General features: G+C 42.1%; 4 protein-coding genes and 2 long non-coding RNA genes across 9 annotated transcripts; 1 reads left to right on the forward strand and 5 right to left on the reverse strand.

The window, feature by feature from the left end:
• The first annotated feature begins 7,712 nt into the window (after window positions 1-7,712).
• On the forward strand, window positions 7,713-12,955 carry LOC115774506 (uncharacterized). The gene is made up of 5 exons (XM_030721837.1): window positions 7,713-7,821; window positions 8,938-9,288; window positions 11,289-11,405; window positions 11,604-11,942; window positions 12,163-12,955. The coding sequence occupies exons 1-5, from the start codon at window positions 7,785-7,787 to the stop codon at window positions 12,291-12,293; spliced, it is 975 nt and encodes a 324-aa protein (XP_030577697.1). The 5' UTR covers window positions 7,713-7,784; the 3' UTR covers window positions 12,294-12,955.
• LOC115774508 (uncharacterized) lies at window positions 12,308-23,943 on the reverse strand. Of its 3 annotated transcripts, none has more exons than XM_030721843.1 (8): window positions 23,872-23,943; window positions 16,723-17,058; window positions 16,347-16,613; window positions 16,093-16,191; window positions 15,867-15,980; window positions 14,597-14,686; window positions 14,481-14,511; window positions 12,308-12,370 (listed from the first exon to the last, which is right to left on the reverse strand). In XM_030721843.1, coding segments are annotated over exons 2-8 (609 nt in total). In that variant the 5' UTR covers window positions 16,724-17,058; window positions 23,872-23,943; the 3' UTR covers window positions 12,308-12,363. The 3 variants fall into 3 exon arrangements, with proteins under 3 accessions (XP_030577703.1, XP_030577701.1, XP_030577702.1); XM_030721841.1 differs by lacking the exon at window positions 12,308-12,370 and adding an exon at window positions 13,205-13,837; XM_030721842.1 differs by lacking the exon at window positions 12,308-12,370 and adding an exon at window positions 13,205-13,837 and having other exon boundaries at window positions 14,481-14,524.
• A 4,758-nt stretch (window positions 23,944-28,701) lies between these two features.
• LOC115774510 (uncharacterized) lies at window positions 28,702-29,200 on the reverse strand. The gene is made up of 3 exons (XR_004019198.1): window positions 29,132-29,200; window positions 29,015-29,043; window positions 28,702-28,877 (listed from the first exon to the last, which is right to left on the reverse strand). It is a non-coding gene; the product is annotated as an uncharacterized LOC115774510 (long non-coding RNA).
• A 7,477-nt stretch (window positions 29,201-36,677) lies between these two features.
• Window positions 36,678-37,905, reverse strand: LOC115774509 (uncharacterized). Its single transcript, XR_004019197.1, has 3 exons — window positions 37,582-37,905; window positions 37,239-37,480; window positions 36,678-36,760 (listed from the first exon to the last, which is right to left on the reverse strand). It is a non-coding gene; the product is annotated as an uncharacterized LOC115774509 (long non-coding RNA).
• A 1,829-nt stretch (window positions 37,906-39,734) lies between these two features.
• Window positions 39,735-45,772, reverse strand: LOC115774505 (GTPase IMAP family member 9-like). Of its 2 annotated transcripts, none has more exons than XM_030721836.1 (2): window positions 45,674-45,772; window positions 39,735-40,700 (listed from the first exon to the last, which is right to left on the reverse strand). In XM_030721836.1, exons 1-2 carry the CDS (start codon window positions 45,696-45,698, stop codon window positions 39,967-39,969), a joined length of 759 nt encoding a protein of 252 aa, XP_030577696.1. In that variant the 5' UTR covers window positions 45,699-45,772; the 3' UTR covers window positions 39,735-39,966. The 2 variants fall into 2 exon arrangements, with proteins under 2 accessions (XP_030577696.1, XP_030577695.1); XM_030721835.1 differs by lacking the exon at window positions 39,735-40,700 and adding an exon at window positions 40,842-42,444 and having other exon boundaries at window positions 45,674-45,765.
• A 10,141-nt stretch (window positions 45,773-55,913) lies between these two features.
• Window positions 55,914-59,258, reverse strand: LOC115774831 (uncharacterized). Its single transcript, XM_030722260.1, has 8 exons — window positions 59,006-59,258; window positions 58,511-58,801; window positions 58,108-58,374; window positions 57,904-57,945; window positions 57,264-57,365; window positions 56,721-56,804; window positions 56,608-56,636; window positions 55,914-56,205 (listed from the first exon to the last, which is right to left on the reverse strand). The coding sequence occupies exons 1-8, from the start codon at window positions 59,049-59,051 to the stop codon at window positions 56,140-56,142; spliced, it is 927 nt and encodes a 308-aa protein (XP_030578120.1). The 5' UTR covers window positions 59,052-59,258; the 3' UTR covers window positions 55,914-56,139.
• Window positions 59,259-70,678: the final 11,420 nt, after the last annotated feature.

Genomic DNA, 70,678 nt, shown 5'->3' on the forward strand with positions numbered 1-70,678 from the left:
CCAAAGTTCTCTGGCAGATCATCCTCAATAATGTTGTGGTGAATTCTGCAGTAGCAAAGTAGACCAATAAAACATCATAGCTCTGGTTTCTGTACAGTATGTGTTAGACTGTGACCAACCCGTTTGACCAGACGGGTTATGGTACCCCTATAAAAACTCCCATTGTGCAAAGTTCAACGCTCAAGAAACCTCTTGAAGACCTGAACACTGTATGTGGCTTTCATGAAAGTCTGAAGCCTCTTACTATCAACAAACCTCCAGCCCTCCACAACAAGACTGCCTCCCAGTGTAACCAATAGGAATTGAGTTAAAATTCCCCCATAGTCCCAACCTTCATTGATCACTTTTTCTTGGGTCAGTACTAATTAGAGGATCATATCTAAACACATGCTAAACACACTGCTGTGGACAGTCAACAGGATTCCTGCAGGATAACTGCAGGATATAGATCCATAATTTGTTGCTTAAAGACACATTAGCTGTAGTTTGGTCTCTGTGCACCATCAGCATGGATTTTAAAATTCTCCAAGGCAAAAGGAGTAAGTCACCAATGAAAACAATCTGAATATAACTTACTGAAAACCCTGTGAATTATTTCAATCAGTGACATCCCCACAGGAACAGGAGGCCTTCCTACTGCCTAGTGGGGCCAATGTGGGTAACATAATTATCAATAGATAATAGATTAGGTCACTAGATTTCCCCAGAGCTCACAACTATGTCAGAGCTCTGTGTAAGAGACAGAACTTTAAAAACATCGCGACTGGTCTCTGAGGAAATATGGTGATAAGTGATAAGAATCAAACGGAGCATAGTTCACAAGTTTAAATCAAAGCCAGCTAAAGCCAGTACTGTATGCACTCTATGTGGGCATAGCCGAAAGAGGAAGTTACCAGAGCCAGGTGATCAAAAGGTCTTGTGACAGCAAAAGATGTACGAGTTCATCCAGTAAGGTTTCAGTTCATTCAATAAGACACACACTGCACACTGAAAGACTTCATGCTTGAACTGAAAGACTGCTTCACTGCTGAGCCAAAAGCACAAGACAAACAGGCCAATAAATATGCTAACTTTAAAAGGAAGATAAAAACAAAGAAAGAAATACCCACGGGATGTTGAAGTGAGCACTATTAGTAATGAGTGTGTGAACTGTTGTGTGGGACAAAACAGATGTGAAAGAAGAACTCTTCCAAAGGTCTGATAAAGGGTGGAGTCTTACAGTGCAAACACTGGGCCCATGTGTCTCCAAATGACCTGATAGTCTGCTACTCCACCCATCTGCTGCAGAATTTAAAGACACACAATGTGTATTTGAGTCTCTGTAGTAAAATATTGTGGTCAGTGGCATCAGAGCCCATAAGAAGATAACTAGTAGCCTTCACTAGTGCTGAATGGGACCACACCTCACGTACGCTCCCCTTCAGGTTCTGCTTTGCATTTGTTCTGCTCTGCTTTCCCCTCCTGAAGGCAGGAAAAAGCAGTTTAGCCAAAACACCTACTGGAGAATTCTTAACCAGGAACTCTACTCCAGCATCTTCACTGCCTGTTCAGCTCTTTCCTGCAGTATATTTCATGCTTCCCCCTACTTTGGCTTGCATCATCAAACACCCGACAACCCAAAAGTCGTATGTCACCTTTGACCCATTTAGCTCCAGCTGTTCCTCCAGAGCCCCAAACTCCTGAACCCACAGTGTCTTATGCTAACATCCCCTGTCCTCAAGACACTGACAAAAAAGATAAACCAGTTATGCACCAAGGGGGACAAATCATTTGTAACACTTTAACCAATGTTGGATGCAACATTCCTCAGTGTTGCTACCTGAACTCTTTCTCCTTCTGTGGTGATGACCATTCACACCCAGCTTGCCTTCACAACCCTACAAAAAAAGATTATCTACATCTGTATCTACACCTATTAACAAATTAATAAAATTAAATAAATAAATAAAGCATTTGAAATAAATAAAACAAGTAATTAATAAATAAAAATCACCCAAATTTAGATTTTGCCAGCCTTCTTATTAAAGGCTTTACAGGGATCATCACACAGCATAAGTCTGCTTCACGTGCAAAAAATCCTCCAGTCAGCTCTCAAGGACTGAGATGCCGCTGACCGTCTGCTCGCCAGAGAATGCAATGAGAGGTTTTTCCCTCAAATACTCCACAGTGAACCACGCCATCATCAAACTAACAGAAGTGCCTGATTTTCAAAAAGTCAACATCACAGGTGCTTTCAAAGACCTGCCAGTCCATGCAAACGTCCAGCGTTTGCAGGGGCGGCCCTTAGATGTTCGACTCCCTCTCAAAATCCTTGCATTGAATTCTCATAAGCAATGACAAATTCCTGTATCTGGTCCATCTCCTCGATTTCCTGATCATACCTCCTCCCATGTCAGCTCCAGCTCTATGGTCGTTTACCCTGAGGTTAGTTTAGTTAGAAGGCCATCAACAACTGTGGAGTTTCTTGTGACAAGGGTCACAACAACCCTCAACACCACATCTGGTTTCAAGCTTCTTTACCTTGGAGAAACTTTTTTACTTCTTCTTACACCAAGCACCAGCTGATCTTTGTTTTAGGATACACGCACTTTGCTCTGCATTTACTTCACGTTTAATCTGTCTCATTGGTGCATTGTGGTCCAGGGTAATTTCCCTGCTGGCATATGATTACTGCAAATCAAATCAACTATGGATGATCTTCAGACTCAGTGAATCGAGGTTGCATTTCCATCTCTGCTTGAGCACGGTGCAGGCCCCGGGGTACTTCCATTACTGTCAGTTATGAATCCATCTTTGCTTTGGAGACCCCACCCGGGGAGCTGACTTTGTGTTGCTTTGTCAGCTTCAGAAAGAGTTTGGAGACTCGGACCTTTGGGAGCTTTTTTCCTGATCTGCTGACTGACAGGTTCACCTTAGATTTCTTGGGCTGGTGCTGGTCTCCACACTTCCTTCTGTTTCCTACCCAGGCTGCCATCGCAAAGTGTGGAAAGCTACTTCTCATTATGACAGGAACCCTGACTCTTACTTTTCCCTCATGACCTCTGGTAGGTCTATCTGCTAAAATTATGGTGATTAATTAAATCATTATTATTTTAAATGACTTGATCTGTGTCACAAAATGCATTTTATGTTCATCTTTGAGACACGGAAGCGAAATGTCATCTTTTAGAACTGAGTCTGGAGACCGTCCATCGTTCTGTCCAGGATGGTGGAATTGCAGTTATTTTTAAAACGTATTTTTAATCTCAAACAATTAGTTCAAGTTTTTACAGCAACTTTCAGATGATGATGATAATTAAAACTGGATGAATCCACCACTTTATTTGATTTCAATGTATCACTCACCTGGATGTGCTGCAGCTTTTCTCTGACTTTCAAGACTTTTATGCATGATTATTATTGTTGGTGAATTCAACATTCATGTTGATGATTCAACAGACAAAACTGTTAAGGAGTTTCTGAGCATCATGGACTTTAAACTGCATTCATTCTGGAGTCTCCAAACAGTTTGAACCCTGTCTTATGTTTAAAATCAGATGAGTGCTCTCCCTGGTAAAGCTGATGTCCTCAGTTTGGATGGTTTCAGTGATTTCACTTCTTTTTTTCCTTCAGCATGATGGCAAATATTAAATGGTTTTTATAGACGAAGAAAAACTAATAAATGCAAATTAAGTGGTGTGTGTTCCACAGGTAGGACAAACCTTCAAACTCAGACACACAGCGTGAGAAGATTTCAGCCAAGCTCAGAGAGTTTTGAGCTGTTTCTCAAATCTGTTTTTTCCTTTTCGATGTTGTGCTGGATCTGCACTGAAAAAAATGAATAAGTGAGTGCTTGACTCACCGAGGAGGAGCAGAGAGACAGATGCAGTCTTCATGTTGTCTGAATGATGACTGATTGTCAGCAGCAGAGACCTTTACCACTTCCCTGTTTCCTACAACACCTCCTGGTTTTACTGGCAAAGCTCTCACTGCCTTTTCACATTTCCCTAATTTATTGCTGTTCCGTCTTCCTCCTGAAATCTGTCAGTGCTCCATGCTGAAGAGGTCTGAGAGCCTTTCACCTCTTGTCTTTTATTGCTATTGTCTGACTATTGTACCCATAATTATTACACTGTAGATAATTATCACGCTGGCCACTATCCAAGATTTGCTTCACATACTGTTGTTCACAATATTTCCACCTCACCTTTTTTGTTTTTTCAGTCAGTATTTCAAAGTACTGCTTTCCTCCTTCAGTGATTGGCATTTGTGGTACTTTTGTTCCAAATTTGCCTCTTCATCCAGCTGCAATGATTCAGACCTACTGGCTAATGAAGCTAACTGCATTCCACGAGCATCTGGCAACACAAATGAACCAGATGATAATGGATGAGATACACCCAGAATGGCTGACTGAAGGCCAGACAGTCCTGATCCCCCATGGATCCCCAGAAGGGGCCAATCAATAACCATCGCCCACAACAGGAGTGGAGCAGGCACACGTTTAATGTTGGATGAGCGCCATATGTTGAGATATTTTGTCAAAGAAAGGGATGTATTTGTAAAACTGCAACAATGGCAACAACGTGTGCTTCTGCTTGTGCCTTGCTCTTCCAGCCAGTGTGCCGTGTCTGTGCAAGAAAAACTGGTTCTAGGCAAAACAATTAAACAATGCTGCAGAACTAGCCCACATGCACAGGTATCATTCTCTGATGTCACCAAATATGAAAAACACTTAAATGTCAAGATTATAATTTTCCACCAGAGTGTGGGACGTAAACGTCTGCAGTTTTTTTTTTACACACATGATAATCCACACCCACACAAAATTTGGCTCTATTCCTCCTTTAGAACCCTTTCAGGTGATCTCAGCAATGAACTGGGTTGTGGAAAGAGAGAGGAAGATTACATAACAGATCTTTTGTTTGGGAGTCCACAATGCTATGCTTATTGCACAATGCAGGACAACACTCAGAATAAACACTCAGGTGTAACACTCAGTGGAGTTTACCAAAGCTGTTAACCACGAATCACTGAAAGGATTAGTCCTCTCTTTTGTAGCCAACCAGAAAACAGACACACATGTGGCAGCTGTCTCTGATACCATTAAACATGATAAAAATAGGTTTCATTCTAAGAATGAAACAAATGTGAAAAATATTGTCAGCCGCCAGTGCTGCCCCCTCAGCCTCCACGCAGCAGAATCTTAAGGTGGCATGAATCCCCTGGAAGTACAAGTCCTAGGACACATAATTACCAGGTCTCAGAGGACCTTAATAGGGTGCATATGAACCTCTGTGACTTTATTCACCATATCAATCCAAAGTAAATGACTAAATAAGAACCAGGAATAAGGAATGCCATAATAAACCACTGAGAATACTTTTTGTGACTTTCTGTGATTGGCATTGTTATGTAAGAACTAGCTCGTCTGAGAATTTTAGTAGATGCGGCTATTTTATCCATCTGAACATTCTAGGTGACATTGTTCCTGAGTTGTCGAGGTCATAAGAGTTTCAGAAAACTTGACTTCTGACCTTTTTAGTAGATGCATCTATTAAAAATGTGAATATCCTAGGTCACATCTTTCTCACAATAAGTGCAGTGTCTTGGCTGATTATACAAAGCCACCTTTTTAGATATTTAATTATATAAAGGCTCTGATAACAGACTGCAGCACCCATTTAGTGTGTAGAAGCCCCAGTAATTGTGACAACAACATTCTGCTGGCAACCTTTATATCATCGCCTTCTTCAGACCAGAAGGGCACTCAGTAGAGCACATTTTCTATGTGCTACCTAATGTTGTTATACTCCATCTGTTAAGAGGAGAGTGGGTTTGCAGGGAGCAGGAGAGTTCAATGGGAGAAACCCCCCCCCCTACTCAGCCAAGGAGTAGAGCAGTGGAGCTGTTCAGGTGGTCAAACAGGCCTCAAGGCAAAGTGGAGGTCAGAAGTGGGGATGAAATAGCTGTGGCAGCTGGCCGAGAGGCCAGTTATGGAGATGAAACAGTTCAGGAGGCCGACCTTTTACAGGCTGGCTGGGGGCCAGTGACGAAGGCCCTGAGCTGGCATGGCTGGAGGCCGACAACAGCAGAGATTGTTGTTAGGTTATGCTGCATCTATTTATTCCTGCTCTGTCCACTCTGCTGCAGTAATAATGAATTTCCCAACTGTGGGACTAATAAAAGCCATCTTATCTTATGAGGGATCACCTTCATTCTGTGATGAAACCTTTCTATCCTGTTGGGGTGATCTGAGGGGTCACTGAATAGTTTGAGTATAAAAATGATGTGAATCATACACTGTGGTCTTCACAGTCCTCTGGTGGATATCTGATGGTGCTCTCTACCACCATCATCAAAACACCAAATAAGTGAAAACAATGTTGTTGGTCCCTTTGCTCGAGTTTCAGTGATGTGTAGAATCACTCCCACAAAACACTACAGCTGCTGTAGAACTGCGTGTTGCACAGACACATTAGTGACTCATTTTTCTCTTTAATTTGTCACCTGTTTATATGATAAAAACCTGCTTCTGGTCCCTGGTATGTCTAAAGGAAGGAGTTGTGCTAATGTATGTATTGCAGCCAATTAGCCATGAATGACCTGAAACCTGGTTACCGGGCCAATCCTCCACCTGGATTCAGGAATTCACTAACTCCTGATATCTCCAACCAGCTCTATGAATTATCTCAAGCAAAATTCCTGAAGGGAAATCACACACAATACACTTGTCAGCACAAGACTGTGTATTAAAGAACGAGCCCAAACTTGCACTACTGTCCCTCTCAAAGAAAGTCGAGCACATAAGCAGCAAAAAAATAATATAAAAAAATTAGGTCAACCAAAAAAATAGTCCCTGATATAGAGTAACAGCTGAAGACTGCCCGTGAAGCTAAGGATAGGCACTATTTGCTAACTGATGTACTGAGAGCATGGGGAGATATAATCTGCCACTTCCCAGCCACCAGGTGCCATCTTCCCTGTTTGGAACACTGTTTTTGAAAGGAGGGAATCTAATTGGTTGACAAGAATTTTTGAGGTGGGAATGGGCTGAAAAATATATTTTAAAGAAAAAAAAACATTGATGAATGGCAGATCGCCACAGTATGACACACACATGCTCACTCCATAAGTGTTCTTATATATTGTTAACATATATTAACCCATTCCTGCACCCATATAAACTAATAAAAAATAAAAACTACTTCCACGTCGACGGATTAGTCGCAAATAAAGTAGAGATGCAGTCCTTCGCTGAGATGACCTCTGAGTAACAACACTGCAGTCATAGATGCTATAAGAGAAAGGCATGATTGATAATGAAGGAAAAGCTATTTACAGTACATTCAGCTCAGCCGTCCTAAACTGCTGCCGTGGGCTCCTGTCAGCAGGCCAAAGTGTTGTGGAGCGCAGCATGAATACAGAATAATGTTTGTAATGAGCATCACTATCACCCTGTTTTCAGTGTGAGTGGAACTGACAGAATAAAAGCACCTATTCATCTACTCCTGAGCACTGAAAATAACCCGCATTCACATCAAGGTTTTTTCTTCAGTGTCGCTGTATGTGTGTAAATGTATAACAAAATTATCACCATCCCTGCCCACACATGCAGATAACAGCAAATCAAATATAATTACGCAGCACTTCAAAGGCTATTAAAATGCTGAAAACATTATATATAAAGTAATGTTTTTAGCATTTTATTTTGAAAAATCTATAACTTCCGGTCAGAAATTGAAAGTGAAAAAGCCAGCGGAGCCATCGGATTAAGTTTGTTCTCAGTGCGTTTGCAGCTGAAGATGAAGATTATCCTGGTGTTCGTGATCCTCGCTCACAGTAAGATCAGCTGTCTCTTATTTTATTATGTTTGTTGCAAAAAGTTTATCAGCTGTTTAAACGGAAGTAACACTGCCCCCCCTCCTCCTACTCCTCTCCGCATGCTCATGTCTGAGTGTTTCACAGGAGAGGGGGAGGGATATATGTAAGCAGCCTCTGAAATATTTGTTTGGAGTTCAGAAGTGTGCAGTGAAGTTGTGCGTACAGAGAGGGCAGAGAGGACATCACAAAGTCAAACTGTTAGACCTGTGCTTTTACTGCTGCAGTGACAGATGGACTGTGCTGTGAGTCAGAAGGTAAACCAGTTGTGCCGGGTGCATTGTTACACGCCGCATTCCTCATCCACAGACTATTTAAAGCACACCAGAGCACTTTAAAGATTCAAGTCATGGTTGGATATTAGTTTAATTATTTAAAATGTCTTTATAACCAGTCTGCCATCAGTGAAGGACAGAGACAGCACTTTGTGGACATGATGAAGTTAGAATAATTTTATCTCTTTCCTCCATCGTCCTCTTCACATGCAAACCTCTGTGACTGTAGCGTTTACAGCACTGAAACATTTACAATATTGTAATAGCTGTTTGCTTTAGAAGCACACAGTTAGACACTGTTCATTACAGATCTTTGTTCATGGAACCAGAAGTGAGAACTGCTTTTCTTTTTCTTTCCACTTTTCCTTATCCACAGGAAATGAGAGCAGCATATTAGTCCTAAGGAAGTTCACCCACCCAGCTCAGAGCAGCTCTGGGCCCAGCTGCTGGAATCTGCTGCCATGCAGCCAGACTCTCGATATGATGTTTTTTTCCCCCCCTCTTCAAAATAATCTTTTTTTTAAAGTTCCTCCTGCTCTCTGATGGGGACGGTCGCATTCCAGCTCTCTCCTGCCCTCCCTGTCTCTCCTGCTTGCTGTAAGAGCATGTGTAAAATGATGTTGCCAGGTCGGACAGGCAGGAAGAAAAGAGCAAGAATGAAAAAGAGAGAAAAAAAAATGATAACTGAACCCCAGTTCTTTTCTTTCCTGTTCTTTTTTGTTGCCTTCAGTTATCTCACTACATCACACAGTTGTGCTTACTGTGGAACAGAGCCTGACTGAACATCTCTCTGTGTCCTCAGTTTCCCAGAATGCCTCAGGGGTGGAGGTGGTTGTATATGAGGAGGAGGAGGAGTCTGTCCTGCTGCCCTGTCAGCGTCCTGCTCCTTTATCTAAAGATGATGTCGTTGTTTGGAGACGTGATGATCTGAATCCTGCAATTGTTCACACTCTCATCGAGGAACACAGTGACCTTAGAAACCAGAACCCTCGTTACACCAACAGAACATCAGTCCAGAAGGAAGCCCTGCAGACCGGAGACCTGAGCCTCTTTTTGAGAAACCCTACAATCTCTGACAGCGGAACCTACACCTGCACCACCCGCAGCTTCGGAGAGGACAGGACCACAACTGAAGTACAACTGAAGGTCAAAGGTCAGGCTACAAAAACCTCTTTTCCCATCAGAGAGAAAAATCACACTAATAATTTGACCAACATCTTTATATTTTCAACCAGCTGCATGGATTATTGAAGGTCCCTTCCAGAAAAGATATGTAACATGACATGTTTAACTTTTAATAAGATAAGATAACCCACTGAATTATAACCCCCGTCTCTATCACAGAAAAAAAAATTGTTTCTCATGATGGAATTTTTTCACAATAAACTTACAGTTAAAACTCAGAGTGACTAATTTAAGGTCAATATTTTATTAATAATCTATCAGACTCCATTAGATATCATTTAATCCAATCCAATTCGATTCAATTCAATTTTATTTATATAGCGCCAAATCACAACAGTCGCCTCAAGGTGCTTTGTATTGTAATGACCCTACAATAATACAGAGAAAACCCAACCGTCAAAACGACCCCCTATGAGCAGCACTTGGTGACAGTGGGAAGGAAAAACTCCCTTTAACAGGAAGAAACCTCCATCAGAACCAGGCTCAGGGGGGGGGGGGGGGGGGGGGGGGGGGGTCATCTGCTGTGACCGGTTGGGCTGAGGGGAGAGAAAAAAAGAGATACTGTGGAAGAGAGCCAGAGATTAATAATAACTAATGATTACATGCAGAGTGAAGTATAAACAGAGTAGAAAAGTGAATAAATAGAAACAGTGCATTATTGAGTTACAATTTTACAATTTACAAAAATCCTACAGAACCTTTAAGACAGATTCATGTGCACAACACCACGCCTGTAAGATTTGTAAAAAGGGGGGAACTCCCAAGAAGCTGCTTTAGCTTATGTGAACCCCCCCAGCAGCCTAGGCCTATTGCATCATAACTAAGGGAGGGTTCAGGGTCACCTGATCCAGCCCTAACTATAAGTTGATCATAAAGGAAAGTTTTAAGCCTAATCTTAAAAATAGAGAGGGTGTCTGTCTCCTGAATCCAAGCTGGGAGCTGGTTCCACAGAAGAGGGGCCTGAAAGCTGAAGGCTCTGCCTCCCATTCTACTCTTAAGTATCCTAGGAACCACAAGTAAGCCAGCAGTCTGAGAGCAAAGTGCTCTTTTGGGGTGATATGGTACTATGAGGTCTTTGAGATAAGATGGGGCCTGATTATTCAAGACCTTGTAGGTGAGGAGAAGGATTTTAAATTCTATTCTAGAGTTAACAGGGAGCCAATGAAGAGAAGCCAATATGGGAGAAATCTGCTCTCTCTTTCTAGTCCCTGTCAGTACTCTAGCTGCAGCATTTTGGATCAGCTGAAGGCTTTTCAGGGAGCTTTTAGGACAGCCTGATAATAACAAATTACAATAGTCCAGTCTAGAAGTAATAAATGCATGAATTAGCTTTTCAGAAAGGATGTTTCTAATTTTAGAAATATTGCACAAATGCAAAACAGCAGTCCTACATATTTGCTTAATATGTACATTGAAGGACATATCCTGATCAAAAATGACTCCAAGGTTTCTCACAGTGTTACTGGAGGCCAAAGTAATGCCCTGTGGAACTCCATAATTAACCTCAGTGTCTGAAGAAGACGTCCCATAAAATGTTGTGGTCAACAGTATCAAAAGCTGCACTGAGGTCCAACAGGACAAGCACAGAGATGAGTCCACTGTCAGAGGCTGTAAGAAGATCATTTGTAACCTTCACTAATGCTGTTTCTGTACTGTGATGAATTCTGAAACCTGACTGAATGATGATCAGTTAGCTGTTTTACAACTACTCTTTCAAGAACTTATGATCTAAACAGTGACCAAGTTAGTCCAGCAAATCATAAAGAGCAGCCAGTCAGAGATTTTATCAGCCACTTATGAAAAAACTAAATAGATCCCAAAGTGGAACCCTGCAGGATGCCACATTTCCCCGTTCAAACTGAGAAATCATTTTTTTTTAAAACAGTCAAAACGTTAATAAGTCTAAAATACTGCCAGAACAAATGAAACAGCTGTAGTAGATGTTCATGTTGTTTGTGTTTTTAACAGGACCTCCTCCACGCTGGCCCAAAGTTCTTGCAGCTGTCCTAGTTTCCCTGGTTTTCCTTGTTATTGCTGCTGGTGTCTTCCTGGGTCTTGTATATAAAAGGATGAAGAAAACTGAAGGTGTGTGTCTGTGTGTGTGTCTGCTTATCTTGCTCAGGGTTGTGACAGTCTTGACCCAGGGATCTTTTGTGCATTAAGTGATGTGTGATCTCCACTAAAGCACACAGTCTGCAGTTATCCAGATTATATAAATAAATGTTTTTAATGTGATTTACAGCTGCTGTTTGGCTCAGTTGATGTTCTTCTCTGTTCTCTCAGGCTTCCAGGTCAAAATAGTGAAAGTGACAGAGGGGGCAGATTCTGTTGTTCTGCCCTTTGAATCAAAAAAATGCAGGCGTAAGGACGTCAGAGTGGAGTGGACACGTATCCAAGACAAAGAAGTGAAGGTCATCGTATATGAGCGGGGTCACGCTCAGCATCAGAAAAAAGACAAATTTTTCCGACGCCGCTCATCGATGAAGAAGGACCCGTGGGCTACAGGAGTCGCCAACCTGACTCTGAGAAACCTTTGCTTTGATGATGGAGGTGTTTACATCTGCACCGTCTACAAGGATGAAAAGGTTCTGGAAAAAAAAGTAGTGGTGCTCTTAGTCAAAGGTCAGTATTAGACGCCTCAGGTGTGATGACCTGCTGTGTGTCAAAGCAGCTTTCTGTTAGAACAGACTGAACGTCTTCATGTTCATCAGAAACATCTACAGTCACATTTCAGTGAAGGACTGAATTATCTGTAAAGGCTTCTGACCTCACATGCTCTTATTATGAAGGAAATAAAGGAAGTGATACTCTGATCTAACTCTGCTGTGTTTTTCTTTTACAGAGGGATGGCTGAAAACCATCAAAGGTTTATTCCAGAGTGGCACAGAAAGCGGTGGCGCCTCCACTGCTCCAGGTTCTTCTCCTCTAACACAGCAACTCAGTTCACTGCAGAGTCTCTCTGACTTACCTTAAGCTTCTGCTTGATTGTTGCTTTGATCCAAAGATCAACCGTTGAGTCCTCTGCTCAGCCTTTGTGCATCCATCACCCTCTGTGGACAGAAGTTATTGTCTCACTGCGGCATGAGCACTATTCTTTGGACTGACTGTTTCCACTTAACAAGAACAACCCCTCACAGTAGCTTATCTGAACCATGGATTTGCATTTATAGGCAATAGCATGACTATGTGTGTGTGAATAGATAAAAATGCTTAGATACAGATAAACACTGTATGAATGTATGTGATTGGGTGAGTGAGACTTGAGGGCTCAAACTGAGTCTAGAACGGTGCTCTTCGTAGGAAATATACATGTACTGTATGCACAGAAAGTCCAGAGGTTCAAGTTTTCCAGCAGCACTTGAACAGAGCACGTACAGTATTTCAGAGTTGTAAAAACAATAAAACTAGATACTAATCAATGCTAAAAAAATGGGAATAGGTACTCACGCAGATTGTATCAATACCAACAATGCATCATCATTATGTGCACACATAATTCACCAATCTGTAAGTGAATGAAATCTCACAAATATTTGTACACATTTGTATCCACAGGAAATGTTCTGTTACATTTATCACATGTGGTAAAGTGTAAAATCTCTGTAAATTACTCATGTTTATTCAGGTGGTGATGCACGCCTTTACAAAATAGCTACACATAAATCGCTACACTTGTGTAAATGAGTTTACATTTATAGGTCATATTTTATACATTTAAAACATTATTTTGAGCCTCATTTCTCTCTGTGTGCCCTCTCATCATTGTAGAGGTGAATATTTAATTTTAAAAGGCATTTGAAACTGCAGATGGTATCAGAGGGACTCATGGTTAAATAGTTGATATTAGTCTGTATGAATAAATAAAGCTGTGGGTTACCTGTGGGGTTCCACAGGGCTCACTGCTGTGCACTACTTTATGTGACATATGTTACGTTTTATTAAAATACTTTATGTGCTGATGATTTCTGATTGGTGAGTATGCACACTCCCAAAACATCACTGAGGTCACCTGATCAGATGTTTGTTGTTGTACTGAGAAACAGATTGAGGTCATCTTCAAAACCTCCTTTTTATTCCTCGGCATCTAAACCAGACTGAGTCCTGTTTTCTTCGGTTTTCTGTAGTTTTTCTTCCTTTAGCTGTACAGCACTTTAACCTGCATGTGTTGGTTTTAAATGTCCTCATAAACTGACTTGAATCAGCCCCCCCTGTAGGAATAGCCTGGCATCAACTAATTAACAATAAAGGTCACCTCCAAAAAAAAAAAAAAAAAGCCCAAACAAGCAGCTTTTTACAGCTGCTGCAGGCACAAAGTCACTGTGGTCTCCTGAATATGAGCAGGATCAATGTTTCAGGATTGTTGTCCAAACTGTCTCTTTATTAAAGGCTCTGCTCCTCATGCAAACATACAGCATGCTGATGAGCTGATCAGTGAGATGTGACAGAAGCAGGAGGGTCAAAGTTCAGCAGAAGATCGGACATTTCCAGAGTTCCCTGCTCCATCATCATCTACACACCTGTAAGATACAGCTTCATGAACTTCCTGAGATTATCACATTAATAATAAAGTTGTAACTTCTCTGCAATCAGACTAATAAATGGACACATAAAGATCCCCCTGACGTTACATTACACTCATTTGGAGCACAGATCTGTCCAAAGCAGCAAAACAAACACAAACGAATGTGAATGATTACATTTTACAGTTCAGCATGAAAATAAACACTAATGTGCAGGAACTGTGTGCAGCTTTATTTTAATGGTTTGTATATTTTATGCTCCAGGATCAAAGTCAGTTTACAGAACTGAACTTTTTACCTGCTGACTGATTCACACGTTACTCCCAAACTCAAACTTAAAACTCGACTCTCAGATTTGTCACGAATCGTTATTTTTATCCTGATGAGTTCCACCTCTTCATAAGGAGGTGCACTTTAATCATGATTTGTGTATGAGGTGACAGGTTTGTTTTTATTGGCAAAGTTTGATTCATCACTTTTGTTAAATTAACAAACAGCATTTCATCCAAATTCAGTTTGATTGTGTATTTATTGTCTGTCTTATCTTGATGTATCTGTAATGTGTCGTGCTTTATTGTTGTGTAAACGAAGAAAAAACAACAAACAAAAAAAAATTTCTGTTTTATTCTAACAAACTCACCGTGTTTTCATCCGTCGCTGCTTTTTCTTCCCTAAAAAGATCAACTAAGAATCAACTTCAGCTTTAACAGAGTCCAGCTTTATGAAGCTGTCGTGTTCACATGTGAATATTCTCACCAGCTCGTATCCAGATGTTGACGACCACAGCAGCTGTTATAAGTGCTGCTAAACCCACAGACACAACGCTGAGTCTGTACCAGCACCAGCCTGGGAGGAGAATGAAAACATGGAAAGTTTCTTTTTTTTTTGCATCCTTTATTTAACCAGGTAAAAAGTCTCACTGAGATTACATATCTCTTTTCCAAGAGATAAAACATATCACAATCTAACAAGATAAACTCATATATGCAAATTAAAGCAGTTAAAAGCAGTTACATTTACCAAAAGACCCATTTTCACATTCCCTCAAAATGGTCCTAAACTCCCCCATCGTAACCAGTTCTGACAATTTCCGCTCCTTTTGTAGATTGTTCCAGGAAACAGGAGCAGCATATTTAAAAGCCTTTTTCCCTAATTCTATTCTTACTCTGGGGACATGCGTTTGTATTTTATTTTGAGAGTGAAGTTTATGTAATAAACATTTATAGACTAAAACTAACTAGTGAGAAAGTCTGTGGATATACAGAGATGGCCATCCAGCAGCAGCATACAAAGAACAGTGGTGAACACGATTTCCACAGCCCACAGTAAATCGTAAAGCACAATGATAAACAGTATCCAAATTCTTTAGGTACTCAAATCACCAAAATCCAATAAAGGTAAAAAGTTGTGGAAATCAAGTATTTCCTCACTTTAAGATAGAAACAGGATTTATTCCTATAAAAGAAGCTTTTTAAGTTTCAGTTTGGACACAAGCTTTCTGATGTGGGGTTTACATTATAAATCATCATCTATAATGATACCTAAATACTTAAAAGATTTGACTAGCCCCTTGAATTGTTTTAATTTTGGGAAGATTGGACAGCAATTCTTTGCCACTTGAGAACAGCAGGAATTTTGTGGACATTTAACACCAATTTAAGTTTTGTTAAATGGGACTGGACAACGTCAAAGGCAGCCTGCAAGAATTCAAGGGTTTGTACTAATGAAGGAGATGAACAATAAATAATTGTGTCATCTGCATAAAAATGGAAGGCAGCATTTGAGAAGTTATCACATAAATTATTCATATAGAAAAAATAAGGAAATTTGTGTTTGGTTGTTTTGTTGTTGTAACAATTCTTATCCTGTTGGAAAACCTGATTATTTCCTCTTAGATGGAGCCACATTTATAAGGAAAACATATTTGTGGTTTGAGCAGCAGAGTTAAATATGTGGGTTGCACCCATGAAAATCTTTTCTGCCAATCATTAAAAAAAAGAAAAAAGATACAGAATACTGTTATTACCTGGTAATTTTCTCGAACCATCCGTGATCTCCAACTCTTTTGCTGTCAGATCTACTTTTATGCTTTTTTCCATCATTATTTCCAGTTTAATTGTTGCCCTATTTGTTTCTTCACCTGAAAAAGAAGAACATGCAGAGGATCCTTCATAAAAAAAAACATATGTTCTCTAACAGTTGATTAAAGCTTCAGATCAATAAAATATACAAAACTAAATTCTTGGCATTACCTGGTAATTTTGTTGACACGTTTATGATTTCCAGCTCTTTTGTTGTATTTTTAGTTATTGTGTCTATTTTAATTGTTGTTGCTGTGTTTGTTTCTTCACCTGAACCAAAGAACACAATTCAGTGAACCTTTTATTAACAAGCTGTAAGTTCAGTCAGTTAGCTTTATTAAGCTTCAGATTAATAAAATTAGCAATTATTCAGATTAACATGAATTTATTTAAAAAGTTCCTCAGACTCTCTCCTGATTTCTTACCTGATGAACGAGGGCTGAAGGAAAAAAGCTGCACTTTGTTATCTTCTGTCGTAACAATACACTTAAAGTCATAACTTGATATGTGAGTGTATGCAAGGTTCAGAAAGGTCACAGTAGCAGAGCAGCGAGACTGTGATGTTTGTAAATTTGAGTAAGGTGTATTCAGATCTTCACTGTTATGGATCCACTTCACTCTGTGTTTACAGCGTTCATATGTCCTCACAGAGCAGCTTAAAGTCACCTGATCAGTGTTCTTCTGTTCAGTCACTGTGAAGATGAATTTCAAGTGAAAGACAAAGAAAGAAGAAGTTTATTTTTCTAAATATAATGTGTCAGTTTGTTATTCTAACAAAAATATTGTGGTGTAAATACTCACTGATGACAACAGACAGAAGAACCACAGCATCCTGACCTTCCTGTGTCTCTGATTCCCTCCTAAACTGTCTGCAGGTGTAACGACCAACATCCTCAACTGTGACCTTCTTTATAATCAGTGAGCAGTCTGCTGTAACACTCAGTCTGTTTGATTTGGCTGTTTCTCTGATCTTTCCAAGATCAGCAAGCTCTACTGTTTGTGTGCTTTGTGAGTCACTGAAGAACCAGGTGGTAGCGTCACAGCTGTGCTGATTCTTGATGACATTTTCACAAGGCAAAGTGGCTTCATCTCCGTCTCTGACAGTAAAGAAAAGCCAAAGTTCTCCACTTAGAGCTCCTGAGAAAGAAGACAAAGAAGCAAAAAATGTTTCCATTTCATGTCAGAGTGCAGATAATTTACATAGTTGTGCATAAAAGAGTTTGCATTTATATGTTTTTTATTGTTAAGAGTGTACCAAACTTAGTCTATATTGCTCAAACAAAAGGACAGCTGTCTGTGTTACATAAAGATTTCATAATAAAGTCAGTTTGAATAAAACAAATCTCCTACATGTTAGATGTATTCTTACCTGTAACAAAAACAAAGACAGGGAGCAAAACAGAAATCACAGGGCGTGAACAAAACAAATCAAACCCGTACAGGAAGAAAACAAAAACACAGGACCAGAACAAAAGGCGACGGCACAAGGCCGGAGACAGTCCAACAGGGGGCATCAAAATGAGGCAGAGCAGAGGCAACACAGTCCAAACAAGAACAAAACACGGGGACGAGAAGCAAAAAAACAACCGGATGAAACAAAAAGCGACGGCACAAGGCCGGAGAGCTCCAATGTCCAAAACAGGGGGTCCAAACAAGGAACAGTCCAGGAGCTATGACAAAACAAAAAACAGCCGGGGAAAAAACAGTCCACAGTTCAGGGGAGTCAGTGGGAAATCCAAAAACAAAAAACACACAGTTCAGGAGGCCGCAGAGGCCAAGGGGCCACAAAGCAAAATCCCAACGAGGGAGGCCGACCGCGCTCCCAGCGGCGGCGGCGACGAGGACGAGAAGGAATCACTGGAGGCCGACCGCGCTCCCAGCGGCGGCGGCGACGACGAGGGGGAGTCACTGGAGGCCGACCGCGCTCCCAGCGGCGGCGGCGACGACGAGGGGGAGTCACTGGAGGCCGACCGCGCTCCCAGCGGCGGCGGCGACGACGAGGGGGAGTCACTGGAGGCCGACTGCGCTCCCAGCGGCGGCGGCGACGACGAGGAGGAGTCACTGGAGGCCGACCGCGGGGCATGCGGCGGCGGAGAAGGGCGACCCCGGGCTCTGGTGGGGAACCCTCGGGTGACGTGGAGCGCTCGGACGGAGCGGAGACCCCCATCGGCTCGGACTGAGCGGGACCCTCTGGCGCGGAGCGCTTGGACTGAGCGGAGACCCCCATCGGGTCGGACTGAGCGGGACCCTCTGGCGCGGAGCGCTCGGACTGAGCGGAGACCCCCATCGGCTCGGACTGAGCGGGACCCTCTGGCGCGGAGCGCTCGGCCTGAGCGGGACCCTCTGGCGCGGAGCGCTCGGACTGAGCGGGACCCCCTGGCTCGGACTGAGCGGAGACCCCCATCGGCTCGGACTGAGCGGAGACCCCCATCGGCTCGGACTGAGCGGGACCCTCTGGCGCGGAGCGCTCGGACTGAGCGGAGACCCCCACCGGCTCGGACTGAGCGGGGCCCTCTGGCGCGGAGCGCTCGGACTGAGCGGAGACCCCCATCGGCTCGGAATGAGCGGAGACCCCCATCGGCTTGGAGTGAGCTGAGCCCATGGGCTGAACGGGGCCTACATAGTGAGGCACCGGATGCGTAGGCTGGGACCGCGGAACAGGGCACACTGCTGCTTTATTGAGCAGCAGGGGCTGCTCGAGGAATAGCCGAGGTGCAGGGGACTGCGTGGAAGCAGGCCGGGAGACGACTGGCTGCGTGGAAGCAGGCCGGGAGACGACTGGCTGCGTGGAAGCAGGCCGGGAGACGACTGGCTGCGTGGAAGCAGGCCGGGAGACGACTGGCTGCGTGGAAGCAGGCCGGGAGACGACTGGCTGCGTGGAAGCAGGCCGGGAGACGACTGGCTGCGGGGAAGCAGGCCGGGAGACGACTGGCTGCGGGGAAGCAGGCCGGGAGACGACTGGCTGCGGGGAAGCAGGCCGGGAGACGACTGGCTGCGTGGAAGCAGGCCGGGAGACGACTGGCTGCGTGGAAGCAGGCCGGGAGACGACTGGCTGCGTGGAAGCAGGCCCGGAGACGACTGGCTGCGTGGAAGCAGGCCCGGAGACGACTGGCTGCGTGGAAGCAGGCCCGGAGACGACTGGCTGCGTGGAAGCAGGCCCGGAGACGACTGGCTGCGGGGAAGCAGGCCCGGAGACGACTGGCTGCGGGGAAGCAGGCCCGGAGACGACTGGCTGCGGGGAAGCAGGCCGGGAGACGACTGGCTGCGGGGAAGCAGGCCGGGAGACGACTGGCTGCGGGGAAGCAGGCCGGGAGACGACTGGCTGCGGGGAAGCAGGCCGGGAGACGACTGGCTGCGGGGAAGCAGGCCGGGAGACGACTGGCTGCGGGGAAGCAGGCCGGGAGACGACTGGCTGCGGGGAAGCAGGCCGGGAGACGACTGGCTGCGGGGAAGCAGGCCGGGAGACGACTGGCTGCGGGGAAGCAGGCCGGGAGACGACTGGCTGCGGGGAAGCAGGCCGGGAGACGACTGGCTGCGGGGAAGCAGGCCGGGAGACGACTGGCTGCGTGGAAGCAGGCCGGGAGACGACTGGCTGCGTGGAAGCAGGCCGGGAGACGACTGGCTGCGTGGAAGCAGGCCGGGAGCTAGCTGACACTGGGGACCGAGAAAGAGCTACTGGAACTGACTGAGAGTGGAGTGGACAGGGAGCGACAGGAGCTGGGGCTGACTGAGTGCTAGGGGGAGCGACAGGGGCTGGGGCAGACTGAGTGCGAGGGAGAGCGACAGGGGCTGGAGCAGACTGAGTGCGAGGGAGAGCGACAGGGGCTGGAGCAGACTGAGTGCGAGGGAGAGCTACCGGGGCTGGAGCAGACTGAGTGCGAGGGAGAGCTACAGGGGCTGGAGCAGACTGAGTGCGAGGGAGAGCTACAGGGGCTGGAGCAGACTGAGTGCGAGGGAGAGCTACAGGGGCTGGAGCAGACTGAGTGCGAGGGAGAGCTACAGGGGCTGGAGCAGACTGAGTGCGAGACAGCGCTGCTGGCTGCGTGGGAGCAGCCTGAGGGCTAGGGAGATCTGGCTGCGTGGAAACAGAGAGGTGAGAGCTAGCTGACACTGGGGCCTGAGAGGGAGCTGACTGAGAGGGCACTAAAACAGCTGACACTGGGGACCGAGGGAGAGCGACTGGAGCTAGAGCTGACTGAAGGCGAGAGAGAGCGACTGGAGCTAGAGCTGACTGAAGGCGAGAGAGAGCGACTGGAGCTAGAGCTGACTGAAGGCGAGAGAGAGCGACTGGAGCTAGAGCTGACTGAAGGCGAGGGAGAGCGACTGAGGCTGACTGAGACCCTGCTGCTGCAGCTAACACAGAAGACCGATGCGAAGGCTTGGACCTGGCTGCCCCCACCCGCGGAACAGGTACGGGTGCAGAGGTCAGCCCGTCCGTGGCTGCCCCCACCCGCGGAACAGGTACGGGTGCAGAGGTCAGCCCGTCCGTGGCTGCCCCCACCCGCGGAACAGGTACGGGTGCAGAGGTCAGCCCGTCCGTGGCTGCCCCCACCCGCGGAACAGGTACGGGTGCAGGGGAAGCTGGAGCTAAGGGAGCTGGAGCAGGGTGAGCAGAGGGAGCTGGAGCTAACTGAGGGGTCTGGGACTGCGACTGAGGGGGAGCTGGAGCTACAGCTGACTGGGAACACTGCGACTGAGGGGGAGCTGGAGCTACAGCTGACTGGGAACACTGCGACTGAGGGGGAGCTGGAGCTACAGCTGACTGGGAACACTGCGACTGAGGGGGAGCTGGAGCTACAGCTGACTGGGAACACTGCGACTGAGGGGGAGCTGGAGCTACAGCTGACTGGGAACACTGGGAAGAAGCTAAGGGAACTGACAGGAGTGGCTGAGAGGCTGCAGCAGTGGTCTGTGGTGCTGGCTGTAGGTGAAGGGTGGTGATTACAAAGTCTTTCACTAACCCGTGCAAGGAGTCCAACAGCCAAGGGAAACTGGCAATCAGGTCTTGAAGCCTGGTGGTGATGGCTTCCTGTTCCTCCTTACACGGGTCAGATAACAAGTCCAAGCATAATCGGTCCACTCTTCGGATCAGAATTTTCCTGCTCTCCTCTGAGAGGGAGGAAGCAGCAGAGTACATGACGGGCTGAAGTTGCTCTTTCTGCTGCTGAGAGCCAAACTTCCACCCCACGGAAGCAGGCTGAAGACTCGCCTGTGCAGACGGCTGGGATAGCCGTGGCGTTATACCACGCGGCGCCGGAAAAAACTCCTCCCGCAGCTGCCGGGAAACCCTCCTCCTCCCTTGCTGCTCCGTCTGTGAGAGGGAAGAGGGGCGAGCGAACGGAGAGGCAGGTGAGGGAGCGGCCGGCGCCAAAAACAGTCCGCCCACGCGGCAGACCTGCGGTTTAGGCGGGGGCGGTGAGCGGCGTCGCCGGGGACCATTCAAAAAAGCTGGTCCCCCCAGCGCCAGGCGAGTGCCGTTGTAGCGGCCGGAGCTTGCAGGGTCTTTACTATGGTCGCGTCGTTCTGTCATGGCCGGGGAGGAAACGGGCAAGGAAGGGCAAAAACGCAGGACTCCAGAGGTAACTTAAAAGGGCGTTTATTCCACCGGGGAAACACAAAAATACAAAAAACCTAGGAAGGGAGGCACAGGGAGACGAAGGGCAGGCGCAGGGAACACAGGAACACACGGACACACAACGTCAACGACGCGACAAGGAACACATGGAAACTGAGGGCTTAAATACACACTGGGTAATCAGGGCAAGAGGAAACAGCAGGGAACAACAGGTGAGGCAAATGAAACTAATTACACAGGGGAAGCAAAGCTGAACACAAAGCACAGGAAAACCAGACTGTCAAAATAAACAGGAAGTGACAAACCAAGGAACATACTGACTAAACACGGGGAACAGGCACAGACTCAGGACAGAGACGCAGACATATCACAACACTAGGAAACACAAGACAAACATACTGGGAGGAGAAGCTCAGGAAATAAACTAAACACAAAACGCTGGGCAAACGGCCCAGGACGTGACATCAGGTGCCATAAATGTCACAGACAGCCACAGTTTGGTGACAACTGTAAGTTATCATCAATCTGCTTCAGACATCTGTAAATGCAGCAAGTTAGATGCTGTAAATCTGTCAAGTAGTTCAGATTACTGTATGTTATTGTTATTTTTACTGTTGCATTAACAATAACATGCTGTGAGCATGCTCTGAGCAGGGAAAACAGCGCCACATGAGTCATAGTGGTCACAAATATATTACATCCGTTGCAGCTTAACTTTTCAACCGAGAATTAATGGGAAACGGTTCAGTGCTTAATTACCTCCATCAAGCAGCTTATGTTTTTGCAGTGTTTGCGTGTGTGTCATTCTGACTCTAAACACGATAGGATGAAAAGTTTTGAATGAAATGTGATCAAACTTTGTAGGCGTGTAGAGTCGGGTCACGTTAACAAGCCATTAAAATTTGGCTTACATCCACCGGAGTCTTCAAGGTTACTTAATGATTTATGAGTTGGATACTGACCAAAAAAAAAACTAACTTATAATTTAGAAATTATGATTCTTACTAGTGTGGTGTGTATTATTGCCATATAAAAAGTACAATATAAAGATTTTAAATATGTCAAATTTGACCTCTGACCTTGCCTTCAAGATCAGTAGATTTATGTGAAGGTCAAAGTGATAATAATGCTGCATGGTTCTCTGTGGGAAGAAAACTTCAGACTGAACAGAGCGCACGAGGCAGGAGGAAGGAAGCCTGCAGTTATTGATAGGACAGCTATTAACAGTAACTACAGGACAGTGAGAACAGCTACATGAACACAGGATGATCTCACATTGTTTCAATCCAGGGTCATCACTAACACAGACAAAAATTATCCATCTGCATGTTTTCAAGACTAATAAGGAGGTGGGTGCCCAAAATAAACAGCAGCGTCATGCACAAGTTCATCATTTCAAGGCAACTGACAAGAAACAAGCCCCGCCCCCAGCAGACATTCTAGCTGATTTGAACATTGCCCGTCTCACAAACATGTCACTCTCCAAACACTGAATCTCCGGGGTAACACATACGTCCTGCTGTCCATAATTTTCCAAATAACTTTCATTTGATGGAGTTTCCTGTGTTAAAGTCGTGGCACCAATCCCCTGGAAGCACAAGTTTTAGAACACATAGTTACACATACAGTAGATCTCAATGGGCTGCATATGAGCCTCAGTGACTTCCAAATGGCAAGGTAAGAACCAGTAATAAGAAATGCTAAAATCATAATAATAATACTGTCTGTATCTGTGATTGGCATTATTATTAAGAACTAAGTCGTCCGAGACGTTTAGTAGATTCACCATCGTGTGAATTTTAACATGCTGGGTCACACTATTCTTGAGTCACGTTCACACGATTTTCAGAAAAAAACTTGACCTCTGACCTCTAACCCTGACCCAGTTATGGCAAAAGTTGAATCAGGTGATGAACTGGGCATCTTTTGTGAAATTTGGTATGACTTAGACTGGTAATTTTGCGGTTGTATATATAAACAAATAAACAGACAAACATACAAAACAATAACTGGCTTCACTGGTGTGAGGAGCGCTTCTTATTTTGTCATCTTGTGCAGTTTCTGCTGATAAGCATTAAGAAATAGAGACAGTGAAGTCAGACTAGAATAAAGCTTTTAGTCTCGTATGTAGTGCTCTAGTTCATATTCATATTTGAAAATGTATATTTGAAACTTCTGTTAAACTCATGATGTTAAGGAAAAATAGCAAAAGGTTTTATTTGAGCCAATGTTACCTCCTAAACCATCTTTAGCAATATCAGAACAGCTTTGGGTGCATTTGCGCTATATAAGACTAAGGCATTATTATTATTATTATTATTAGTAGTAGTAGTAGTAGTAGTAGTAGTAGTAGTAGTAAATATAGGTTTCCTTACCTGTGAAAGGAAGTATCAGAAATATACAAATATAAAATATTTTCTATTCAGCCACTGTGCTTCGTTCTTTTGTTTTCTGCCACCATCATAACTCACAAAGTCTCTGTACTCGTGCCCAATAAAGACAAATATAGTATCCAGCTTACTTCCTGTCTCCTCCTCACTCACGCTGTGGTTATTTTACTGCAGGCAGAGCGCATTAGTTTCCTCAGTTTTTACACATATGGAGATGAAAAAAGTGAACACAAACTGACAGTCTTATTGACTTTAACAGAGGTTTGCTGGGTGTAGATATACAGTTTATTTAATAATGTGTTGTACACTGAAGCCACAGTGTACTTCCTGTCCACTACCATACATGAAACTAAATACTTTGTACCAGCAGATTATATTTTTGTGCTCATATTGCTTGTTCGCTAGTGTTTGTTATTAAACAGGATTCATGTTGGTGATCGACAGCACACTTTTGAACCTGTTTATGGAGATTTAGCACGTTTAATGAATTTTTCTGATAATGTGGCCATAACAGCAGCAGAGCTCTGGAGCTGCTACCCACAAATGAGCAGAATAAACAACAGGTGGGAGAAACAGACGGATGTCACATTTAAGGGATTTTAAATTGCACAAGAATCACAAACAAAGAAAATGTTGACACACACTGCTGATCAAGTTTATATCCCCTCATCATCATGGGCGTGAATGTCATGGTTTTAATAATTTCTTTGATCTTTTCTTTTTCTACAGATGCACCATGGGGCTGTGCAGAAAGTTACCATCAGTTGTACATCCTACATGTTGCTCCATGTTTTTTTTTTTATATTGGTTGCTCTAGAAATGCTCTAGAAATCACAGTTTGATCCAGCTGAACAGTTTTAGAGTAAAACCTTGCTCAACTCTTCTGCTCCATCTGGACAGTTTCAGGTAAGAAAGATGTTGCAGCCTTTACTTTGAGTCTAGCGCGGCACAGGAACAAATGTGTTTCCTTTAGATATTTTAAAGGTACAGAGCAGACGAACAGAGCAGCTAACAGCAGCAAAAACAGCAGCACTTACCAACAGAAAAGTTCAGCATATCCTCAACAGCTCCCCTCAGTGTGGCTGTCATCAGTCTGAAGTGAGCTTCTCTGACTCATCGATCTGTACTGGAATCCTTTCACGAAGTTTTACCGCTTCCTCCAGAGACGTATACACTTCCCACCCAGAATTAGGTAAACTGTGGACTGGCAGCCGACCCAGACAGCAAAGCAGCCTGGGGCAGATCCGGTCCGGGTCTGCTATCTCAGAACATTCACTACTAATAAACGGTGGCCAAAACTTTTTTTAGGTGACTCTAGAGTAAAAAGATAAAATACCTCAAAATATTTAACAGAGACATATCCATTTTTCATTCTGCTAATCGCTGACATTGATTCAAATATAGTATTAAAATATAGTGTGTACCAGGGTTATTATAGTTAACGAAAACGAACGAAATAACGAAAACTGAAATTGAAAAAACATTGTTGTTAACTGAAAAATATAAAAACTACAATTAAAAGGAAAAACGATAACTAACTAAAACTGTATTGTGAGTTTAAAAAACTAACTAAAACTAACTGAAATTATTTTGGATTGATCATTTTCCCGCTCTCCGAGTTTAAGCTGGGAGCGCCGTCGGGCAGCTGTGTGTGTGCGTGTGCACGAGAAAGCGGCAGAGTCGCTCTGAACCGACCGGGTTCAGAGCGGGTCCACGCTGCCGCAACGCTGTGATGAACCTGTTCAGTTCTTGTGCGTTTCCGTCTACTTTATCAGTGAGAGAATAACAATCAGGAATAATAATCAAAGCATCAGTATAAGGACTCACAAATGTCAGCAAATTCCTGGAGGGAGACTGCTGTCGGAATGGACGTGAGGAAATGAAGGAAGTGGAAAAACAGGGACAAATATGTTTGCAGCCAAAAAACTGAACACAAAGAGCGAGGACCAAAAAAAGTCCCAGCTGGCACCGCAGCACACGACCACAAGGTAATTAACACACACAACACACAAGCATAAATGCGGACATGAGGTCGGACACTTCCGTAGGTTGTGTACAGAGGCTGCAAAGACCCTGCAAGTCTAATCAGCAGCATCTAACCAAGCTAGCTCCAAAACAGAAGCAGCTTCGGGTGGTGGAGAACATCAGGATGCAGCTGGATTTGAGCTTTGACTCCTTCAAAGAGTTTGTTTTTGTCAAACACCACATGTAGGTGTTGTTAATCTACTGCACTGATGCTGAACTTTATTGTGGAGTTTATTGTAGAATTTATTGAGTTTGGGAGTTCATGTTTTTCTTTGTTTCTCCCTGTTGATGTTCATGTGTGTCCTAATTATTACACATTTAGCATGTAGTGCTGCTGTCTTGTGAACTGTTGGTTGTTGAATATATTTCTTTATGATATCTTTTGTTGAGTTTTTATTACACAATACTCACTTTTGCGCATTGAATCTTGCACCTGACAAAGTATGAAAATACTAAAACTAATACTGAAACTAACGAAACTAAACTAAAACTAAGCATTAAACCAAAAATAAAAACTAATAAAAACTAGCAAAACCACTCTGAAAACTAATTAAAACTAACTGAATTAGAGAAACAAAAGTAAAAACTAACTAAAACTAAACGATAATGTAAAATCCAAAACTATTATAACCCTGGTGTGTACAAAAATGTCTTTTTACAACAAAGTTTAGTAGAAATATTCAGGTCAGCCATGAAGTACAGTCTGCATTTAATGTTTCTGATCTTTCTTGGCTGACTGAAACACGTTTGTCCTACAGCTGCTAACAGCAAAGATTACACACTTCAGAATTCATTTGACTGAAATCTGCAACCTGCTGCTGACATCTAAAGGTGAGATTTTACACACTGTTGCCATTAATATCAAATATTGCCACAAAGTGGAAACTACTGGAACATCAATGTGAATGCAAAATAAACCTGCAACACTCTCATCCTGCAACATAAAAACAAATACATACAGATGTTTGTTTAAATGACTGCATATCAAATTGAAGCAACTGATACAACATGAGACTTTTATGTCTGCACTAAAACCAGGCACATGGTTAGAATGAATATACAGCACCCCCTTCTGGACAAAAGGGATTGTTACAACAATAAATCCTGAAACTGAGATAACGATGGACAATTTATGGATAAAGCATAGTGCAACATTTAATGTTAGAAATTAAAATGAGCTGAATAATATGACTTTAATTAAGCATGGGAGAACTTTAGCCAACCACAAGTCTTTTTCCATTACACAACCCAACAGAAACAAAAGGTTTAAAAAAATAAATCATGTTTATATGAGCTGTTGCTGTTCTACATCACCGATCTCTCATTATTTCTGATAATAAGCATAGAGGTTTCAGGGATCAGTGTACGGACCAAAAGACGAGGAGGTGGGAGGTTTCACAATGCAGCCTTTGAGTTTAGTGTGGCTCAGGATGAAACGTGTTTCTTTTGGATATTTTTTCCTTCATTTAGAGTTTAAGTGCCCTCAGTAGAGGCTTAATTTACAAGCCACAGAATAAAACTGTAATGAAAGTCCTGAGATGATAGGCAGGTGAAACTGATTTGTAGGTTACACAAATCTGACACATCAAGACTGCAGACAGTCAAACTAAGGTCCCCAGATCTTCACCCAAACACAGAGCTCCTCCCTTTAAGCTAAAATACACCATAGCAGGACTTCATCTGTGATGTCTGGCACAGGTTGTTTGGTGGAGTGTGAAGAATGAATACCCAAGAGCAGACGCACAGGCGGCAGGCAGGGATGAACTTAAAGCGAGTCTTTATCAGGCTGAAACCAGAATACAATAAATAGTGAAACTAAATATGAAAGGAAACGGAAAGCTAGAAGGTAAGGTGATAAGGAAACATGAATGACACATGAGGAAGGAAGACTCAATGCTCTCACAGGGATAACGGTGAAGTGGAAACAGCTGGGAGAACAGGTGAACAGAAAGATACAAAGGAGACGAGGGGAAGCAGCAGGACACAAGGCCACAGAACACAAGACCACCAAAATAAAACAGGAAGTGAGAAGACAAGGAACCAAACACAAACTTGACACCACACAGGGATACAGACACACTAAGGAAAAAAGATGCAAGAGACTCCACACATAAGGCAAGGACAGTGAGGGAAAAACACAGGGAGAATTAAAGTCTAAAATCACTGGGAACATAAGAATACGTCATAAACAGAGAAGCTGGCTACAGGGTGATGGCAGGTTTGGAAAAGAGTGCAAAGACAAGATGAGGATGATGAAGGAAGTGGATCCTGTTGATCAGAAGGCAAAAAGGGGGAAAAATGACACTGGAAAGAGGCAGCCAGAAATAACAGAGATGCAAAAAATAAAAATTAACTTCCTCTTATTGTTCATTTATTTATTTACAAATTACATTGTTTAAGTACAATTAAGACAACAGTGTGTGTACTGAGATCAACAGCACACTGACACAAATGATAAAAAAGCAGCTTAAACTCAGATTAAATCAGTTCTGTTTCACACAGGGTCTAAACTAAGATCACGTCTGTGCAACTGAAAAAGGAAAAAAAAGGAAAATATAAAAATAAACTAAACTCCTGGGTGATCTGCTGTGGGTAAATCTGGGTAAACTAATCTTCTGGCCTCATGATAAATATAACAGAGTAACAGCAGTATGTGGCCATGATATAACTACACTGATAAACTTTAAGATGATATAGCAGATAATAAAAATCAGCTTCATGTGCCACTATAAAAAAGATAACATGAATGTGTTATAACTCAGTGTTTCATACTGAAGATCGAGGCTTTTCTGCATTTGATGCTGGATCGCTGCACTTTACGTGACGCTCCCTGCCGGGAAGAGCAGGAGCTGTGTCTTTTAAAAAGGTCGATGCTGATTGGTGGCTCTGACAGAGGCAGGAAGGTCAGTGAAACTCCATCAGAAGAGCAGAAAATATCACAGTGCATTATTTTCATTATTACACACCTGCAAAACACAAAACAGTATTCTCACACATCGATATAACTCCACTGCCCTGCTGTTACTGGTCATCAAGCAAACCAAACTTGGTCTACAAAGAAAGAGTAGAATAAATCTTTCGTGAATCTATTTTAAGAACTCACGGTCTTTTCAGCCGTCTGTGCTGATTTACCTAAAAAGACGAGACACAGACTCAGCTTTAGGTTCCACAAGCAAAACCCAAGTTCATCAAACCCACTTGGTAATATTCAGACCCTCACCTCTGGTCCATACGCGCACAACCACAACAGCTGTTATGAGTGCTGCTACACCCACAGAGACGATGATGAACCTCCACCAGTCTCCACCGGTCTCTTGCAAACAGCAGAAATATTGTATTAGTATTAATATAAGAGGCTGGGTCCACCCTGCACAGGTTGTAACTCCACTGTAGGGCTGCACCTTCAAATGATTGTTATATTTATAGACATTGTCACCCTCAATAATACAATTGTGGCTAATAATGGAGATTGTTGTTGTTGTTTCTGTGTTCTCATCTCGTGATCTCTACTGTTCTTTAACAAACTGTGTGTATGTGTGTGTATCTTCTGTTGTGAAGCAGTTATATAAATAGTTGTTCATTCAATCCACTGACATTCACTGTTCAGGCGGCCCAAACCAGAAAAATACAAGCAACATGAAACTTTATGTATAAAAGAATCTTTTTTTCACACGACCACAAGAACAAAAAAATCAGAAAACTGATAATAAAGAAATTTCATAATGTCAAAAAATGCAGTTCTTCAAATATTGTAATTATGTGATTTTAAATGGTTCAGCTTACCTGTTTGCTTACTTGGTGTTTCGGGATAGAAGCTAAGCAGGTGCTCTTTGCCGCTGACGTCTGTCACGCTGCAGCTCAAAAACTCATAATTTGACTTGTAAACATTGTGATAAATCAGAAAGAGCGCAGAGGCTGAGCAGGTAGGCTCAGTTATCTTCGCAGATGTATCATTCACACCCCAGATTTTACCATTTATCATCCACCTCACTGTGTTTCTACACCGTCTGTGTGTCGACACAGAGCACTTTACAGCCACAGTATCAATGCTCCTCTGTTCAGTCACTGGTGAAAAAGACAAAGATGAAGACACGGTGAGACAACGATTACAAATAACTGCTGTGATGGTTTCCTTATGTTGTACACTTTTTGTGACGTAAATACTGACGGGTAACGACAAACAGCTCAACTCTGTAACCTGGACCGTCGTCTTCTCCTAGTTCGTTAAACTGTTTGCAGACGTACTGACCAACATCTTCGGCGGTCACATTCTTTACAGTCAGGAAACAGTTCGGTGTGATGCTCAGTCTGTCTGATTTGGAATGATGAAGAATCTGTCCTAAAGTAACCAGCTCTGCTTCGCCTCGTTGTCTCAAATGTTTAAAAGTCCAGGTGATGCTGTCACAGGTAAGGAGATCATCCGTCACGGTTTCACAAGGCAAAGTGATTTCAGCTCCATCTCTAGCAACAAGCTCATAGCCTTCACCTGCTGCTGAAGAAATAAAACAGATGTTAGTGTTTTTGTTATGTTTGGTTGATGTGAGTGATTTTACACACAGTGATGCTTCACTTGGCTGGTCACAGTTGGTGAATATTAAACCATCTGCTGTGTAATATTAGTATTTAAATCTCATTTATAAATGAATGTGCAGTCTTACCTGTTAAGTGAGGTATCAGTATCAGTAATGAGAGCATTTTAATCCATTTGAACTTGAGCATGTCGATCTCTCCTGTCTTTGTCACAAATTTAAAAGCAGTTCTTCTTTTAGAGCGAACCAGTGGTGCTGACCTGAGATCAGTTTGACTTCACTTCCTCAGTGTGGCTAAAGAAAAAAAAGGAGAGACTTTGTCGTCTCTCCGAAAACACACATTTTGTAACAATCTTTGATCAACATAATTAAAACCAACCAACATTAAAAATGTCAAAGGTCACAGGAGGCTGACAAAGTCCCATGAATGTGAAATGATTTTGGACAACGAATAACTGACTGTAAAACCAAAGAGGAAGTTACTTAAGCATTATGTCTGTGTAGATTCTCAGTCATCCAGGTCATAGTTGTCTCTGGAGCTTGAAAAAGGCGACTGGACTTCTTTTTGTTTCTTGAAGACGTTTCACCTCTCATCCGAAAGGCTTCTTCAGTTCTCAACCAAATGGTGGAGAGACCCAGGTATTTAACCCCCTGTGGGCGTAGTCCCCTGGAGGTGGTTATGACCCTCTATTGATCATGTGCGTGAACACATGTGCCCAGGTGTGAAGGGGGCGTGGGTCATATTTAATCAGTGGTTTCAGTTGAAACCAATTTAGGACTCCGCTCCATTGTTTCCTGTGGCCTATTGAGGTCACTGGAACAAAGGTGTGAATGGGGGTTGAGACGTCTGGGAAGGGAGCTCAGGACAGCACTGTAAGCGGGGGAAAGTTGGTGACGTAATCCACCTCCTCTGTTCAATGATGGTTGTTCACAGTGGACATAGATGGCTTCTTTCACTCCTCTTTCAAACCATCTGTTTTCCCTGTCCAAAATGTGAACATTGGCATCCTCAAAAGAGTGCCCTTTTTCCTTCAGATGCAGATGTACTGCTGAATCTTGTCCTGTCGAGGTGGCTCTTCTATGTTGTGCCATTCGTTTGTGAAGAGGCTGTTTGGTTTCACCAATGTAGAGGTCCGAGCACTCTTCACTGCACTGAACAGCATACACTACATCGCTGATCTTGTGTTTGGCGGGTTTGTCCTTGGGATGAACCAGTTTTTGTCTTAGGGTGTGACTTGGTTTGAAGTATACTGAGATGTCATGCTTGGAGAAAATTCTTCTGAGTTTCTCTGACAAGCCTGACACATATGGGATGACAATGTTGTTCCTCTTGTCCTTCCTATTCTCTGTAGTTTGTGTTTGGCCTTCATTCCTGTGCATCTTAGCTGATTTGATGAAGGCCCAGTTGGGGTAACCGCATGTTTTGAGGGCTTTCTTAATGTGTGTGTGTTCCTTATGCTTCCCTTCTGCCTTAGAGGGAACACTTTCCGCACGGTGTTGTAGGGTCCTGATCACCCCAAGTTTGTGTTCCAGAGGGTGGTGGGAGTCAAAGAGGAGATACTGGTCTGTGTGTGTGGGCTTCCGGTAAACTTCAATGTTGAGGCTTCCATCTTCCTCGATAAGCACCGCACAGTCCAGGAATGGTAACTTGTTATCTCTGATGTCCTCCCTGGTAAAACGTATGTATTTATCCACTGAGTTAATGTGACGAGTGAAGGCTTCTACTTCTTGGGTTTTGATTTTGACCCAGGTGTCATCTACATATCTGTACCAGTGGCTAGGTGCCATCCCTTTGAACGAACCAAGAGCTTTACTTTCCACTTCCTCCATGTAAAGGTTGGCTACAATGGGAGACACTGGGGAGCCCATGGCACATCCATGCTTCTGTCTGTAGAATCCATCATTGTATTTAAAATATGTTGTGGTAAGGCAGAGATCTAAAAGTGCACAAATCTGATCTGGGGTGAAGCTGGTTCTGTTCAGTAAGGAATCGTCTTCCTGTAGTCGTCTTCTGACGGTCTCCACTGCCTCAGTTGTGGGTATGCAAGTGAAAAGTGAAACCACATCAAAGGACACCATGGTTTCATCTGGATCCAGTACAAGATTCTGGACCTTGTTAGTAAAATCTGTAGAGTTTTCAATGTGGTGGGGTGTGATGCCAACAAGCGGTGATAAGATGGTGGCGAGGTGTTTGGAAATGTGTGATTGTGAAATGTCCACTGTGAACAACCATCATTGAACAGAGGAGGTGGATTACGTCACCAACTTTCCCCCGCTTACAGTGCTGTCCTGAGCTCCCTTCCCAGACGTCTCAACCCCCATTCACACCTTTGTTCCAGTGACCTCAATAGGCCACAGGAAACAATGGAGCGGAGTCCTAAATTGGTTTCAACTGAAACCACTGATTAAATATGACCCACGCCCCCTTCACACCTGGGCACATGTGTTCACGCACATGATCAATAGAGGGTCATAACCACCTCCAGGGGACTACGCCCACAGGGGTTTAAATACCTGGGTCTCTCCACCATTTGGTTGAGAACTGAAGAAGCCTTTCGGATGAGAGGTGAAACGTCTTCAAGAAACAAAAAGAAGTCCAGTCGCCTTTTTCAAGCTCCAGAGACTACTTAAGCATTAAAAACAGAGAAAAAAGAGCAGTAAGAATATATTGAGTCATAATGTGTTATTGACGCTGATATATTAAAAAAAGACAAATATCTGAAGATTGGTAGTTTATGTAAATGTTCTCAATATTGCTGCTCTTCTTTAAATGGAACACAAACATGTTGTAAATATATCATTTTAGGTCGAGAGTCCAACTCCTTAAGCACACAGAGGAGTAGTTAATGTTTTTACCCTGACTGTCGGTTCCTTTTTCTATTTCTGAGTTTTTTAACTCACACAGCACGCTGCAACTTTCACCCCACCCTGAAAATTTCTGTGGTTTCTAAATGTTTCCACTCTGCAGTAATACCACTGACAGCTGATGATGGAACAAAGATGTTGCAAAGATGCAATGGATGGCATCCTGTTACAGAGCCTTTGGTACACTCTTTAGAACCCATTCTTTCACATGTTTGTAAAGGAAGACTGCAGGGCTTGAAGTACTAAAAAAAACTACGTGTGTCCAACAGTTGAAAATAGTGGGGATCAAAAATATTCAGCTTGGCATCATGGTACTTCCAGAAAAAGGGACAAATGACACGGCATTACTAGCTGTGTATGAACTGAGGAAAGAAATGACAGCTGTGGATCCAGGTGAGGACAGAAGTTAAAAAGTGGGAGGGGCTGGACTGAAGACTGAATTCAAAAATGTAAAAAAACAAAAAAAACAATGAATTTTTAGCATCTCTTTATTTTCAGATAACATCATGTTAAAAAGATAATAAAGAAGAGTCTGCTGAAATTCAAAGCTTATTAAAGCACATGTTGTATTCTAGAAACACACCTGACAACAAAGCTAAAAGGAATTTAAGTAGTTCATCCTTAAAAGCATTTAGTTAGTTAGGGATTTTAAGTAATTAAAGGTGTATGCTGTACAATCATCCACCCTGGGAAAAAGAGCTCTTGCCCATGATGATTGTATGTAAACTTCTGACCACAGCTGTATAGAAGGTGAGCCAGATGTTGTTGATCAGTGGAGCCAATTAGTCTCCATCAGGAGGCCTCACGTTTTCATAGTTCACGATATCGTCTTCATTAAACACCTGTTAAAAGCAAAACAACAGTCACACACCAAACAGGTGTCTGCAGGTTAACACTTTATAATACCAGTCTCACCTCTCTGATATTTATCACATCACTATCCTACATTTATCACAAGGTGATAGACCCACTACTTGGTCCTATAATGATCTCCCAACATTCCCAACCATTAAAGCATGCTCATGTTCCTGGATGGAAGTTAGTTCATCGATTTTCTTGCTCACTGAGACCAAAATTACTTTTTCAAAACTCCCACTAAACCTTAAACAGTGAACATCCCTTTCCATTTAATCATTAGTTGATCTGTGGTTCTCTCCGATAGTGTGTCACTTGTCCTGTCTCCCTCCCCTCACCCCCAGCCGGGCATGGCAGATGACTGTCCCTCCCTGAGCCTGGTTATGCCGGATGTTTCTTCCTGTTAAAAGGGAATTTTTCCTTCCCACTGTGACCAAGTTCTTGCACACAGGGGGTCGTCTGATTGTTGGGTCGGTCTAAAGGTGTGAGGTCCCCTGGCTTAGCTCTATCCAAGAGTGGAAAAAAGCCTTCTTATTTCTTATGGTCAGAGTAACAGAGTGCTATAACAGAATATATCTATACATGATTTCGCTAATAGTTAATCGTGCATAATTCTCCATCCATCCATCCATCCATTCGCTTCCGCACATCCTGTTAAGGGTCGCGGGGGGGCTGGAGCCTATCCCAGCTGTCATAGGGCGAGAGGCAGGGTACACCCTGAACAGGTCGCCAGCCTGTTGCAGGGCCAACACAGAGGGAGAGACGACCTTTCACACTCACATTCATACTCTCATTCACACCTATGGGCAATTTAGATTAGCCAATTAACCTAACCCCAGTAAGTGCATGTCTTTGGAATGTGGGAGGAAACCGGAGTACCCGGAGGAAACCCACGCAAGCACGGGGAGAACATGCAAACTCCACACAGAGAGAGGGAGAGGCCTGGGCCAAGGTGGAATTGAACCCAGGCCTTCCAGATGGTATTCTAACTGTGAGGCAGCAGTGCTAACCACTGCGCCACCGTGCTGCTACGTAATTCTAATGAAGTATAATTCTGATCAAGTATCAATCTAATTAATATAATGAATAAGAGTGTAAAGTTTGATAAACTGTGCTGATCTGTGTGTTGAGATGAAAAGAGGAAGTGCTGTATGCCCTGTTTATGTGGGGAAATTACTGAATGTGGTACATGTAATAGGGTGGTGTGTGTGTGTGTGTGTGTGTGTGTGTGTGTGTGTAAGATGTGTGACTCAGAGAGACAGAGATGGGGTGGGGGGGGTGGTGTACAAGTACAATGAGTGTAAAATAAAGGTGTTTAGGAATGTTCGGGGTTTGTGTCCTCTAGTTTCCCACAGAGCGAGTAAGGAGCAATGCGCAAGAGGGAATTTTGGAGTCCACAGTTGGAAATTTCAGTGAGAAGTGCCAGAGGATTACTCACCATCTGACCACTGTGGACTTACAAAGTGGGATTTTAAATTTTCTCTCTACCTTTGCTGTGTTGGATTCAAGTTTCAAAGGAGCTGGAGGACTCACTGCTACCCCATTTGGACTTTATCGGGACGGCTGGAAAGGTTTACGTTTCTAGCCAGGGCATACTCCTTCTTCTCATTCATCTCAAGATCGGTATCAGAAATCAGGCAGTGTTTCATCAGCAGAAGCAGGGTAGACATCAGGAGGAGAGGGTGGCAGTTAGATATAGGTGAGTCTCCATCACCGCATTAAACAATTTCTGCGTTGCCTGCTGGGGAATTTCTCTTGGAATTAGAAACTCTGATCCTCTCAAGCCGGTTCAGACTTCCTGTACAGGAGTAACTGGCTAATCCACAGGAATTTATTTGTTTCACTTGCTGTGTCCTGCTGTTTCCTCTTGCCCTAATTACCTATTGTGTATTTAAGCCCTCAGTTTTCATCAGTTCTTTGTTGCGTTGTCTTCAGTGTTCCCTCGCTGTGTGTGTCCCTTCGCCGTAGGGTTTTTTTTTATTATTATTATTTAGTTCTGGCACCCGTCCAGCTCCAGTCTAGCTGAGTTTTGGTTTCTTGTATTTTCTCAATAAATCCACCTTTAAGTTCTATTTCTTGTTAGTCTGCATCCTGGGGTCCAATCCTGCCTGCCACACACAAGCCATGACAGCTTGGGGTTCAGTATCTTGCTCAAGGATACTTTGGCATGCAGCAAGGAATCGAACCTAAGGCTATCCTTCCGATTAGTAGGTGACCTGCTCTGCCTCCTGAGCCACAGCCTCCCTGCAATGAAGGGTTCATTTGATGCTAAAAGAACAGTTTATAATTCCAGGTGATAACACACTAATAAAACCATAATTAAATCTTAAACATCTATAATCTTACATAAAGTCAAAAACAGTGTGATGGAGTAAATTAAATGTGTTTTACACACTCAGTGTTTTCATCCATCCGTGTGTTTTTCCCTGAAAAGACAAGAGAAAAAGTAAATATTAGTATCCACAGAGAAAATCCAGGTTTATGAGACCTTATTCATACGTGAATATTCTCACCCTGAGCTCTCGTTCAAATGCTGATGACCACAACGACTGTTACGAGTGCTGCTGACCAAACAGGGACACTGATGAAGCTCCAGAGGCCTGGAAAGACAATTAAACCATTCAGATATTTATGCTACTGTTTCATGTTCTCTCTAAAATAGGTCACCAGAAGAGATCCCTTTTCTCATTTGTTTTATGAGGTGTAAAAATATCCCTGAACAACAGATGAATACATTTATCACTTATACTTAAAGAAATCAGAATTATAGATTATAAAAGTTTGGAAGATATGTTTAATGTTTTTAATTATGACAGTGATTGTTCTGGACCAGGTGTTACCCATCGGATCATAAATGATGAATCAAAACCTTGTGTTTGTCATTTAGTAACTACTGCATGTCCTCTAAACAGGAGCAAAAGATTGATCTGGCCACAGGTACAGTTATTGGAGTGATTGCTGTCATACTTGGATACACTATAAACAGGATAAATGAAAGCTGAAGGTCTATTCTTGAACCTACTATCACACAAAGCTGTTTACTTTTCATAAACAGGTGAAGTCATTTTTCATTCTCACCACTTTTTTCACCAAGTGTTTGAATCCAGAATGGGAACTCCTGCATGATGTCTCCACTTATCACCTGGCACTTGAGTAGCTCATAATTCTTGGATGAATAAATATAATCAGATGTTGCCAAAGTCACAGTGGCCAAGCAGGCAGACTGTGACATCCTCAGGCCTCGTTGATCCTCACAGAGCCACTTCACTGAGTATCAGAGCACTTTAATGTCACGTTGTTGCCATCCTTATGTTCTGTTACTGGTGACAAAGAAAAACAAGATTAATATTTATTGTGACTCAAATTAGGGTAAAGTTTCAGAATCAGTTTGTGCTGAAAACATTATTATGGAAATACTCACTTTTAACCAGACAGACTTCAGCTACAAATTCAGAACCTTTGAATTTTCCCGATTTGCTGAATTTTCTGCAGGTGTATCGACCGACATCCTCAGCTGTGACGTTCTTCATAACCAGAGAACCGTTTCCTGTAACACTCAGTCTGTCTGATTTGTTTTTGCTGTGTTTGTGAATCTTCCCACCTTCAAACAGTGTTACTGCTGATGTGTAACTAACACTAGAAAAGATCCATGTAGTCCTGTCACATTTATCCAGATCATCTTTCACAATTCCACAAGACAAAATGACTTCATCTCCATCTCTGATTAACATGTCAGAGTATTCAGTCCCTGCTGCTGAGGAGAAATGAAACAGTTATCAGACATTAGAACATGGTTGCAATGGTTAACATGGCAGTTATTGTTTCAAATCTATGAAACATATATGCATTTCAGTGAAACATGAATACAAACACTGATACAAACATTTCAATCCAGCTAAATTCAGCTAATGATTTTCAGTCTTTTGTTCTTGTTTTTCACACTAACAGCTGTCACAGTGTCTAAAATAGTGCTGCTATATAGAGAAATACAGAGTTAAACTCCTGTGAATACTGTGAGTCACTTCCTCATAATAACATTTATGTTTCATGTGTAATTTTTATGAAAAACAGAAAGGGGGGGGGGGGTCTTTTCTGAACCTTCGCACAACCTTTTATAAGATTCATGTTTTAATCAACAATATTAGAACAAATAAATGTTAAAGAGGCCAAACAAGTGACAGACAAAGACAAAGATGTCGATAATTTCTTTCACTTTAATATATTTATTTTTTTGGTGGAAGGCAATTTAATGATCTTTATTAGTGATAGTAATTATTCTGGGATTGGTTAATGCCTCATGTTTGCCGTACACTTTACAAACAGAAATGAGATTTTTTCCCTCATGTACATATTATATATGTTTGTTTGTCTTGTGCAGGCAGTTTCTGATAGAGGGGCTTTATATTGAAATTGGACCTTTATTTTATATATAACTTATATAACTTCAAAAATCATAATATGATGTATAAAGGTTATGAGAAATACTAAATTTCAGATTCACTGAGCAGGCTCTGTCACGGCTGGTGCAGCCGAGGCAGGAAGGACCTCAAAGCAGGACGTAGTGTGAGAGCTGATCTGGTGTGTAGATTTATTTGAAAAACACTTAAACATAAAACAGGCTGATGGGGAGTCAGCAACACAAAGAAACACAAAACTTGAAAACTTGAAACAAAACACACAACCGTCATCACAGAGACGTAGACAAGACGAGGACCCGAATAATGAACAGAGGAAAACTAAGGGCTTAAATACACACAAGGAATTCAGGGAGAGTGGAAACAACAGGGAACAGGTGCAACAAATGAACCTAATGACACAGGGGAAGTAAATTGAACACAACACACAAGGAGCACGAGACTACCAAAATAAAACAGGAAGTGACACGCAGACCTAACACAGAAGACGTGACAAGGGGAGAAGACATTACACAAAGACACAACAAACTGAGAAGACTAAACTATAAAACACAACCCAAAATTATAACAAAACAGAACTAAACAAAGAGGAACTCAAAACACTGGGCCAGTGGCCCAGGACCATGACAGGCACACTGTGATGTCTTCATTAATGGAATTTATTAGCAGCAAACAGCCTTTTTCCTTATCTTCAAGCACAAAATACTCAGTTGTTCTTAAATGTTTAATAATGTTGTGCTTGTGTTTTGTTTCATAACTGTTGCCCCAGACCAAAGGTGCCCGTGCCACCTAATAACAACGACAACATGCTCTCTGTAACACACACAGTGATATCCTAGATTGAACCTGTCTGGGCTTCTGGATCTGATGTGTGTCAGAATTGTAAATACTGAATGATCAAAAGAAAAGAGTGTAACTGAAAATTTTAGATTCTGCTACTTCTGTGTCAAACTGACCTTATTGAATTTATGTATGAGTTATCTATCATTACACAGTGTTCTAACAGCATTCTGTGACTGTGGCAGATAGATGAATTGTCTCTATAAATATTCTAGGCTTACAGTTTCAGAAAACCTGCAGACTGCTGTGATGCTCTCTGTGCTGTTGTTTGACTCCTTTGCAAAGGTAAACAGAACTCATCAACAACCTGGTTGTGTGCACCAAAATTTATTTCAGGTTTTCATAATACATGTCAGCTGCAACAGACTCCACCTACCCACGACCCCTAAGCTGGATACATGGTTTACAAAATATGAGATGCTTGAACTCTGGGTATAAAGGACTCTAACAATATTCCTCCTCTTATTCTCCTCTTTTCTCTTCCTTTTCTTCCCCTCCTTTGTTTCTCATCCATGTTCTTCATCTCCTCTGCCTTATTCTGCACCTTTATCTCACTCCATATGTGTCTCCAACCATGCGAGGATGAAATGGATGGTGTTAAAAATCCACATGTAACTTTGCGTGAGAACCCAGAGTGTTAAACCCCTGCAATACCTGGAGCTCACGCTCAAAGGTCTGAAACTCCAGACAGACCTCTCTGACTCAAAGCTTCTCTCATAGTACACGTGTCCTCCCTCTGAGATGGAGTCTATTTTGTTCAGCAGCTCTTGGGCCTGCTTCTTGTCTCCCATCTCTTCATTGTTGAACACGTGGTACTGACCACTGCAGTTCTTCAGCAGCTCCTGCAGGTTTTTGTCCTTGCTGATGAACTGGTCGATGTTGGTGTTTTTCAGTCGGTCTCCATAGGTGAACAGCACCATGGTGTGTTTGGAGACGTCGTCACTCAGCATCTTCTGCAGAATTTTCAACCCTTCCTGCTCTTGTTCAGTAAATCTTCCGAGCTGGAGGACGAGGAGGAAAACGTGAGGACCCGGAAAGCTCAGCTCGAGCGCTTTTATCATCTCTGTTTTCACCGTCTCTGCAGACAGCCGAGTGCTGACGAGTCCGGGGGTGTCGACCACAGAGACTCTGCGGCCCTGAACATCAGCTTCTCGCTTCTCAGTCTTCAGAGTCAGAGGGCTGGAGCTGATCTCACAGTCAAACTCCTTCTTTCCCAGGATGGTGTTTCCTGCTGAACTCTTCCCCACTCTCTCCTGCCCCACCAGCACCACCCTCAGGTGTGAGCCTGAAACAACACAGGTCATCAGGGGCTGTTACACCAGCGTATCAGTGCTCACCACTTGAAAAAGGAAAACCCTCATTTTGTGGATTTTCTCTTGATGTAGATTTATTTTAAAAGGATCACTTTAACATTTTCTACCATCAATAAGACAAAGTGACACATTTGGACAAAACATTGGTCTGCAGCATCCTGTTTGCTTTGAGCCCATCAGTGGAACAAACAAGGCATGTATGTGAGGGTCTGAATGATATTAGAAACAACAAATAACGTCGTCTCACCCATTACCCTGTGTAGTGAAGTGACAGAAAAAGGAAAGAGAAAAAACACAAAGTGATACAGAACACAGCCTGCATGTTGATGCTTTTAATAATGTTGTGTAACAAAGGTCCTGATACAGATTGTCATTTGGCAACAAGAAGAGGAAAACCTAAAAAAAATAATTGTTATCAATGATTTCTTGCTTTTGAATACTGGTACATAATTCAGATAAATGCAGTGTCCCCACTGTCTTCTGCTGACATACAACAAAAGTATATTTTAATGGTTGTAGATTTAAAAAAATTAAATCAAAAGTATCCCTTCAATCTCATTTATAATTAATGAAATAAGATGATAATCTGTAAAACTATTAGAAATCAACCTGATTTTAAAGATGATACAGTCGACAGACCAGAAAAGCTAAACAAGATGTCATCAAAATATACAACACTGTGTTATTCTAAAATTTCCATATGACTGGAATGGGCTGCAGCTAACTGAACACTTGTGTATCACTGTATGATGCATCCTGCTGCATCTTTCACTCTGAAATATATATCTTGTGTTGGAACCCCGGCATATGCAGCTCCAACACCAGCTCCAACACCAGCTCCAGCAGCAGCTCCAACAGCTGCTCCAACACCAGCTCCAGCAGCAGCTCCAACAGCTGCTCCAACAGCAGCTCCAGCAGCAGCAGCTCCAGCAGCAGCAGCTCCAGCAGCGGCTAAACACACACCTCCAACAGCAGTTCCAATAGCAGCACCCTTTAAAACAGCCTGAACAAAGGAGTTGTCTTCCTCTGCCTGTTTTCTTGCTTCTTTAGGGTCCATGTTTGGATCTTTTCTCAGAAGTTCTTCAAGCTTTTTTTTTATGGCTCTCTCAGCCTCTTGGAACATTTCGTTGGTGTAGTAGCCTCCTCCATTTCTTTGAACCATTGTGTTGATCTTCTGCAGCAGCTCTCTGACCTGAGAGGGATCCTTGTCATCGTTGTCAAAAACATGATATTTTCTGTGACACTGACTGATAAAACGACGCAGATCTGGATTACCATTAATTAATTTTTCTATGGAGGCACTTCTTTTCTTCAGTTCATCTCCATGAGTAAACAAGGCCATGGTGTAACGTGCTGCCTCTTTTCCAAACATTGCCTGAATGATTTTCACTGATTTTTGTTCTTCACTTGTGAATCTTGTTGGCTGAAGCACAACCAGAAAAACATGAGGTCCAGGAGCAGCAAAGGACATGCATCGAGCGATCGCTTTCCTCACCTCCTCTTCAGATTTTTTTGTGTCGCCCAATCCTGGAGTATCAATTACATCCAGTGTAAGACCACCAAACTCTCCTTTCTTTTTCTCACAAACTTCTGTCACTGAGGAAGAAGACAGCTCAGATTTAAAAGCATCTTTTCCTAAGATGGTGTTTCCTGCTGCACTCTTCCCAATTCCAGTTTTCCCAACAAGTACAATCCTGAGGTCTGCTTCCCTCACATCTGTTGAAGAATATCACAAACACATTGATGTTACCTTTTACGTCCATCAGTACCACTCTGCATGCAAAATGTTTGCACATAATGATCTGAATAGAAACCAAAGAAAACTTTGGCTCTTTACAGCCCAAACCAGCCAACAGCGATCTGACAGATCACAGATTGCAGCAGTAAATAATTTTTCATGCAGTGACATCACACTGAAATTAATTCTGTCACTTTTACCACTGATAGTATCCATAACATCCCTGGCCTTTATTTCCCTGTTCTTGGGTATTTGTTTTGGTCCAAGTAGGATTTGTGTGTCACAAATTATTTATAATTCCTGTTGGATGTTTTGTTCCAACTGAGAAGGGCTGATTGTGACAGTTAAATATCAGGTGATAAGGGCAAGTGATATAACCACATATCACCAGCAGGAAGCACCGCTGCTTTAACAGTATTAAAGCCACAGTATTTCTCATGTCAGTGACTCTGAATCTAAATAGGTTTAATATTACTTATGTTTGTCTGTCAGGGAGGAGTGGTGGAGACACCATTGGGAACTGTTCATCCAAGAAAAACTCCACTTCTTCAGAAAAGACACCTTCAAGCTAGATTGAAGTATTCTTTGGCCAACGTGGAGAAAGTTTATGCTCACTGGAAGTGCATAATTTGGTCAGATGAAATGAAACTAGAGCTCTTTGGCCATAGAGACACTGCTTATGTTTGTGGAAAGAAGGGAGAGGTGTACAAAGAACACCGCCCCCACAGTGAGACACGATGGTGGGGATGCTTCAGTCCATGTGAAATTGGGAATTTTGTCGAGGTGGAAGGAATCATGAAGAAAGAAGGATGTGTGAAGATTTTCAAAGAAAACCTCCAGCAGTCAATGGCAAAAGTGGGTCTGGGTCATCGCACAACCTAAAACCAGATGCAAAGCATTGCCATATAAATTTTTGATTGGTTGATGTGGTGCATCTTCCACCAATAGGAAACGGGATATCATGCTTGTTGTGTGGATGTTTTTCGTTTTTTCGCTTGCCAGCACTTTCTGGTAGCGAGTATCAAGTTTTTAGCTTTTCTTCCTGCACCAAACATGACAACAATATTCAGGAAAAATCATGGTGTAAATTGTTTATCATAAATCTGGGTATACTTTGCCTTTCAGCACAATTTTAAAAACTGGTTTATAGTCTGGATTTGCACTTTGTAATAGTGCCAATAATTCTGTCTTGTCTGCATAATGAGCAAGGTAGAATTAATTGTGTGTTAATAGAGGTTTTTTTTTTAAATAATTGCTATTTATAGCAAGTCATTGTTACTTCAGGGAGTTTCTAGTTGTTAAGTATTTTGTGTGATCTCATTTAAAATGAGGACTATCTACAGTATGCCTTACAAAGCATTAATAAGTGAAGCTGAAAGGCCAGGAGTACCTTGAGAATCAAACAAGTCTGAAATTTTCCTACAGCTGTCACAGTATCCAGTATTATGCACTTGGATTGGGATGGGTGAGAAAACAGACTTCATTTGACTCTAATCTGCAATCTACTGACATCTAGCAGTGATATTTTATAAACTGTACTGTACCTTTAAAGTACTCTGTGGCTGCTCAGTGGAGCTCTTTCTCTTCTAAATTCAGAATCTGTTCCTACATTTCATCCTGCATTCAAGGCACTTTATATTACAGTATAAGGTAAAGATCCTACAATAATACACAGAAATCCCCAACAATAAAATAACCCCTTATGAGCAGCACTTGGTGACAGTGGGAAGGAAAAACTCCCTTTTAACAGGAAGAAATCTCCAGCAGAACCAGGCTCAGGGAGGGGGGGTTCATTTACCGCAACTGGTTTGGGGGCATGGGGGTTGATCTGGTGGGGGCTAACTAGCCGGAGTGCTTAAATACTGGGCATAAAAATCTTTTGTAAGAAGGAAAAATGAGGAACGCATGAGTTGCAGGTGAGGCATAGATGAAGTTGGAGGAGGCGAAGGAAGAGTTCCCTCTGAGGAGTTGCTTCTGACATGCTTATGTTTACAGGTTAATGCTGCCATCTCTGATGCACTGAACCAGAGATTCTGCTAAAGGTTAAAATGGAACTAAATTCTGGCAACATGCAATCGAGCATATGACTACTTCAACATCATGTTTTATTTTATTTCTTTAATTTTTACAACTGCTGCTTAAAATAAAATAAAATAAAATAAATAGTAACAAAGCTGAAGAACTCAAATTGCTCTGTTTTCTTATTTTATCTGTGGAAGGCAGCCAGACATAGTGTCTGATATTTTATATTAACTTTACTATAAAGTGTAGCAAATAACTGTCAGATATGTTATAACTGAGTGAAAATCCAAAAGATTTCTGGGCTGGACTAATAATAATTCTACAAGATCCTAGCAACACCCCTGCACTGAGGTTACTGTGTAACTGGAACAAATTAACTCAAACACCCCATCTCAGTAACAAAGTGTATAAACTAAAACTAAACTACCCAAGAACTAAAACAACAAAAGTATCTGAACTGAAAACTCTCACTAACAATAAAAAAAAAAAAAAAACTCTCACAAATGATGACAAAACCCACAGATTCTAGCCAGAGAGCAAGAACGGGTGCATGCATATTCATCCACTTTTTAATTTATTTATTCATTTTTTTCTCTGCTCAAAATGTTAGCCAGATTACATCCAGAACTGCAGAGGAGTGATAGGCAGCCTGCCAAAGCTACACTATGGTCTGAGTTTCGAAACAACAGCAAACCTGCAGACATTTTGTTGAACTGACAGTAATGAAGTTAGTGAAAGGTAACGGGCAGGGCTGAAGGCTTAACGACTTCACTGCCTGGTATGATTTCATTTTAACCTCTGGATGATTTCATTCTACAGTTTAAACAAAACAAAAAAACATGATGGACAAAAGACAAAAGAAACACACACACACACACACACACACACACACACACACACACACACACACACACACACACACACACACACACACACACACACACACCATTACTACTATTTAATGAAATTTTTATAGCTGTTTACTATTAAATAATATTTTTGAGTATTTATTATTTTACACAATAAAGAAAACTGGGAGGGGTTGAGACGGCCCTGGGCTAAGTTTAATCTATTACAACATATTTACTACAGCAAAACCTATAAGCTCTTTTTTTAAAAATAAATAAATAAATAATAATAATGATTTAAAAATTACTTTAAAAAGCCTATTAGCTCTTAACTCACGATTTAATGCAGGCTGGCTGTACATGGTCGTCTTTTTTTTGTCTGTTTTCCAGTTGATCTGTCAGATGTGGTCACTTTGATGGTCTTGATGGTGAATAGTTTCGTTTCACCGAAATATGTGGAATATATTCTGACCGCAATCCCCTCCCTCCGTACCAATTAAGCAAACAAAAGTTAGATAACAGCTGCTGCCAAATCCCGATGTGGCAATGGAGGAAGTCAAAGGCAAAGGACAGACTTCATGCTTCAAATATTATCACTGAGTGTGCGTTATAATCGGGAATCACCCCTACTGATGTATCTGGGCCACATCAGGGCCTTCTACGTAATTAGTTGGTCAGAAGGTTCGTTATAATTTTTTCACACAGAGAATCCGTCACAGATATCACTGTGTTTAAAATTAAGACGATTTAAATGGACAGATTTTATTTAGTGATGCCATAAAACCCGTTAATGAGCGCTTCAAAAATGATGTTAATGTGGTGTAACACGAGTGTTGATACAGCAGCTTTGAAGTGCACTTATAGAAATTATTACGTTTTACAGATCTTTGTTGAGCAATCATAAAATGCCCGTGAAAAGACGGCTGCCAAATAAAACCCTCATCTGTGAAGTTCCGGCCAGCCGCACTTTGAATTTTGTTGCTCCTCTACTGCCGACATTGCGGTACGGGTGCCGAGTGGCTCAGAAAAAAAAAAAAATACAGTGAAAAATCCTTGCCCTGTAATTTTTAATTTTATTTTTTTTTCATTTTATTGTCAAGAGTAACAGTTTACAACGCAGTCCAGTGCAGGTTTTGCTACACTGTGATAGATTATTATTCAAGCATGATAAATTATAAAAAAATTGGTTGATACTGGGTGAAGAATTCCTTAAAATTGAAAAGAATGAAATGTTGCAGTCCTTGTAAAAGTCCCATGTGTGTCACTTTCCCAGCTTTGTAAAATGCAGATTTTGTTACATGCAAAAAAAAAAATTATATATATATATATATATATATATATATATATATATATATATATATATATATATATATATATATATATATATATATATATATAAAAGCATAAGTAAAATAGTATTAATATGCAAGCAAAAAACCCAATGACAGCATGGCTGTATCTGTAATGTCACTCATATCATTTATTTCTTGGGTTGTTGATAGTAGCATAGAGGCTGCTGGGATAAGAAGAGGAGGGCGCTTTCAGCATGCTGTAGGTGACTGCTTCATCTTCTCCACTGCCATTTTTAGCCAGGACCTAGAAATGAAACAACATTATTATTAGTTATATACCAGATATACTCACGGCCACTTTTGTAGGTACACCTGTTCAACGCCTCAGTAAATATCTATTCAGACAAGCATGACAAGACGACCTGCTGAAGTTCAAAACAAGCATCAGAGTAGAGAAGAAAGGAGATTGAAGTGAGTTTGAATGCAGTGTGGGTGTTGGTGTCAGACAGGCTGGTCTGAGTATTTCAGAAACTGTTGATCTGCTGGGATTTTCCCACATAACCATCTCAAAGGATTATAGACAACAATCCCATAAAAGACAAAAGTCTAGTGAGTGGTGGTTCTCTGGGCAAAAGTCCCTTGTTCATACCAGACGTCAGATGGGAACGGCCAGACTGCTTCAAGCTGATAGGAAGGCAACAGTAACTCAAATAACCTCTCATTAAAACCAAAGTATACATAAGAGCATGTCTGCACACAAATCACTTTGAAGCAGATGGGATACAGCAGTAGAAGACCACACTGGGTGCTCTTGTCAGCTAAGAACATGAAATTGAGGCCACAGTTTGCATGTTTTTACCAAAACAGAGAGTAGAAGATCGGAAAAATGTTGTCTGATCTGACACGTCTCGATTTCTGCTGCCACATTTTGGATGACAGGGTTAGCATTTGATGTAAACTACATGTAAACATGGATCCACCCTGGTTCAGGCTGCTGGTGGTATAATGGTGTGGGAGATGTTTTCTTGGCACATTTTGGGCCCCTTCTTTTAATGCCAAAGCTTACTTAAGTATTTTTGCTGTCCACATTTATCCCTTTATGACCACAGTGCACACATCTAATGAAAGCTGCTTCCAGCAGGATAACGCACCATGTTTCACAGCTCAAATCATCTCACAGTGGTTTCTCAAACCTGAATGAATTCTCTCCATTCAAATTCACAGTCACAGATCTCAATCCTAAAGAGGATCTTTGGGATTCAGTGGAATAAGAGATTCACATCATGGATGTGCAGGTGACAAATCTGCAGCAACTGCATGATGCTGTCATGTCAATATGGACCAAAATCTATGCCACAAAGTATCGACGCACTTCAGAAGGCAAAAGGGGTTTAACTCAGTACTAGCAAGTTGTACCAGGTGTATGTAAGATGAAATTGCCTGGATTACAATAAGCTTACCCGATCTTTACTGGTATTCTTGGTGAAGCTGATGGAGGCATAGTGAACAGCATTTTCAGGATCAGCCTATACAGAAAAAACAACATAATGACTGCAAAGTAACTCATAAAATATTGATTCCATTTCAGAGAGAAAGCAGTAAATAACTAAAGGCTGTGAGAGCAGGCCGAGTCAGCAGGACTCAAATCTAGTCCCCTAAAAAAATAAAAAGTAAAATAATGTTTACCAAACAAATGTTTGTGTTTGTGGAACTTAATTTAATTCAATAGAACACTGTCTCAAGATAAAAGATAAAGGTAAGTTAAGATTTACTTTGTGTATCACATATTTGGGGTATTCTTGTGTTACGGTTTAAAATAATTAAACACAATGAGCTCATAGCAGTTTAAGAACTTACAGCGTTTCTCCTCATTTGCAGTCTGTTTCCTGAAGAAGAGAAAACTAGTTACAATCTTTAGAGTAAAAATATATTTAAGTCTTTCTATTTATAAAAGTTTGATCTTGTGGAAGCGCTCACCTTTACATCTCTTACACTGGATGGATATAACACCAACCACACATAGTAAGAGTGCTGCTACACCCACTGCCACAACGATCCACTTCCACCATCCTGGAGAAATGAAAACATTTAAAACATTGTGGCTGCAGTTTTCTGCTCCCTTCTTTGGCTTTTTCTCAGGTTAAGGAGATGTGAAGTCATCTTTTCCTGAGTAAAAGAGCATCTTGTAGAGCAACAACGTGACATAACACTTGGATGTGTGTGGATACATTAATACTGTGGATGACACCACTACAGACGCTTTCAAACAGCAAATGCAAAAGTTGTCCACGACTCACAAAAAAACCCCACTTTCTGATCTGCCTCATGTTTTCCATCCTAAATGTAGCCTGATGTTAACTTGGTATCAGTGGACATGGTTTTAATATTTTCACTCTTGAAGCTGTTTGGCTGCAGAATCTGTAGGTTCAAGTAAAGACCATTGTTCTGAGTTAAAGTAACTACTTAGGTTGCTACTGTTAAAATAATAAATACTCGAGTGATGTTATTATAACAAACAACTTGGTTAAAAGAGTTCAACATTAACTTTTAGCAGGATGTGTCAAAATCCAACATTTAGTTGTGGTTTTATGACAACATCAGTGCGACTTCCCTTTTTGCTTCTCTTATATTAATAACACCAGTGAAGGAAGTCAGAGAAGCTGTTCTGCGGAACTTATCGCAGCAACACTTTCTTGGAAAGACAGCAGCAATCAATCAATCAATCAGTGATGATTATTCAACAGGAAAATGACTTCATCATGATTTTCATAGAGAGTGGCAGGAGTACACAAACAGCAATAATGTTGAACAATCTTTCTCCTGTCAGTATAGGATTATTTTGACTGTGATAATTATCTAATCTTTATGAATCTCTTTTGGATTTTGTGGTTATTTTTTTAAGTAAAAACTAAAACAGGTTAAATTTGTTGTGAGCAGCTCAAAAAGAACAAATTCTCACCTGTTTTCACACCAGACAGTTGAATCCTGAAGATGAACTCCTGCGCGTTTTCATTTTTCACTTGACAACTGAAGGATTGATAATTATGAGAAGTTGTGAAGGTCACGCTGGCTGAACAGCCAGACTGTGACGTCTTCAAGTTGTTATCCTTATCAGCAGCTTTATCCTCATACAGCCACTTCACTGTGTATGAGCAATCATGGTGTGATATCACAGAGCAGGTTAATGTTACTGTGTTGCCTTCATTATGTTCAGTCACTGGTGGGAAAAAAAAAAAAAAAAAAAAAGTGGAAAATTAGGGTCATGCTCAGAGGAACTATGATTATGACAACAATATGATGTTCAAATGAGGTATTTTGATGGTGATGATGGAAACACTCACTCTTAACAACAGACAGATAAGCTGCAGATTCTCGATCTTCGTCTCGTCCTGATTTGTCGAACTTTCTGCAGGCGTAATGTCCGACATCCTCACCCGTGACCTTCTTTATCACCAGAGAACAGTTTGCCGTGACACTCAGCCTGTATGACTTATTTTTAACCTGAAATTTCCCACCTTCGAACTGTGTCACCGCGCTTGTGTCACCAGGACCAGAGAAGAGCCACGTAGTTCTGCCACATCTGTCCTGATCATTTTTCACGTTTCCACAAGTCAAAGTGGCGTCATGTCCCACTCTGACAGCAACATCAGAGTACTGAGTTGCTGCTGCTGAGAAAATTAGAAACATATACAAAAATTAGATATTAGAATGTGGTTATAATAATTTTACATATGGCAGTTTTATGACTTGTGTGGGCCTAACTGACAGCTGATTAAATGGAAAAGTGATTTTATTATAATGCATTTCTTTGTCTTACCTTCTTTCTAACTAACTCCACACACACACTCACACTTGGCTGCAGCAGGAATAATTTGGGGTTCATATGTTACCAAAGGATAAGATAGCGGGGAAGACGCTACAGACCTTACATTCAGTAAAAGACCTGCTCTCCTGAGTCACAGCTGCCCCTTAACATTATGCAATAACAGTAATGCTAATATAGTAGATGTTAGAAATCTGACTTGTAAATAAACATGTTTCCTTACCTGATAATTGAAGCATTAGTATCTTTAGAAAAAACATTTGAATCCATCTGAATTCAGCCATCGTGCTTCTTAAGTTTTCTTCTTGTTTGTCACACACTAATGGCTACAGTGTCCAAAATAGTTCTTCCTATAGAGAAATGCATACATCATTTGTGGTGATGTCACTTCCTCAAAGTGATATGTTCTGTTTAGGTAATTTTTTTTTTTTTTTTTTTTTTTTAAAGAGGTCATTTGTGTTCGCTCTAAAATGATACATTAATTAGTTGAACAATAATACAGTAACTTATCAAACAAAAAAGTTCAGGTCAGCATTTTGAATGCAGTTTGAAGCAACATAAGAGTGTGAAGTAAGAGGATTTTGTGTGCTGTCTTCTGGGACAGAGGTCACAGTGATGTGTTTGATGCCTTGAAGAGGAAGACGAATGTGTGAAGATTTTAGCTGAGATAAATACTTCCAGTAATGCAGCTCTTCGTGTTTTTAAATAGTGCTTAAAACAGTCTCGAGTTTCCACCACAGTTACTGTGCACCATGCAAATAAGATTTTATGTTGGAAATCATAAACTCCTCCATGAATCACCACCTTATCATGGTGGAGGGGTTTGTGTGCCCCAGTGATCCCAGGAGCTATGTTGTCCGGGGGCTTGTCCCCCTGGTAGGGTCTCCCATGGCAAACTGGTCCTGGGTGAGGGTCCAGACAAAGAGCGGTTCAGAAGACCCCTATGTTTGCAACAACGAGGGAACAGTTTACCCTGCCCGGGATAGGGTTACCGGGGCCCCACCCTGGAGCCAGGCCTGGGGAGGGAGCTTAAGGGAGAGCGTCTGGTGGCCGGGCATTAGCCCGTGGTGTTCGGCCGGGCGCAGCCCGAAGAGGTTACATGGGCCCGCCCTCCTGTAGGCCCACCACCCGCAGGAGGTGTCGTAGGGGTCGGGTGCAGTGTGTGTCGGGCGGTGGCCGAGGGCGGAGGCCCTGGCGGAGGCCCTGGCGGACCGATCCCCGGCTATCGAAACTGGCTATTGGGACATGGAATGTCACCTCTCTGGTGGGGAAGGAGCCTGAGCTAGTGCGTGAGGTTGAGAGATACCAGCTAGATATAGTTGGGCTCACCTCAACGCATGGCCTGGGCTCTGGAACCAGTCTCCTGGAGAGGGGCTGGACTCTGTTCCAGTCTGGAGTTGCCCTCGGTGAGAGGCGGCGAGCTGGGGTGGGTATTCTTGTATCCCCCCGGCTTGCTGCCTGTACGTCGGAGTTCACACCGGTGGACAAGAGGGTAGTTTCCCTGCGCCTTCGGGCTGGGGAACGGGTCCTGACTGTTGTTTGCGCTTATGCGCCGAATGACAGTTCAGAGTACCCACCCTTTTTGGAGTCGCTGGGCGGGGTGCTGGAGGGTGCTCCATCTGGGGACTCCATAGTCTTGCTGGGAGACTTCAACGCTCACGTGGGCAATGACAGTGAGACCTGGAGGGGCGTGATTGGGAGGAACGGCCTGCCCGATCTGAACCCGAATGGTGTTTTGTTATTGGACTTCTGTGCAAACCACAGTTTGTCCATAACAAACACCGTGTTCGAACACAAGGATGTCCATAAGTGCACATGGCACCAGGACACCCTAGGTCGCAGGTCGATGATCGATTTTGTAATCGTATCATCAGATCTGCGGCCGTATGTTCTGGACACTCGGGTGAAGAGAGGAGCTGAGCTGTCAACTGATCACCACCTGGTGGTGAGTTGGATCAGGTGGCGGGGGAAGATGCTGGACAGACCTGGCGCACCTAAACGTATTGTGAGGGTGTGCTGGGAACGCCTGGCAGAAGCCCCAGTCCGGGAGATCTTCAACTCCCACCTCCGGCAGAACTTCGACAGCATTCCGAGGGAGGCTGAGGACATTGAGTCCGAATGGACCATGTTCCGCACCTCCATTGTTGAGGCTCCTGCTCAGAGCTGTGGCTGCAAGGTGGTTGGTGCCTGTCGTGGTGGTAACCCCCGAACCAGATGGTGGTCACCAGAGGTGAAGGGAGCCATCAAGCTGAAGAAAGAGTCTTATCGGGCTTGGTTAGCCTGTGGGACTCCGGAGGCAGCTGACAGGTATCGGCAGGCCAAGCGGAATGCAGCTCGGTCAGTGGCCGAAGCAAAAACTCGGGTGTGGGAGGAGTTCAGTGAGGCTATGGAAAAAGACTTTCGGACGGCATCGAAGTGATTCTGGCAAACCGTCAGGCGACTCAGGAGGGGAAAGCAGTGCTCCACTCACACGGTTTATAGTGCGGGTGGGGTGCTGCTGACTTCAACTGAGGCTATAGTCGGACGGTGGAAGGAATACTTCGAGGACCTCCTGAATCCCACTGACACGCCTTCTGTAGTGGAAGCAGAGTCTGGGGACGAGGGAGATGACTTGACCATCACTGGGGGTGAGGTCACTGAGGTAGTTAAACAACTCCTTGGTGGCAGGGCCCCTGGGGTGGACGAGATTCGCCCTGAGTTCCTGAAGGCTCTGGATGTTGTAGGGCTGTCTTGGTTGACACGCCTCTGCAATATCGCGTGGAGATCTGGGGCAGTGCCAATGGATTGGCAGACCGGGGTGGTGGTCCCCATCTTTAAGAAGGGAGACCGGAGGGTGTGCTCCAACTTTCGGGGGATCACACTCCTCAGCCTCCCCGGTAAGGTCTATGCCAAGGTGCTGGAAAGGAGGGTCCGTCCGTTAGTCGAACCTCGGATCCAGGAGGAACAATGCGGTTTTCGTCCTGGTCGCGGAACGCTGGACCAACTCTTTATCCTCTCAAGGATATTCGAGTGTGCGTGGAAGTTTGCCCAACCAGTCTACATGTGCTTTGTGGACTTGGAGAAGGCATTCGACCGTGTCCCTCGAGGTGTCCTTTGGGAGGTCCTGCGGGAGTATGGGGTGTCTGGCCCGTTGTTGCGGGCCATTCAGTCTTTGTACAACCGCAGTGAGAGCTTGGTCCGTATAGCCGGTAATAAGTCGGATTCGTTTCCTGTGGGTGTTGCCCTTTGTCACCGATTCTGTTCATAATTTTTATGGACAGAATTTCTAGGCGTAGCCAGGTGGCGGAAGGCTTCTTCCTTGGTGGCCTCAGAGTCTCATCTCTGCTTTTTGCAGATGATGCGGTTCTGTTGGCTTCATCAGGGGGTGGCCTCCAGCTCGCAGCGGAACGGTTCGCAGCCGAGTGTGAAGCGGCCGGTATGAGAATCAGCACCTCTAAGTCTGAGGCCATGGTCCTCAGCCGGAAAAAGGTGGAGTGCTCTCTCCGGCTCAGGAACGAGTTCTTACCCCAAGTGGAGGAGTTCAAGTATCTCGGGGTCTTGTTCACGAGTGATGGGAGAAGGGAGCGGGAGATCGACAGACGGATCGGGGCTGCCTCTGCAGTGATGCGGACGCTGCACCGGTCTGTCGTGGTGAAGAGAGAGCTTAGTGTAAAAGCGAAGCTCTCGATTTACTGGTCGATCTACGTTCCTACCCTCACCTATGGTCACGAGCTTTGGGTAGTGACCGAAAGAATAAGATCGCGAATACAAGCGGCAGAAATGAGTTTCCTTCAAAGGGTGGCTGGCCTCTCCCTTAGAGATAAGGTGAGGAGTGCGGCCATCCGGGAGGGGCTCAGAGTAGAGCCGCTGCTCCTCCACATCGAAAGGAGCCAGTTGAGGTGGCTCGGGCATCTGATTAGGATGCCTCCTGGCCGCCTCTTAGGTGAGGTGTTCCGGGCACGTCCCACCGGGAAGAGGCCCCGTGGTAGACCCAGGACACGCTGGAGGGATTATATCTCTCGGCTGGCCTGGGAACACCTTGGGGTCCCTCCAGATGAGCTGGAGGAGGTGGCTGGGGAGAGGGAAGCCTGGGCTTCTTTGCTTAGGCTCCTGCCCCCGCGACCCGGCCCCGGATAGGCGGAAGAGAATGGATGGATGGATGGATCATAAACTATGAAGTAGAACCAATTGATAAATTATTTACAGATTACATTATCTTAACTTTTACTAAGTCCACTAAGATTCAAAGCTAATTTAATCTTGAATTTGCCAGATTAGCTCAGGCTTCTGGAATAACAGTCACCATATGGAAAATAACAGTGTGGATTTCTTAAGATTTATTTTTTTAATTTAACCTTTATTTATACAGGTAGTCCCACTGAGACTCAGTGCCTTACTCAAGAGCGACCTGTTTTAGAGACCAGATGACTGCTCGTCCCTAAGCCTGGCTCTGCTTTAGGCTTCTTCCCGTAAAAAGGATTTTTTCATTTCTGCTGTTGCCAAAAGAAAGGACCCAAAGGAAAAAAACTAATTTCCTGCTTCTAAATTCAGATAAACTGAGGTTATTGCACTCAGTCCTAAAATCTTAGAAACATGGTGTCTAACTGACCTCCATTAACACTGTGAGGAATCTTGTAGTAATGTCCTCTTCAGCGTGCACATTAAACAAATGTGTTGGACTGCCTCCATCCATTTGTGCAATATCACTAAAACAATAAACATCCTGTCACAGAGTGATGCTGATAATTTATTATCAGATGAACTTAAATGCTCCCCGAATAGCCATCCAACATTTTAATCAGGCCCTAACAGAGCACACTGCCATCAGACTGCAGGCTTATTTGTGGTTTCCAGAGTTTTCAAAAGTAGAATGCAAAGCAGAGCGTTCAGCTTTCAGGTAGCCCTACTATGAAACAAGCATCCAGTGTGGATTCAGGAGACAAACACTCTTTACTCTTAAGATTTGGCTCAAAACTTTCCTTTTGATAAAGCTTATATTTAGGCCTGGATCAACTGACCCTGAACCCTCCATTAGTTACGCTGCAATAGGCCGAGGCTGCAGGGAGGGTTCCCATTATACACTAAGCATTTCTTCTTAATTCATCTCCTTGCACTCCCTCTGTGTTTGTATTTAAGGATTAGCATTTATTAAACTTTGGCTCTAAAAAGGTGAAAAGGGTGAGTGACCGGATTCAAAACACACCAAAGTTTAAGAATGGAAACATCAAGCCAGGACGGAAGATTCAAAACCACAAAATAAATGTGAAGCATTTATTTTATGTTCAAAGACTCAAAGACAAATATAAGACTAAAGCTCATTTAAGCACACATTGGATTCTCAAACTTTGTGACAAGCCAAAGTTTGATTCTCTTTAAATTACTTCTTACAGAAAAGTCATAAAAGTTCAAGCTTTTGCAGCTGAAAAACTGTTTAACTCAGGACTGACTTATACTGATTTTTACAGATGTTGAAGTGTCTACAGAAGGGTTTCAGGAGCTATGGATGTGAAGACTTAAAAAGACACTGATGAATGCCTCTAGCCCACTAAATAAAGGCCTTTTATTACATATCCAAACCTATTTTAAGTGTGTGGATGGTTTTGTGTAATAACCATTACATTTTGTAACAATACTTTGAGGGACAGCAGGTTAATTACTTATGCAGATATACAGCACGCTGATGTTCACGTTCTTATCACTGACTGTTGATCAGACTTCATCAGTAGACTGGACACTTTCATTCTTCACTGCTCCACCATCTTCCTCATTAAACACCTGTCAAATGACATGCTTGAATCACCTGAGAGATTCACATTTTCCAGTAACAATATAATTCTTATCTTGGGTCATCCATTGCACTTCATTTAGCACAAAGTAACTAAAAAAATGACACTAACATGCATGACATGACTTTATGCCAATTTGGTGCACAATTCCAGCCAAAGCAAAGAACAAAACATGTAATCAAGCTCAAATGAACATGAATAATGAATACATTTAAAACTTCAGCATATTTGTCCGTGAGTCCATGAGAAGGTGCACATTCCAGAGAGTCCTCCATGACAGAAGCTGGCTCTAAAACTCATGTATGAAGAAACATGCTTGTTTTTTCTGGGAAAGGTTGATTTACAAATGTATTATTCACAGTTATGTTCCTGTTCTGTTTAACAGACTCACCATGTTTTCATCTCTTTGTGTCTTTTCCCCTAAAAAACAAGAAAGATTCAAGTTTAGCTTCTAAAACCAGAATCCAGGTTTGTCTAACCTTGTTTACATGTGAATATTCTCACTGTCTTTGGTCCAGATGGTGACGATCACAACAACTGTTATGAGTGCTGCCAAAACCACAGCCACAATGATGAACCTCCACCAGGCTGGGAAAAGAATGAAAACATGAAAAAAAATCATTTTAAAATGAGTTTCCTGTTCTGTTTAATATGGATGACTGCAGGAGTGGCTTTTCAGCAGCATTTACAGTGATTCCAAACCTGTGTTACTTATTAGACTGTAAGAGGTGACGGTCACTTTTCTTTGGCATGTGAATGAATATTAAATCTGGCTAAATATGATCTGAAGTTATACATTTCACACTGCAACTGTTGCAACATTTCTTTCTTATCTTTAATGTAACCACAGCCTTAATTTGCTGTTAGTGATGATAAAATGTTCCTGTTTCTGCGTCCTCATGACAAAACCACCATCTGCTCAATAAAAAGCTGTGAGCGTGTCGTTCATGAAGTAATAACTTGATGTGTTACTGTAAGATTCAGAATGGTCACAGTAGCAGAGCACAGAGACTGATGTTTTTATAAATGTGTGATCTCTATTGATACCTGTGCTTTTATGAATCCACTTCATTTTCTCTTGTTCACACTCATCAGGAGGCGACACAGAGCTGCTTAAAGTCACACTGCCTCCATTCTGCTGTTCACTCACTGATGAACAGAAAAAGACAATCGTTAAGGTGTGAATACTCACTAACATAAAGAAAAATACTAACATAAAATGTTGATCTCCCTTTGTCATCAGTCACTCTGCAGGTGTAAACACTGGCATCTTCAACTGTGACCTTTATTATTGTTTATGTGTAAACAAGTTCTTAAATCAAATACATCAGTTTTGCTACTTTTCTTTGGCATGGGAAAGAATATTAATTCACTGATGTGTAAATATAATCTGAAGTTATACATTTCATACTGCAACTTTTGCAGCATTTCATTCTTATCTTTAATGTAACCACATCCACACATGATGGTTCCTGTTTCTGCAGCCTCTGAACAACAAACCAACTAACCCAGCTGCTCGGTAACTAGTTGAGTGTGTCGTCTGTTATGATGTAAATTTTAAATAAAATTGTTGAAAGACCAAAATTGTGTTGATATCAGTTTCAGTGGTTTCTGCTGCACATTCATGTGTTTACTAACAGAACAACCCTAAAACCATCCTTCATGGCAGACTCTGTTGTGGTCATACCTGTGTTTGTGTTGTTTTCAGATGATGTATTTGTTTTTTCATCTGCACAAAAGAAGAAAGATCAACTGTTCATTAGGAAACAGTCTGCATGTTCTTAACAGCGCATACACAGTTAAAGCTTCAGACTGATGAAATCAATATTTTAGGTAATTAGTTACATTAATTTAAAATGATTTTAAAATCCATAAAACTCTGGTTACGTACCTGATAAATGAGGGCTGAAGGTAAAAAGCTCCCCTCTGCCTTGATATGTTACAACATAACACATGAAGTCATAACTTGATATGTTGCTGTAGGTAAAATTCAGAATGGTCACAATAGCAGAGCACCCAAACTGTGATGTTTCTATAAATGGATCTTTGAAGATGTCTATGCTCCTGTGGAACCATGTCACTGTGACTTGATCACAGTTTACAGGAGTTGACACAGAGCAGTGTAACATCACACTATCTCCATACTTCTCTTCAGTCACTGGTGAAAAAGAATCAGAACAGAACGACAATCGTTAACTTTGTGATCATAATTGTTGTAATATATTTATTTTTTTTCTAATGAAGTATAACAAAACAATTTGAACTCAAAAGGTACTGGAGGTGTAAATACTCACTGACAGCAACAGACAGAGTAATCTCAAGAACGTGACCTGGATATCTGTCTGTGGAATCTTCTCTGCAGGCGTAATGACCAGCATCCTCAGCCGTGACTTTGTGTATAACCAGAGAACAGTTTGCATTCAGACTCACTCTGTCTGAGGTGGCTTTTTTCTGCTCATGCTGAAACAGCACAATTGAACCAGTGAAGCTCCAGGTGGTCCTGTTACATTTATTTGAACAAGGCAAAGTGACTTCATCTCCATCTCTGACAGCTAAGGGCCAAAAACTCACTGCACCCTGTGTTCCTGAGGATGTGACAGAAATAAATATTACATGTTAGAGTGCAGATAACTTCCAGACATAAGTTTGGGGAAAAAAAAATTGGTCCTCATCTTTTGGTGCACTATATTCCATGTTTGATGAAAGTTGCTAAAGAAAGTTTGTTATGAAGAAACATTTGAAGGAAGAACTTTCTGTATATTTCTGTTATCTTTTAAATGCATCCTTACCGGTAAACTGAAGCTCCAGCATCAAAAACACAAGGACTGCAATCATCGTTCCTCACTGTCTCTTTTCTCTGTTTCTTCTATTACTCGAGCTTCTTACAGCAACAAGGCACACCACACAGATCAGGACATGACAGAAAGGAAGGAAGAAAGGCAGCAACACTTCCTCCTTCTGCCTCATCTGTGTGTGTTTTAACATGAAGCAGTGCTGTGTCTGTGCGCCATATTGCTGACGTACTTTGAGCAGTTAGACTTCACAAGCATGCTGCTTTGGACCTTTTATCTTCTTCTATACTTGCTGTCAATGTACTAATAAAATATAGAAGATGACCCTTTTAGTTTTACTCGTTTCATGTCATTAAGTTTCTTTAAATACTTTTGGTGATATGAGGGACTGGAGCCTCTGGGCAAGATGAGCAATTAAATCAGAATTTATTTAAAATAATTTACAATTAGCTCGTGTTATTTACACAAAAAGGAGTGAATAAAAGGAAGCAAGTCAATCATGATGGTCTCCAAAAGCAATCATTGTCACTTTAATTATATTCACACAAGATTCTAATATCTGATAATTGCTTCATTTCTCATGTTCAGCAGCATCTGAACACAGAGCTAATGAAGCCACTTTATCCTGTTTAATTCTGAACTAGAAACACTCAGAGTGCAAACCTCCGCCAAGGCCATAGGGTCACTGATGCTGTAATACGTGTATCTAAATACTGTGAAATAATCTTTCATCTTTCCCAGACAACAATATCCCCCTATCCCGCAATAGTGAAGAAACCTTAAAAAAATTGCTGGATCCAGATCGTGATTCGAAACACCGCCAAAATTTAATCACTTCTTCCTCTTGTAATTTCCAACCACTCCACAAAATTTTGTCGAAATCTGTCCATAACTTTTGGAGTAATCCTGCTGACAAACCAACGCGACCGAAAACATAACCTCCTTGGCGGAAGTAAAGATGATCAAGATAAACGTGACAGAGCATCCTGGATCTTCACTGGTTCTAACAGCAGCCGTGCATCACAAATGTTCACAAACATGCCAGAAATAATTCAGACTCAGTGCACTGTTGCCAACTGCATTCTGGTTTCAGTTGTGTACTCATCTGTGTTTTGATGAGTTAGTGTGCTCTTTAGCTCAGCTTGAGCCCTTCATATAGAGATCCCTTCCTCTGGGCCATGTTGCAGCGCCACGTTTCTACTGTAAATAAAATATACCATGTGTGATTTTAAGCATGTACGTCACAGCCTCGTTCACAGCCTGTGAGGACGTAACGGGACAGATTTTGTTGCAATCTGAATTTCCTCCACTAGATGTAGACAATCTAACACAAGCTCTTTAAAAAGGAATCAAACTTGAAATTTTCTTTAGATTTAACGTTCACAAACTGACTTCCATTCAGGAACATTAACTTCAAGTGACTATACATCCACAGCTGCACTGTGAGAAGCCTTTTATCTTAATAGTCTCATATTTAAGGCATGAACCACGTCACTGTCACCAATACACCCCAGCACTGCACACAAGGTGCCGTTACTGAGTCTGAAAATTGTTTTTCTGTCACAGGAAAATTTCTTTGTGTGCCTTAAATTCAGTTTTAATGCTGAAATAAATTTCTCTTTAAGAAGTCATTGTGCAACAATTAACTGACCATTCTCTAGTTACAGGCTCTTTGTTAACCACCGTTAATCTCTGACCTCTTCAATATAAACTTATTTTCAGGAACAAAACCTAAAAGTTTACGAAGCTTCATCTCACCATCACTAATCTGAACTGTTCACAACTTATTATTTGCTGTGTAATCTTTGTTTCTGTGCTGCATGAATATTACAAGCGTGTGTTAATGTTAGAAGCTCACCTTCTCCTGGTTGTCTCCTCAGCAGGATGTTGAGCAAAAGAGTAAAAGGAGCTCAATCACCTGCTTATGAACCTCTGGAGCAAACCAAAGTGCCAGTTTAGGGGAGTTTAGGTTAAACTGTTTTTAATATAGAAATATAAAAGGAACTAAAACATAAGTTATTGAATTATTTATAAGAATTTGCATATGTATAAATATTCATAGTGTTACATTTTGTTTGGTGTTGGTGAATGGGATTATTTGGTTTGCTACACCCAGACTTGGACTAATCTGGATGCTCACCTGCAGGTAGATTATGAGAGGAAGCCAGTTGCTTGTAGAGGGGTTGTTGTTGATGTGCTCATGTCAGTGAAATACTTTTGTTCATATAATAAAGACCACAAGTTCCAGCCTCATGCCTTTGCTTAAACCCCAAGCGACTGCAGGCCAAACTGACAGAGATTAGGACACACCGTATTAAAGGAAAACTGAAGTTATTGCACTCAGTCCTGAAAAGCTTAGAAACACGGTGTCTAACCAGATACTCCGACCTCCAGTAACACTGTGAGGAATCTTGTAGTCATTCAGCGTGCATATTAAACAAATGTGTCGCACTGCCTCCATCATTTGCGTAATATCGCTGAAATGAAAAACATCCTGTCTCAGACTGATGCTGATAAATTATCAGATGACCTTAAAAGCTCCCTGAATAGCCCTCTTCACATACAAAATTATAATCAGGCCCTGTCACATCCTGAAGACCTCACTCTACCTTATTTTCCTAACAGAGCACTTTGCTTTCAGACTGCAGGCTTATTTGTGGTTTCCAGAGTTTTCAGTAGTTGAAGGCAAAGCAGAGCCTTCAACTTTCAGGTTTCTCTGCTATGAAACAAGCATCCAGTTTGGACTCAGCAGACAGAGACTCTACTTTTAAGATTAGGCTTAAAACTTTCCTTTTGATCAAGCTTATATTTAGGGCTGGATCAGGTGACCCTGAACCCTCCCTTAGTTACACTGCAATAGGCCGAGGCTGCTGGGAGGGTTCCCATGACAGACTAAGCGTTTCTTCAGTCACTCATCTCTCTCTGCACTGCCTGTGTTTCTACACCACTGCTGTATTTAATGATTAGCATTTATTTAAAAGGTGAGCGGCTGGATTCAAATGACACAAGAGTTTAAGAATGCAAACATGAAACCAGAATGGAAGATTCCAAACCACAAAAGAATTGTAAAGCATTTCTTTATTTGCAGATTGTGTTCAAAGAGTCAAAGATAAAAAGACTCAAAACTCATTAAAACACACATTGGAGTCTTAAAACACCCAAATCCTAAAAATCGGTTCAAGCTTTTGCAGCTGAAAAACTGTTTAACTCAGGACTGAATTATATTGATCTTTACAGATGTTGAAGTGCCTACAGGAGTATTTAGGGAAATATGGATGTAAAGTATAAACACAGCTTAGCCCTTCTTCAGGATGTGAAGACTTAAAAAGACACCCTGATGAATTCTGCTAGCCCACTAAATAAAAGCCTTTTATTACATATCCAAACCTATTCTAAGTGTGTGGACCTGAATGGTGTTGTGTCATGTTTTGGTCATAATCGTTACATTTCGTACCATCATTCATTTCCATGAACACCTGCAGTTTGAGGGACAGCAGGTTAATTACTTATGCAGATATACAGCACGCTGATGTTCACGTTCTTATCACTGACTGTTGATCAGACTTCATCAGGAGACTGGACACTTTCATTCTTCACTGCTCCACCATCTTCCTCATTAAACACCTGTCAAATAATATGCTTGAATCACCTGAGAGATTCACATTTTCCAGTAACAATATAATTCTGATCTTTAGGCATCCATTGCACTTCATTTACACAAAGTAACTAAAAACTGACACTGTAACACCTATGACATGACTTTATACTAATTTGTTGCACAATCCCACCCAAAGCAAAGAATAAAACATGTAATCAAGCTCAAATGAACATGAATAATGAATACATTTAAAACTTCAGCATATTTGTCACGAGTCCATGAGAAGGTGCACATTCCAGAGAGTCCTCCATGACAGAAGCTGGCTCTAAAACTTGTGTATGAAGAAACATGCTTGTTTTTTCTGGGAAAGGTTGATTTACAAATGTATTATTCACAGTTATGTTTCTGTTCTGTTTAACAGACTCACCATGTTTTCATCTCTTTGTGTCTTTTCCCCTAAAAAACAAGAAAGATTCAAGTTTAGCTTCTAAAACCAGAATCCAGGTTTGTCTAACCTTCTTGTTTACATGTGAATATTCTCACTGTCTTTGGTCCAGATGTTGACAATCACAACAACTGTTATGAGCGCTGCCAAAACCACAGCCACAATGATGAACCTCCACCAGGCTGGGAAAAGAATGGAAACATGAAAAAAATCATTTTAAAATGAGTTTCCTGTTCTGTTTAATATGGATGACTGCAGGAGTGGCTTTTCAGCAGCATTTACAGTGATTCCAAACCTGTGTTACTTATTAGACTGTAAGAGGTGACGGTCACTTTTCTTTGGCATGTGAATGAATATTAAATCTGGCTAAATATAATCTCAAGTTATACATTTCACACCGCAACTGCTGCAACATTTCTTTCTTATCTTTAATGTAACCACAGCCTTAATTTGCTGTTAGTGATGATAAAATGTTCCTGTTTCTGCGTCCTCATGACAAAACAACCATCTGCTCAATAAAAAGCTGTGAGCGTGTCATTCATGAAGTAATAACTTGATGTGTTACTGTAAGATTCAGAATGGTCACAGTAGCAGAGCACAGAGACTGATGTTTTTATAAATGTGTGATCTCTATTGATACCTGTGCTTTTAAGGATCCACTTCATTTTCTGTTGTTCACACTCATCAGGAGGCGACACAGAGCTGCTTAAAGTCACACTGCCTCCATTCTGCTGTTCACTCACTGATGAACAGAAAAAGACAATCATTTGTTATTATAATTACTGTAATATATTGGATTGTGATGAATTGTAACAAAAGAATTTAAACTGTAAGGTGTAAATACTCACTGACAACAATGAAAAATACTAATAAAATCTCCCTGTGTTGTCAGTCACTCTGCAGGTGTAAACACCGGCATCCTCAACTGTGACATTTATGTGTAAACAAGTTCTCAAATCAAACACATCGGATTGTTCTGTTACTTTTCTTTGGTCTGTATCAATATTAATTTTCTGGTGTGTAAATATAATCTGAAGTTATACATTTCACACTGCAACTTTGCAGCATTTCTTTATCTTTAACGTGACCACATACTAAGTGATGGTCTAATGTTCCTGTTTCTGCAGCCTCTGAACAACTAAACCAACAGCTCAATAAGAACGTGTGTGTTGCCTGTTATGATCTAATCATTTTAAATAAAACTTTAAATACCAAAAGTGTGTTGATATCAGTTTCAGTGGTTTCTGCTGCACATTCATGTGTTTACTAACAGAACAACCCTAAAACCAATTCTTCATGTCAGACTGTTGTGGTCATACCTGTGTTTGTGTTGTTTTCAGATGTTGTATTTGTTTCTTCATCTACACAAAAGTTGAAGAAACTGTTCATTAGGAAACAGTCTGCATGTTCTTACCAGCACATACTCAGTTATAGCTTCAGACTGATGAAATAAATATTTTAGGTAATTAGTTACATTAATTAAAAATTATTTAAAAATTCATAAATCTTTGGTTACTTACCAGATGAATGAGGGCTGAAAGTAAAAAGTGCTGCTTTGCCTCGGTATGGTACAACATAACATGTAAAGTCATATCTTGATATGTTGTTGTAGGTAAAATTCAGAATGGTCACAATAGCAGAGCACCAAGACTTTGATGTTTTTATATATGGGTGATCACTATCAATTTCTTTGCTGTTGTGGAGCCACTTCACTTTGTTTTGTTCACAATTTTTAGGATTCAACGCAGAGCAGCGCAAATTCACATGATCTTCATACTTCTGTTCAGTCACTGGTGAAAAAGAATTGCAATAGACAATGTTTAACTTTGTAATCATAAAATCATAATAAGTCTAATAAAAAAACATTTTGAACTCAAAAATACTGGAGGTGTAAATACTCACTGACAACAACAGACAGAGTAATCTCAAGAACATGACCTGGAATGTGTCTGTCTGTGGAATCTTCTCTGCAGGCGTAATGACCAGCATCCTCAGCCGTGACTTTGTGTATAACCAGAGAACAGTTTGCATTCAGACTCACTCTGTCTGAGGTGTCTTTTTTCTGCTCATGATGAAACAGCACAATTGAACCAGTGAAGCTCCAGGTGGTCCTGTTACATTTGTTTAAACAGGGCAAAGTGACTTCATCTCCTTCTCTGACAGCTAACATCCAGTTACTCACTGCACCCTGTGTTCCTGAGGAAGTGACATATATTACATGTTAGAGTGCAGATAACTTCCAAACATAGGTTTTGGGGAAAAAAAAATTGGTCCTCATCTTTCGGTGCACTATATTCCAAGTTTGATGAAAGTTTGGCTGACTTGGCTAAAGAAAGTAGGTTATGAAGAAACATTTGAAGGAAGAACTTTCTGTATATTTCTGTTATCTTTTAAATGCATCCTTACCTGTAAACTGAAGCTCCAGCATCAAAAACACAAGGACTGCAATCATCGTTCCTCACTGTCTCTTTTTCCTGTTTCTTCTATTACTTGAGCTTCTTACAAACACCTGCTTCCCAAAATGTAATAAGTACTTAAAGCAACAAGGCACACCACACAGATCACGACATGACAGGAAGGAAGAAAGGCAGCAACACTTCCTTCTACCTCATCTGTGTGTTGCATCTGTAAGCAGTGCTGTGTCTGTACACCTTATTGCTGACGTACTTTGAGCAGTTATAAAACTTCACAGGCATGCAGCTTTGGACCTTTTATTTTCTTCTATACTTGCTATCAATGTACTGATAAAATATAGAATATGACCCTTTTAGTTCTACAAGTTTCATATCATTAAGTAAAGCTTCTTTAAATGCTTTTGGTGATATGAGGGACTGGAGTCTCTGGGCAAGATGAGCATGCAATTAAGTAAGAATTCATTTAAAATAATTTACAATTAGCTCGTGTCATTTAAACTAAAAGTGAACAAAAAGGAAGCAAGTCAATCATCTCTGTCTCTCAAGGCAATCATTGTCACCCCCCCCTCCTGCTTGCAAAGACGGACGTGTTTCTCTTCTCCCCAACCTCCCTCTCTACACCTGCTTTTGCTGCTTAGAGCATCTCTTCACACATCCCCAAACTGGAAATTAAATTATGCATCTGATCTGCTGGTCTCAACACTATTGATGATCAAATTCTGATCACGAGGAGATGGGGGGAGAACCCCCCTTCCTCTGGTCCGACTGACATACCAGGCTGGCTACATTATGGATCCCCGTGGAGGATGGAAGATAATGTGCCTGGCTGTACTGTCGATTGTGGACGTGGCATATGTTGGTTTATTGACACCAGGATTTCTCCTAATTGGACTTGGGGATACCTGGTTTATCATGAATTTCTGGGCAGCTGTTCGGGCCTTAGTAAGGCTGCCTGTGAGAGATGCAGAGCTGTACGAACTCAGACTCAGAGCTGAATCGAAATGGATTAGATCTGGAGGAGTGTTTGAGTGTCTTTCTGCATGGCAGAGTAGAACCAAAAATTCAGATGATTGGATTTTTCGCCACTGAGAGGTAACCAGAAAACTGTAAGGTCTGTTAGCAATCAGTTATGACGCCCTGAACCAAAACAATTGTAGTATTTTGAATCTGGCTCCCAGACGGCCTTGGATGGATGGCTGTGAATTTAAATCGTCTCCTGGAGATGTTATGTAAACAGATGCTCTACGCCCCCGCCCCGTGCTGTGACCCGTGTGAACTGGTATCCTGGTATACACACCAAATAATTAACATTTGTACCATTATTGCAATACTTGATTAGAAACCTGAAATTTATGTTTTATGCCATGTCATTTTACAGTATCTGGAAAAACATCTCTAACTTAGATATGCATGTATCTCTGACCATGTCAGCAGGACCAGCAAAATCCCTTTTGGATAGGCTGACATCTAAAACACCCAAATTTAATGTGCTGCAGTCTTTCATCATCAAATGTGTCGCACTGCCTCCATCCATTTGTGTAATATCATTGAAATGAGAAACATCCTGTCTCAGAGTGATGCTGATGAATTATCAAATGACCTTAAAAGCTCCCTGAATAGCCCTCTTCACATACAAAATTATAATCAGGCCCTGTCACATCCTGAAGACCTCACTGTACCTTATTTTCCTAACAGAGCACTTTGCTTTCAGACTGCAGGCTTATTTGTGGTTTCCAGAGTTTTCCACAGCAGAGCCTTCAACTTTCAGGCTCCTCTACTATGAAACAAGCATCCAGTTTGGATTCAGGAGACAGAAGCTCTACTTTTAAGATGTGGCTTAAAACTTTCCTTTTGATAAAGCTTATAATTTAGGGCTGGATCAGGTGACCCTGAACCCTTCCTTAGTTACGCTGCAATAGGCCGAGGCTGCTGGGGGCTTCCCACGATACACTGAGCATTTTTTCATTCACTCATCTCTTCACTGCCTGTGTTTCTACACCACTGCTGTATTTAATGATTAGCATTTATTAAACTCTGGCTGAATTCAAATGACACAAGAGTTTAAGAATGCAAACATGAAGCCAGAATGAAAGATTCAAACCATAAAAGAATTGTAAAGCATTTCTTTATATGCAGATTACAGTATGTTCACAAAGATAAAGAGAAGACTCAAAGCTCATTAAAGCACACATTGGATTCTTAAAACACACAACTTACAACAAGCCAAACTTTAATTCTCTTTAAAGTACGCAGAGGCATAAAATCAGTTCAGGCTTTTGCAGCTGAAAGACTGTAACTCAGGACTGAATTATATTGAGCTTTACAGATGTTGAAGTGCCTGCAGAAGTGTTTCAGGAAATATGGATGTGAAGACTTAAAAAGACACTCTGATGAATGCCTCTAGTCCACTAAATAAAAGGCTTTTAAACATATCCAAACCTATTTTAAGTGCGTGGACCCGGGTGGTTTTGTGTCATGTTTTGGTCATAATCGTTACATTTCGTACCATCATTCATTTCCATGAACACCTGCGGTTTGAGGGACAGCAGGTTCTTTACTTATGCAGATATACAGCACGCTGATGTTCACGTTCTTATCACTGACTGTTCATCAGACTTCATCAGTAGACTGGACACTTTCATTCTTCACTGCTCCACCATCTTCCTCATTAAACACCTGTCAAATAAATGACATGCTTGAATCACCTGAGAGATTCACATTTTCCTGTAACAATATAATTCTTATCTTTGGGCATCAACTGCACTTCATTTAGCACAAAGTAACCAGACTAAAAAATGACACTGTAATACCCATGACTTTATGCTGATTTGGTGCACAATTCCACCCAAAGACTATTGGTTACTGATTTGAATGTTGATTCAGTTGGTTTTGACTATGATGCCTGACTGAAAACTGTTGATTTACACTGAGACTGTTTGGATCTACCCTGTGTTGTTTTTTTTCCAATTTAAAAATATTGTTTGATTGTTTTATATTTGTTCTAGATATAGTTTTAATGTCTGCATTCAGTGGATCCTATCATGCTGTGTATTCTGCTCTACTGTGCTCCATTCTGCGGTTGTGCTGTGAGTGAGAGTCAGACTAGTGGGCAGTCACAGTAACTGCACGAGTAAAGGAATTTTCACGCCAGGTACACCCCTCCCTATCTGGGTTTTAGCACCTGGGGTCAGCAGAACTATCAAAGAGATGATGGATAGTCACCAGGTGCCTGCGTGTGATGGGAAGGCTGCCAATAGGTCATGCAAAAGGCCAAAAGATTATGTAAATGTTAGCATCAAATTTCATAAAGAGAGATAAAGCTTATATAATCATAAATAAAGTGGGAATAAATATATTCAAATATATATTCAAAAAAAAAAAATGACAAAAATTGGGAAAGAGATGAAGCTTAAAATGAAAATAAAACACAATTATAGCCAAGAATCAGAATATAATGAAAGGAGGTGTGTTTAGACCACCTCTTAGACCAGGGATCCTCAACTCCAGGCCTCGAGGTCCGGTGTCCTGCAGGTTTTAGATGTGTCCCCGATCCAACACACCTGAATAAAATGGCTGAATTCCCTCCTCAGTATGCAGTCAAGTTCTCCAGAGTCCTGCTAATGAATTCTATATTTGACTCAGGTGTGTTGAACCAGAGACACATCTAAAACCTGCAGGACACCGGACCTCGAGGCCTGGATTTGAGGATCCCTGTCTTAGATGATAATAGCCGGCTCGCAGAAGCCCCGAGCTTTCGTCTGCCTGCTACGATCACCTGTTGACCTGCTTACGGCTGAACCCCCGGGGTAAGCTTCGTTTTTTCTTTATCTTAATGCACTTTGTTGAACTCTTTGTTCAGTAAAACAACTGGCAACGATTCTGCTCTGGTTTGTGAATTCTTTCCTCAAGTGTTTGATTTTAATTGGAACTAAGAACCTGAGAAGATAAACAATCAAACCAGAAGTTTAAGATAAGATAAGATAAGATAAGATAAGATAAGATAAGATAAGATAAGATAAGATAAGATAAGATAAGATAGTGTTTATTTGTCACATGCACAGTTATACACAGTACAATGCACAGTGAAATGTATTTTGTACCTGCAACCATATATACACACATATAAATAAGAAGAATAAAAATTAAAAAAAAAGTAATTCACACTATACACTATACTCTATATACTATGCACTATACACACTTTTATAAATTATAATATTTACATTGTGCAATAATGGTCCAGTTAGGGCTCAGAGTTGAGCAGACGGATGGCTTGTGGGTAAAAACTCTTCTTCAACCTTTCAGTCTTAGTCCTCAGACAGCGGTAACGCCGGCCTGATGGGAGCAGGGAGAAGAGAGAGTGTCCGGGGTGGCTGGGCTGTTTTAGGATCTTCATGGCCCTCAGCCTACACTGTTTGGTGTAAATGTCCTGCAGGTTGGGGAGGGTGGTTCTGATGGTCCGTTCAGCTGAACGAACCACCCTTTTTAGGGCCATGAAGTCCTGCTTGGTGCAGTTTCCCATCCAGGTGGTGATGCTCCCACGCATGATGCTCTCAATGGTGCAGGTGTAAAAGTTCCTGAGCACCTTGAGTGGGAGCTTGAAGTCTCTCAGCCGCCTGAGGAGGTAGAGACGCTGTCTGGCCTTCTTCACAGTGATGTTTATGTGATGAGTCCAGGACAGGTCCTGTGAGATGGTCACTCCCAGGTATTTGAAAGTGTCCACTCTTTCCACCTCAGCACCACTGATGACAAGTGGATGGTAGTCCCTCTGCTGCTTCCTGCTGAAGTCCACGATCAGTTCCTTCGTTTTGCTGATGTTGAGCAGGAGGTGGTTCTCCTGGCACCAGTTCTCCAGGCGGGAGACCTCTCTCCTGTAGGCTGTCTCCTCATTGTGAGAGATTAGTCCCACAACAGCAGTGTCGTCAGCAAACTTGATGATGACGTTGGACTCTGACGTGGCCTCGCAGTCATGGGTGTACAGTGAGTACAGCAGAGGGCTGAGCACACAGCCTTGGGGGGATCCAGTGTTGAGGGTGAGGGAGGATGAGGTGAGGTGACCCACTCGTACCACCTGTGGTCTGCTCGTCAGGAAGCTGTGAACCCACCTGCACAGGGATGGGCCCAGGCCCAGGTCCAGCAGCTTAGAGACCAGCCTGGAGGGAACTATGGTGTTGAATGCTGAGCTGTAATCTACAAACAGCACTCTCACATAG

This window comes from Archocentrus centrarchus, chromosome 24, assembly GCF_007364275.1.
Source record: "Archocentrus centrarchus isolate MPI-CPG fArcCen1 chromosome 24, fArcCen1, whole genome shotgun sequence".
Taxonomy (NCBI): domain Eukaryota; kingdom Metazoa; phylum Chordata; class Actinopteri; order Cichliformes; family Cichlidae; genus Archocentrus; species Archocentrus centrarchus.

What these genes read in the sequence shown, in the direction of transcription:
- LOC115774506 (XM_030721837.1), top strand. Translation starts at nt 7,785, where the DNA reads ATGAAGATTATCCTGGTGTTCGTGATCCTCGCTCACA. An exon ending in GTTCGTGATCCTCGCTCACA is followed by an intron (nt 7,822 to 8,937) that starts GTAAGATCAGCT and finishes CTGTGTCCTCAG; the next exon opens with TTTCCCAGAATGCCTCAGGG. An exon ending in AAGGATGAAGAAAACTGAAG is followed by an intron (nt 11,406 to 11,603) that starts GTGTGTGTCTGT and finishes CTGTTCTCTCAG; the next exon opens with GCTTCCAGGTCAAAATAGTG.
- LOC115774508 (XM_030721841.1), bottom strand. An exon ending in CAACATCTGGATACGAGCTG is followed by an intron (nt 14,512 to 14,596) that starts GTGAGAATATTC and finishes TGATCTTTTTAG; the next exon opens with GGAAGAAAAAGCAGCGACGG. An exon ending in CAGCGACGGATGAAAACACG is followed by an intron (nt 13,838 to 14,480) that starts GTGAGTTTGTTA and finishes TGTATCTTACAG; the next exon opens with GTGTGTAGATGATGATGGAG.
- LOC115774505 (XM_030721835.1), bottom strand. Translation starts at nt 45,698, where the DNA reads ATGTACAGCCAGCCTGCATTAAATC. An exon ending in CAGCCAGCCTGCATTAAATC is followed by an intron (nt 42,445 to 45,673) that starts GTGAGTTAAGAG and finishes ATTCTTCAACAG; the next exon opens with ATGTGAGGGAAGCAGACCTC.
- LOC115774831 (XM_030722260.1), bottom strand. Translation starts at nt 59,051, where the DNA reads ATGATTGCAGTCCTTGTGTTTTTGATGCTGGAGCTTCAGTTTACCG. An exon ending in CTTCAGCCCTCATTTATCAG is followed by an intron (nt 57,946 to 58,107) that starts GTACGTAACCAG and finishes TCTTTTGTGCAG; the next exon opens with ATGAAAAAACAAATACATCA. An exon ending in GTGGATTCATAAAAGCACAG is followed by an intron (nt 56,805 to 57,263) that starts GTATCAATAGAG and finishes TTCTTTTCCCAG; the next exon opens with CCTGGTGGAGGTTCATCATT.